The sequence below is a fragment of the Lygodium microphyllum genome, chromosome 10, assembly GCF_053477565.2.
Source record: "Lygodium microphyllum isolate KBCC chromosome 10, Lygodium_microphyllum_v1.1.10, whole genome shotgun sequence".
Classification (NCBI taxonomy): Eukaryota; Viridiplantae; Streptophyta; class Polypodiopsida; order Schizaeales; family Lygodiaceae; genus Lygodium; species Lygodium microphyllum.
Genome location: NC_141144.1, coordinates 24747287 through 24819375, shown reverse-complemented (window position 1 = coordinate 24819375; position 72089 = coordinate 24747287). Strand labels below are relative to the sequence as shown.

The 72089-nt window shown below is 40.7% G+C and overlaps 2 protein-coding genes across 2 annotated transcripts; both read right to left on the bottom strand.

Moving 5' to 3' along the window:
• Nucleotides 1–19974: 19974 nt before the first annotated feature.
• LOC148029802 (selT-like protein) lies at nucleotides 19975–67931 on the bottom strand. Its single transcript, XM_087686112.1, has 4 exons — nucleotides 67582–67931; nucleotides 20866–20948; nucleotides 20454–20772; nucleotides 19975–20364 (listed from the first exon to the last, which is right to left on the bottom strand). Exons 1-4 carry the CDS (start codon nucleotides 67750–67752, stop codon nucleotides 20266–20268), a joined length of 672 nt encoding a protein of 223 aa, XP_087542238.1. The 5' UTR covers nucleotides 67753–67931; the 3' UTR covers nucleotides 19975–20265.
• Nucleotides 67932–69471: 1540 nt separating this feature from the next.
• Nucleotides 69472–70872, bottom strand: LOC148029801 (uncharacterized). The gene is made up of 4 exons (XM_087687311.1): nucleotides 70640–70872; nucleotides 69962–70333; nucleotides 69686–69826; nucleotides 69472–69571 (listed from the first exon to the last, which is right to left on the bottom strand). The coding sequence occupies exons 1-4, from the start codon at nucleotides 70870–70872 to the stop codon at nucleotides 69472–69474; spliced, it is 846 nt and encodes a 281-aa protein (XP_087543437.1).
• Between the last annotated feature and the right edge of the window lie 1217 nt (nucleotides 70873–72089).

Here is a 72089-nt window from a genome sequence, read left to right as displayed (position 1 = left end):
TCATCTCTATTCTATCATGGCCCCAAAGAAAAAGAATTTAAAAGCAGAAATCGCAAATAGCCTTACTAACGTAGAAGCAACAGTTGGAGTTGCAAGCACGAGAGTCACAAACGGAGTCATGGGCGCGAATAACGCCCCTTTATCAACCGCGATACCACATGTTTTTTTTTTCTAAAATAGTTATATTCAAGTTCAATAGAAATAAGATAAGTCTCTTGAGAAATGCTGACTTAAGGTCAAGAAACTTGGTTACAAGAATTGGGAAGTTAGAGACTCAAATTCTAGATACCTCTAGTTAAATTCCAAGGGGAAGAGTTCATTACCTTGAAACTCAAGTGTCGATTTCTACCTGATTAAGCATCACTTGAACTTGAAAGTTGCATGATTGATTGAAGTCATAACTGCTTGAAGACATCAATCTTATTTGTGAATTTTCTAGATTAGATCTTGATTGAATTAAGTATTGGAACAGATAAGAATTGAGGAGCCCTATACCTCCCCCAAGGATAGGTGTTGAATCCCCATACCAAGAGGGGATGTTTTTACCACCGCGGAAGCATGGACCGGCTCCGATGGCGAGAGGTTTCCCGGGAGGGATCGAATTAAGTAGGAGGTGGAAGGGTGCCAGGGGGTCTCTAACTAGTAAATCCTTCTTCACACCTAGGAACTATTTAGTCCCCTGTATGGCCTGAGTTCTACTTGGGACACCTATGAATGCTAGCTATAGGTGGATTTGATCTTGGTGATGTGCAGATGCACCGAATGAGGCAGCACGTAACGTGCAGATACGCCGAATGAGACAGCACGTGAAATTGTAACTTTTCTCTTGTATGGGTGGGAGAACACACATTATGGAATATAATCAATGAATTTTTTTATTCTGATTGTATGTCCGTGAGTAAATTACGTAAACGAACAATTGTGCATATAAGGATATTAATTAATAAAGATGTTTTTATATGTTTCACGTAATGTGGTAAGTAATTAGATAACTAAGAACTTCCATAGAGGGAAGTAGGTGGATAGATTCCAGACGAATCTAGTCCTCTGGCAGGTTGGTCTTGGTTAGTCGAGAGGTTTCTCCAAAAATAAACACTAGGAAGAAACTCTAGGAAGGGCCGATTCGTTGACTTACTTAGGGTTTGGTCTCAGAACCCGAACTGTAAATTAACTTACGGCGGCTATGTGCCAGAGAACTGCAAGGGATTTTATAAATCCTTAGCCTGCTACTAGAAAAAAGTATTGTACTCCATGAACCAAGGGTAATGGCAGTTGCAACTTCTAGACAAGAAGGCTCTCAAGGACACCTCCGGATGTGAGTTAGTTGTTGATAGGTGACTGTTAGGTCAATTAGGAACCTTCAGGTCAGTCCTTTGTGGGTAACGGTAGGACGCTTCCCTTGCGGGGTAGATCTAGGGTTAACTAGCCAAACAAAATCCGATCATTCTGGTGAGAGTACGGATGGCGAGGGCTAGAAGATAAACTCTAGGCGACTACTAAATCATTACTTGTCACGTAATCAAAGGCAGGTACATCACATGTTTGGAGTGATACATGTAGTAAAATATCCTTCAAGGATGTGAAGCAAGAATTGGTTGAAGCACCAATCTTAAAAGCACTTAAAGAGGTGAGACGTTCTATGTGTTTTTGGTAGCCACAATGTATAGTATTAGCATGTTGTTTAGCTTGGATATGGGATGAGAAATTGTACCACACATGATTGTGTTTGCTAGTCACAAATTGGGTATTTCAAAATGAATTATACATATATGGAAAATTTGTGCCTTGGGATGCTCTTTGCTACAAAGAAATTTAGGCACTATATTCTATACGAGAAGGTAGTATTTTATATAAAGATAGAAGGGCTAAAGTTATTATTAAACAAGTTTTGGTCACCAGATTGCCTAGCAAAGTGGTTAATCACTTTACAAGAATTTGATTACAAGATTAGAAGTAAGCTGCCAAGATTGGAAGGCATCATAGAGTGTCTTGTTGACTTCGAGGAGCTGAAAGAAGTATTGACTAAAGTTAGCAACCTTAAAAAAGAGAACCTCCATTCCATCATGGTATGTTGCAATAACGCATTATCTATCCACATGAGATACTAGAGCCTCTTTATCTAAGGTTGAGAAAAGGAAAAGAAAGCTTCTTCATGATGTGAGAGCAAAGAAGTATACCTTTAAAGAAGGACAATGGGTCCTATACTGTGATACACATAGGAAGGTTTTTCTTGGAAAATTAAAGCTTACGTGGGATAGTCCCTACAGAATCGTTAGGATAGGTAAAAATAAGTCCACCGCATTATTACTAGATTTACAAGGGGTAAAATTTAAGAACAAGGTTAATATTAACAAGATTAAACCTTATTATCTATAAGCATACTAAGGAGATGAATGACCTTTGAGCTAAGAAATATAAATTTGCTAAGGGTCAACTGGCCCTATATATGATCCCCATTGTGAGATTTTTCCTAGCAAGTTAAAACCCAAATGGGATGGTCCTTATAAAATTGTTCCTATAGGAAAAAAGAGCTCTACAACCCTTTTAGCATATTTGTAAGTGGTAGAGGTAAAAACTAAAGTAAATTTCAATAAACTAAAGCCCTATGATGTATAGGGGTAGATGTTGGACTTGGTGCCTTTGCAGGTCCTTTAGGATCTAGCTTAAGCTTGCAAAGGATACCAAGACTATTGCATGGGGAGAGTTATTCCTTACCTTGATCATCCATAAAGTGGGCAAAAAAAAAGGATTTAGTGTCATCTTGCGAGAGCTTGGTAGGTTCTTAGGTATCGAGATTGGACCTAAGGCCCCACCCTATTCTCCTTGGGTCATATTACGCTCAACTCACTCCTTTTTACACGTTAGAGTATCAAGTAATGAACCATAAAATATGAGAAAAATGAAAAAGTATATGAATTCAAGTGGACTAGGCTATAGGATTACTCACCTAGTAGAAGCTTTTGATACAATTGTCCTATGTCATGGTGGGTTAGAGCACCATTTAAAATAACCTCTTTGATAGAACTTTTAGCCAGTCTGTAGTATTAGAGTAGTTGGCTAGCGGCTAGCTCTTGAACTCTTTGTCAAATTGTGATGAGCCTATCCCTTGTGGAATTCATACCTTGATCTTTGGTTGTATATTTTATTTGAAGCAATTTGATGCTCTCTATGTTTTATTTGTGTGCAAATCCATTCGTGGGTTCGATAAGCTAAGTTTTCCTATCCCATGGTCACCAATGAAAGGTATATTTAGATGCCAAAACTGAAGCAGAAAGTGGAGCATTTGTAATAAAAATCAAGAGGTGTTAGAGTTCTCTAAGCGAAAATAGATGGCTGAAAACATGTTGGAAGCATATGTTCATCAATCAAAGTTTGCTAGTTTAACTTTCACATTACAAAGCAACTGCCCAATCTGGAAGCCAAAAATAGCATCTAGGAGGCCAAGTCAGTAGAAAAAGATACCAAGAACACAGTTGTGTTTTCAAATCTCAAATCTAAATTTGTTCGGGGCTTTGATTTCAGCCCCAACAGTGCAAACACACAAGGGCTAAATCAATTTTTTAAGTAATTAAGCTTAAAGGATTAAAAACCAAAAAAAACTTCAAGAGAGGGGCACATTTTTCAGTGCACTCCTTCAATCCCCATGAAATGCCATTTTGGAACTGGCAAAGATAGACAAAGATGTAAGGAGTGGCCTTGGCTATGAGATGTTGAATGTTTTTACTCCAAATCGTCACAAAAAATGAGCAAATTCCTGTAAGCTCATTTTCGTTACAAAAAACAAGCTTGCAAATGGATTGAAATACAATATAAGAGTGATATGTGTTGTGTTTAAGGGATGCAAGCTCAAAATTTTAGAATTTGTGGTTGTCATAATACAAATATCAACTATTTAATCCATATAAAATATGTAAATTTAAAAAATATTGATAATTGATAAAATTGATAAAGGTAATGGTACACCTCGGAGAAAATGATACATACTAGTTTCCATGACTTTGTTTCTCTATTTTATGATTAGAAATTGTAGAATTATCAGTAATTATGTTAGTAATGATTAAGAAAATAGAAAAAAAATAGAGAAAATGAATCTTAAGCCTAGAAAAAAAAATTTAAAATAGGGGGACATGGATGAATGTGTAGTGAGTAGTAGGGCATGGGGTTTAACCTCATCCTATACTTGATTTTGTGTTAAACTAGCCAAGTAAGGGTAGTTCTAATGAAAAAATGATATAGAGTATAAAAATCAATATATACAAGGCATAGACATGAAACGAATGTTGAAATTTTATATGTTTTTTGTGAAAAACAAAATATTTATGCATCATAGTAAGGCATTTTGGGTTTCATCAAATATTTAAAGGAGTGGAAGCATGGGTTAGCTTGGTTCCATCTCTTCAACTCCACACTAGGTTAGAGTAAATCATGAAAAGAATGGTTTCACATGTCATGTGGCTATTTTTTTTATTAGTAAGCAAATTTGTTTAAGCACCATGTGGCATGACACATTGCATATGCATAGAAGCATGGTATTGAAATAAATCTCTTGGATGCATAGCAAAGAGTGAAAGAGGATCCCTAGATGTAGGTTAAAGTGGTTATTTCTTGGGAAACAATTATGTGAGCCTTTCAACAATCTCCTAGAACAATAAATATTAAGAGACAAGCATGTTACAATGTCTCATATGTTGCAAATGGCACATCTTAGGGCCAATCCGTGGGGTGTAGGAGAGTCGTAAGGCCATAGCAATCAGTTAGGGGGTGCCATTTATATGTGTGATTTGAGGTAAGAAAGTCATCTACACGTGGGAAGCTCCCTTTGCTTGGAGTCTAGAAGGGTGATTCCTTGGACTACAATTCTAAAATCGTATCTACAAACATAGCAATTAGAAAAATTATTTATAATACCCAGATGCTCCAAGCCGCAAGGCCATGTGGGGTCATTTGGCATGTTTAGGAGCCCGTGGAATTAGAGCTGTCAAAGCTAGTGTTTGGCCCATTTTTGGTCTCAACAAGTAGACAATCTTCTTATTAACTTCTCTTTCTCAAGTGGCGATACAACCAAAACTATTTTGTCTCGTAACCCCCATTCATGGAAAGGTTGCTATCCCAAAATAGGTTGATCATGATTGTAAATATTGGGATTCTGAAATTTGATGATTCTCTTCCTTAAGGCAACTTAGAATTTATTTGACACCTTCCTATAGGCAAAGGATCCTTTGGCACTTGAGAATTCAACCCATGCACTTTTGGAAGACCACCATTGATGCTAGCCAAATAATCTTCATTCCTTTGTGAAATCTCTCCTACTTCATATTGATTATTGGGTATACCCCAACATCCAATAATACCTTGACTTTGGGTGTTAGAGTTATGTGGTTGAACTGGAGTTGAAGATTCACTGTTAGGTTGTGAACTTCTTCTCTTGTCTCCTTGTTTCCCATTTGCATTTGCATCCATTGGGTTAATTGAGCCATAATTCACATACTGAAGTCCACTAACTTGTGAATTGCATCCTTTCTTTGAGTTTTGAATCCACTAATGTTTCAATGGAGACTTTTTTTTATGGCTAGATATGACCATTTGTTCTACTCTTGAAAGTAATTCCACATGTCTATGAGCATGCCTAATTTCATATTCACACATGGTATAGTTAATAGCACTAAGTTCTCCTTGCAATTGAGGCTCTTGGGGGATTTCTTGGGGTGTATTTTCTAGCATGGAATCTTTTATTTGTTGAACATACTCCTCCTAGGCCTTGTTTTTACCCTTATGACCTATCATTGTAGTGCAATCCTATAGGAACCCCTAGCAATAAATCAACTATAACTTGAGTTAGAAAACTCCAATTGCCAAAAATTTTTGTTCATATCAAAGCCTAAGATTCCCTCTTTGAGATGAATATATCTATGTTATTACATATTTAAAATGAAAAATCCCATGAATCAATCTTTGAGTCTGAATTGTTCAGTCCTATATCCTATATTGACCTATAAGTATACTATTTCCACATATTTGACCGCAATCACTCCTCTTTGGGGATTCCAAACCCTATGGGAAACTAAATAGGACCTATAGACATCTTGTACCACCTATACTTCAACTCCAATTATGAAAGTGTCACCTATAATGACCTGTATAAACCCTATAGTGTCCCATAAATGCCCTGTTTTATCTTATTTTGACCTTTTAAGGGACTTGGACCTTCATGGCCATGTGAATCTTTAATACTCTATGTGTAGTGGGTCTATGAGAGGGATAGAATGGTGAAACAGGCTACCTATATAGGCTCCGAATCACTAGGAGGTAGACAAAGTCCCCCTTGGGTCACTTGGTTACACCCCTTCGAGATCTTTGATAGTGAGGGAGGGTCACCTCTATTTTGTCCCGCTATCTTCCCAAAATCTATCTTTTTCCTTAGTTGGTATCTCAACATAATAGTGGTATTGTACTCTAATCAACTAGCTTAATATGAATTACTTAAAGTAATCATTCATCTCATTCTATGTAGTGCAATAGAATGAAAATGGAATCAATAAAATGGATAGGAAGAGGGTTTTACCATCCAATGACTCAATGCTTGACTTATCCTTTACAATGGATTTCTACTTATTTTTTCCATGAACAATAAATCATTAGCAAGTTATTGGATTAGAGTAATGAGTACAATCAATAACTCACTTAGAAAAAAAGAGATTTAATGCAATGCCACAATGCCAAACAAGGCTTCTAACTCTCTAATTTAATCAAGAGAGTGACTCGACAATGAACAGGGCTGAAATGTCTCAACTTTAATACAATTAGAAAAATCACATTCAACATGCATACTTACAATATTCAAATTACCTTGAACCGTTTTTGCTAAATTTTTTCATAACTAGCAACACCTGTACCACCAGGAGATTGCCATTGATCACCTTGGTCAAGTAATTCTATAAGGATTGTTGCAACTAGGGTAGGTGGATATTGTGAATGACTTGCTCCTATAGGTCTTCCATCATTGCGGGTCCTTGCTATTGGCATTCCTCTCTTAGTCCTATGCCTTGCCCAAAGTTCACAATTTGGTCTGACAAAATGTCATTGACCTCCACAATAATAGCATGCTCCCATTTGCGTAGTTTGCTATTGTGGATGAACAATTACCCAAGCATGTGTTGCCTGAATTCTTCTAGATCCCCTAAAGGGCATATGAGGAATTGTGTTAGTAATAACCTGATTGACTATAGGTGGCTGAATAGGTCTTGGCCTAAACTGCATCACTAGCATATGTTGTGACATCCTAACATTAGGATTATATCAATAAGTCCTGGTCTCATGGCCATTTCTTTGGCATATCTCACAGCACTTTTCTTTCCTCTAGGTATTAGAAAGACCTTAATCCTTCAACTTTTGTTTTCTTTTTCCTATAGCCTCCTCTTTAACTAATCTTTTGATCTCTTCTTCTTAGATTTTTCTGAAACTAGTTTCTTTTTCTTCCTCCTATGCTTCCCTCTTCTAGACTCATCATCCAAATCAGTGGAATCATCCTCTGATTCTAAACTATAATCACTATCATGATCATCAATATCACTTTTTGATTCAAAATCTACATCTATATCAGAATTTGACCTTGAAGAATCATCATCCTTATGACTCCTTGATCATGAAGTACCCAACCTTCTCTCAACCCTCATAGTAGCCTTGATCATAGTATCCAATGTACCATTTGAACTTAACTCCACATTAGCAATGGGGTTCCTAATCTTAACCCTCAAGCCCTTAATAAAATGATTTATTTGCATCTCCATTGATGGTGTATCAACAACATTCAACCTATTCAATAGGTTCCTGAACTTCTAGGCATAATCTTCAACTAGTGTACTCTTCTTCTTTATATTCTTGATCTTTCTCAAGATATCTTCAAGGGCTTTATCCTTCCAAAACCTACCCAAAAATGCAATTGTTAAGTCACCATATGTATTAAATGTTTCCATGCCATAGCTAGAAAACAAATCCATTGCTCTTTCCTATAGAGTGGCTACAAACTACTGCAACTTAACCTAATCTCCACACATCTAATTAAATACATCTAGTTTCAAACTAAGCAACATGACAATCAAGATCCTCCTTCTTCCTGCCTGAAAATTTAGATACTCGCACTTTTGGATTAACTAAGTGATTTGGATTCATGATATTTTTCTTTTTTAACTTCTTCTAAGGTGGTAAGGTATCGAATGTCAAATATTTTCTTCCTGGAATCCTTGCGCTATGCAAAACGAATGTTCTCCCTAACACTATATGTTGCAATCTTTCAAATGCTTGACCAAGAGGAGTATCCTAATAGTTAGAGGGTAATACAATTTCATCATCACCTAACAAAGTAGATGTATTTAAAGGAGTTGGGGGATCCTATAGAAGTGGCAGGAGAGTGATACGTTGTTGAAGTACCAACAGAGGTATGCACTCCAAGAGAATTTTGTCCTACATCAATAAACTGCTCTTCATCCAACCTGCCTAATCCCTTTGCTCCACTCCTATCATCCAAACCTACAGCCTACTATTCCTGCCTTGCCAAGGCTTCCCTAAATTCTCAAGATCTACTCATGTTAAGGATAGGATTGGAGAAATAAGGGTAGTTTTCTAACATAAATGTTTCCCATAGAAGGCACCTAATATGCCCTCAATGCCATCAGCGCTCTTGCAACCTTATCTTACAAGAGTTAGTTCTAGGCATGTTGCCTAAATCAGGAGAATTATTTCAATGAAACTAGTAGGATTGCCAAATTGTTTCGAATATTTAGAACCATAACAAAAAATACAAGAACATAAAGATTTGCTAAAACACAGAAACTCATAATCAACAACTTCAATAACCAAGAAAACAAAACACAATAGTAAAGATCAACCATCAGCGACCAGCGAAGCATGGCACTATCATCTTGCATTTTCAATTTCATTTATCTAATATCAAAAGATACAACTACTATGAAATTAAGACAGATGTCTATATTTTAGGTAAAGACATCATATGACATATAAGGTCGTTTTTACATAGGTTGATCTCACATAACTTCATGCTCACAAAGACTAAGGTATGAAATAGCATTAAATATATGGTGGAATTCAAGCCCTAACATCTCTCTCTCTCTCTCTCTCTCTCTCTCTCTCTCTCTCTCTCTCTCTCTCTCTCAAGCCAATGCTCAAAAGTACTCTACATAGCACCAAAGTATTAGAGACTAAGGCTTTTATCGCCTTTCTAATCTTGCATTCTAGCCTTGTTTCCTTGCTATCGATCAAGCTTATCCTCTCCATGTCTAACAAGATCACAAGTGGCTTTTAGTCATGCATAACCAATTATGTTGACATAGATGACAATGATACTGAGGATGAAAGGCAACCAAATGTGCTAATAACATGGATGACATGTGGGTGGTATAAGCTTTTGATTGTAAGGTTTATTATAGTGTGCATGAACTTAGGGTTTTTGTCAACTATTACAAAACTTCTTTAGGTTTTAGAGGAGGTACCTTGCATGTGGTACTGCAACTACATTTTCCTTGCCTAGCATGTTGTTAATCTCCCAATCATACTCTTGTAAGACTTCAACCCACCTTCATTGTCTAATGTTAAGATCTAGTTGTGGGTAAAGATCCAGTTGAGACTTTTATGATATGTTACCAAGGTGAATTCCCTTGCAAGCAAGTAATGTCTTTGCAACTTGAGAGCATGAATCTCTACCAACAATTCTAAGTCATGAGTACCATAGTTCCTTTTATGCATCTTCAATTTCCTTGAGATATAAGTAACTAGATGTCCCTCTTCTTGCATAAATACACAACCTAATGTGAGAGAGTTTGCATCCATCACAATCTCATATCTTTGGTTTAGGTCAAAAAGCTTCAAAATGGGGGAATTTACTAAACTTTGTCTTGAGTTTTTCAAAGCTATATTGTTAAATTGATTCCATACAATATAGGATTGTTTCTTTAGCAAGTCAAGAGAGGTGTAGCAATCAAGGCATAATCATCAATAAAGACTCAATACTATTCTTTCTTCCTAAGAAAGTGGACACTTCTTTAACTATCAATGGGGATTGTTATTCTTGTATATCATTTATATTTGCTGGGATCTACCCCAATTTCTTCTCTACAAACCCAAGGTATTCAATATATCTTTTAAATGATACACACTTCTTCTTTTTAGCATAAAGCTTGTGCATCCTCATTATTTTAAGAACAATGTAGAATTGTGGCTCATGTTCCTCATCTTTCTTGGAATAGATCAAAATGGCATCAAAGAATATGAGAACAAAATCATCCAGATAAGGTTGAAAGATGTTTTGCATTAATCTATTGAAGATTGCAAGAAAATTGGTTAGTCTAAAAGACATAACAATAAACTCATAGTGGTCATACCTTCTTGTATTAAAGGTAGTTTTGGGAATATCTTATTCTTTTGTCCTTGTTTGATAGTATCTAAACCTCAAGTCGATCTTTGAAAATATCTTTACTCCTTGGAGTGTGCCAAGGAACTCATCAATCCTAAGGATTGGATAGTTTTGTTTTAATTGAAATGATCTAGTTTAGCCTTTGGTAGCCAATGCAAAGATGAAGGGCTCCGTTTTTTTTTTTTTCTAAAATAGGATCTTTGCTCCCCATGGTGAGTTACTTAGTCAAATGTATCCCTAATATAGTAATTTCTTAATTTTTTTCTTTCACAATAAGGCCTTTTTGCAATTGGAGAAACTTCCAATGCTAACTTGATTTCATGGTGGTCAAATCTCTTTGACGTGGAAGTTCAATTAACTTTTTTGAGAAAACTTATGAATATTCCTTCATCCATGCTTCTAGTTTCTTGTCTTAACTAATTCTATTGAGTTTAATTTATAAAAGTAATCCTTTTTTTAGCCCTTATACTATTTGCAAAGCTTTGACTAGATTTTTGGCTTGCTAGCTTTATTTGAGTAGTCACTTGATTTCCTTCTATGTTTCAAAATGAGACTTGGCCTCTGTTGAGAAATAACAAATGATGTATTCTCCAGGAAGGGATGTCCTGAATCCCATATGCACAGTGAGGAGAGTGGAGAAGCTAGAAAGCTATAAAGACATGTACTTGGTTCACTTTTCAATGCAATGCTATTATACTTTGTACTTAGAGTCTGTAACTCTATCCACTCAAGTATGAGTCCAAGCTAATCTATCTTGGAACCTAATTCACTTGAGTAAATGTCTATGTCTAGTCAGTATTCATGCCTCTTGCTTACAAGTTCAAGCCTCCATAGCTAAACTATGTTCAAGATCCATGTTTGTCAACATGGTATTAGAGCCATGGTGAGTTCAGTTTAGCTCTTCTCCCTACTCCCCCAACTTCTCACAGCTCAGATTCATCATCTCAAGTCAAGTGTATGAGTTCATCTCCTACTTCATTCTCACAAATCTCTTCTTGGCCACCATAGACAACTTGCACCCACTCACCTTGGAGCCCCTAGATCTCCCAATATAGGCAATATCTCACTAAGATCTCTTCTACAAACTTCTTCCCCTCTACTCCTAAAGCTTCTCTCTGGCACCTCAATTGTTGACATTGGTGCACTATACCTCCAGCATTATGGAAATTTGTCGAATCTATCCAGACTGCGCCCTGCTGAGACAGGCTGTCGTACAACTGCACACGTTGCAATCCAACTCAGGACCATAAGGCTTTTAAATCCTGGTATATAAGCCTTCTCTCCATCAAATCTTTTGTTAGTTGATTGTGTGTACGTGCTGCTACAGATGAAACAATAGTCGAGTACAGAAACCCTAATATAAGGCATCCATAGCTTGTGAAGTTCAAGCTTATCTTACACTTCAGTATCTCACTTTCTTCAACTAATTCAAGTTGCTACCATTCTGATCTAAGTTCTAGCTCAGTCCACATCACTCCAAATCAGTAAAGGGGAGGAGATCATTGAGCAACATCTAGCTCAACGAGGAGATTCAACATCAATAGTATCTCTTGATACTGAATCAGTGTCTCTTGGCACTTGTAATGATTTAAAGCCCTATTGATCAAATCCATTTGTAAGTCTCAATTTCTATGTAAAAGGATAGATACTGCCCGAGTGTTCTCATGGTAAGACCTCTTTCTAAGGTGACTGAACTAGAGCAAATAGCAAAGTTTAATGGTGAAGGCTTTCACACTTGGAAGGAGAAAACCATGTATCATCTCATGAGGAAAGACCTATGGGGTCTCTTTGAAGAAGATGATGCAGAAGATGCTAAAGAGGAAGATGCTGCAGAAGACCAACCTAAAACAAAGGCATGGGAGAAGATGAACAACAAAGATCTAGGTATTATTGCCTAGGGTCTATCAGATGATATATTACACCACATCTCTGGCATCAGGGATGCAAAGAAGGCATGGGAAGAACTTGACAAAATCCAAATTTGGTACACAAGCAAAGAACTCAAAGGTAAAATTACTTATGTATTTTTATAAGTTGGATGTAAAAGACAGCTCATCTATGACTATACACATCAATAAGTTCAAGAGCCTTAAAACTCAGCTAGCAACTTCTAAAAAGACCATTGATGAGGATGAGGCAATAGCAATGCTACTTGCTAGTGTTAATCATGAACCACATGAGAACCTTGTTTCAAAACTAAGCAATGTTCCCAGTCTCTTACGTAAAGATATTGAGCGCTCTCTTCTTGATGAAGAGAACAAACAGAAGAACAAGAATGCAAAAGATGGTATTCAATCATCTAGGGAAAATCTCTTATACACCAAAGGAGCTGTTGGACCCAAAGGAAGAGGTCGAGGATTCAACACCGACAAGAAAAGTCGGATGACATGCCATTATTGTGGTAAGACTGGCCATATAGCCAGTGAATGTTTTCACAAGAAAAGAACACAGGAAATGTAGAATGACCACCACCAAAACCAATTCATGAATGAAGAAGAAAAAGAAGAAGAAGATATTTCCGCTACCATATCAACAACTCTGACAGATTGTTCTAAGGAATTTGTTCCCATAGTGGATCTCTATGTTTCCCTTAGTGGATTTGCTTTGTAAAAACCCTTGCCAAAGATGTAAAGTCTCAAGTTTTGACCTGACTAGGCTGCCTATGAGCTAGTCTCCCGGGCCATGTTATCACGTAGGGGGGGCAAAAGACAACAAGTGTAGGGACTCATCATTTGGGGGGGTGTTGAGAAATAACAAATGATGTATCCAAGAAGAGATGTCTTGAATTCCATATGCATAGTGAGGAGAGTGGAGAAGCTGGAAAGCTATAAAGACATGTACTTGGTTCACTTTTCAATGCAATGCTATTGTACTTTGTACTTAGAGTCTGTAACTCTATCCACTCAAGATTGTGTTTATGAGTCCAAGCTAATCTATCTTGAAGCCTAATTCACTTGAGTGAAAGTCTGTGTCTAGTCATCAGTATTCATGTCTCTTGCTTACGAGTTCAAGCCTCTGTAGCTAAACTGTGTTCAAGATCCATGTTTGTCAATAGCCTCTTCCACAATGGATGTGAGCATCATTGTGGATTAGCTAGTCCATTTCTACAAACACTCATTAGCACCCCAATTCATGACACAAAACCTTACACTAGTGGGCTCATTGCCTAGATGAAACTTCACATTCCTAGTTCATTGTGATGGTATAACTTCCTTTCCATTTGCTAACTCTACCAAAATTTTAGAGATGGTGAGACCTCTATATCTAGTTAGTGTGTATACTTTGGAGAAATAAAGGAATGAGTGCTTTAGCAATTTAGGAAAATTTGAAAGGATTTACGTTGATGGTTTATTAGTGTTTGAATCACCAAGAATTGGTGATTAGGCCCCTTCTTGTCAAGACCGACATGAGTTATTCCTCTTTCCATTTCAACTTCCATTGTGAGCTCTTCTTTATCTTCACCTATGAGGATTACTGCAACACCCCTTCCTCTCCCTCTTGCACCTCTATTTTGGCCATGAAATTGCCATTGTCAAAAGGAGGTTTTTAGCTTGGGACGTTGTCTTTTATAGTGGCCAAGCTCATTGCAATGGAAACACATTCTGAGTGCCATTGCTTTGGTTTGATAGAAAAGATATGTCAATTGTGTTAACCTTGGCCTTCTTTCTTACATCAATTTTTTGTTATCCTTGTGCTTTTTTTATGAAGACATGGAATCCTTTATTGGGTTATCCTTAACCTCAATATATTTCATTTCTTGTTTTTTTCTTGGAGGCTAAGTCTTTTAGCTCTTATCAAAGCACCCCCCTAAATATCTTATTTTATGCCATGATTACTATGCCTATGTTGTGGGAATAGTATATGGAAAACCATAGTGGGAAGCATTGGAATGTAGTAAAGAGTATCATGAGATACTCAAACGGTGCTAGAGTAGTATGCATATGCTTTGTAAGAAAGAATGCATATGTTCTTGGATATGTAGAGGTTGATTTTGCAAAGAGTGTAGACATTTGGAGATCTACTACAAATTTTGTATTTACTTTCACAACAAGTAGTGTAGTGTCTTGGGCCTCTCAATTACAACCATATATAACTTTATCTACTACAGTTGAGTATCTTGTAGCATGTGAGGCTTGCAAGAAAGCTATATGGCTAACTCATTTAGTGGGAGACTTGGGCATTATAGGAGAGGCATCTACATTGAACTATGATAGTCAACCATTCAATTGGCATGGAACCCCTATCTTTCATGCAAAGATAAAGCACATTGAGGTGAAGTATCACTTCATCAAAGAGGCGCTTGGGAACAAGCATATTGAGATTGTCAAGGTCCATGTAGATGGTAACCCTACAAATCTTCTCACAAAGAGTTTATCTTCACTTTGCACACTATAGAGTGCTTATGGATATTGGATAGTATCTTCCCTTTCTTCTTATGCTCGCAAAAATGTAAATTGGCCTTTAAATGAGATTTTTTCAGAGTAAAGGTGTCATGTGGTTACACGTTCAATGAAGGAAAAGACATCTATGTAAGTATTCCAAATTTATGCTTATGGGATACTTATGATCCTGATATGGGTTTTTCTAGGATTAAAAATGGTCCACTGAAATAGTTTAAGTTTCCCTTGTTGAGTTCTAATAATTTAATGAGAATTTCGGGTTGATCAAAACACATGCAATGAGTTATATTGAGTGTTACACTGTGTCCATTGCCTATATTTAAGAAATTGTGCATCTTGAAAATGGTCTCTATATTCATATGAGAGTGAAACCTAACATTGTAAAAATTAAAACATACTACGTAATTCAAAAATTAGTTTAGTCGTATAAAACGGGAAGAGTACAACAAAATTATCAAAATACATTATGATATCATTACTAACAAATAAACAAAATATAGCAAGCTAAGAGCACATTAAGTATGTATGTATGTATGTATCTATATATGTACAATTGATCATTCCACACACATAATTAACATGCATATCTATAGTATACACTAATACATAAAAGTTAACTTTTGTGGTTATAGACCTTTATTGTTAATGAGTATCTCTATTAAACCCTAAACCAATTTGTCAAGGACCAAATCATTTTTTAAAGGATTCTATTTAAATTATCCACCAATATTTTTTGTATGAGAGAGAGAGAGAGAGAGAGAGAGAGGCTTGCAACACACTAAACATATCCTATATATTTGATCCTAGATTGGGATTCGTGATCAAGGCTATCTAACTAAAAGTATTTCTAATGTTTGATCACCATCTTGAATTTTCTCACACTAGGTAACTAGATGTATTGTGTGTGTATGTAAGACAAAAAAGATCCTGACATGTCACACTTAAAAGTGTTTGGTTGTATCGCATATGTTCATGTGCCAGATGATAGCACAATGTGTGTGCACACGGTCACTAAGTGTGAACCCTATGTGGGTGTAGTCCAGCTATAAAGTCACTAGCATATCATCATGTCAATCACCTCACACGCTAGTAAATAATATCCTACCAGATCACCAAGGTGCATAGTGGATGCCAACTCGTGTAGAGCCCAACATTTCAACATAGTGATGGGTGGATACCTCATGCTCATACACACAAAAATAATGGAGACTTGAGCACACACAAAGAGAGAGGGATGAAATCTTCGTTTTCTTCTTTCAAAAAAGAGGCATTTTCCACTATTCTAGGATGATTTTTGTAATTATGTTCGTGTTGGCTTGTAGACTAGGTCTTTTCAATTGATTTGAGTACGTGCATAACCATATTTCAAGTTTAGATGAGAAAGGTAGAGAGAAAACAAGTTACATCCAAATAAGACTATTGTCCTCACAGTTTTGATCATATTCCATTTCTTATAGAGTTTCTTACTTAAGGTATCTATTTATGTATTGTTGGTGGATGCTTTGGGCTATCAAAGGACTTTCTTTTGGGTGAACTTGAGTAGCAAAGGAATGATGTTTTGCCATTGTATATACTCATAAAACAATTCTAAAGTACATCCAACTATTTGTAAAGCATTCTGGGTTATTCTGATTAATGTATGAAGTATAATCTTTCATTGTAATGCTATAGCAAAGAGTGAGTCAAATTACATAGAGTGGTCAAGCAATCATCTTAACAAAGTTTTGTCTAAGGCATTTTCTTAGACGCAAAGTTTTTAATTTGAGAAGAGTGGCTACAATAAATAGATTTTATTAAAGAACACATAATTTGTTTTGGATTCTTTTCCTTCTTCCATCTATCTTTTTGTTTCCTTTGAACCCTAATGGTTAGAGGCTTGATACAAATCCCTCCCAAAATAGCCAATGGCTAACAAAAGGGCTTCTCTATCTCAAAAAAATAATAAGGATACCATTCATTGTACTCACTAATCTCTCTTGTGTGCTTCTCTCTCTCAATGCTTTTGTAGCCATAGCTTCTACCTTGCATCCTATCATTTCTTCCCTCTCATATTTTCATATTTCCTAGCATACCTCTCCACCAATTCAATGGTTCTAAAAGGAGTGGTAGTAGATTGGGCCACGATATCAATTGAAAGGCTTAGTTCCAACCCATAAACATACTTTTGGACATTTGCATCAAATAGGGCCAATCTTATGAGGATCTTGCAAGACTTGGGAGTTCACAGTGAGATGCTTTTTGGGACATCATATCCATCTATGAGGAGATGACATATAGGACTTAAGTTCAAAATTGATATTCACAAGATATTACTAATAGCATTGGAGTGAAATAGAGCTTTTTATTTCACCCATTCTTTGGATTAGATACTAACAAGATAGAGGAATACAATACTTGCAAGGTGGTGCAACCCTAGATGGTACTTTAATCTCTATCCTCCTATGTACTCATGAGTTTATACTCATATTGAGTTCACCTAAGTATCTAGAAAATTATCTTAATGCATGGTAGAAGTTTTATATGGATTAGAACTTCAAGATGAATCTAAGGAAAATTAAGATAATACTCTTCAACACATCCTCAACTTGGATCAATAGACTTGAATTATAGCTATAGTATATGGAGGAGATAATGGAGATTGTGACCTTTTATGTCTACCTAGAGTTTACTTAGTTTTGCATGAGGGTAGAATAGATTAACAATGTATTAGCCTTGGACACCTTGGAGTCTATATATGCTCCCCTCCAATTTCAATATCTTATAATGAAGCTACAAATTTTTGAGACTTTGATGACCACCATGTTTCTATATGGAACACTTACAATGGGGGCCCTAGCTTAACATACAAATGGAGAAGGTGGATGGAGGAGAAAGTGACTTCAATGTACTCAGCTTTAGTAGTAGATAAGGCCATGCATTTCTACACCTTGGACATCCAAGAGATGGCACCTCCAGCATAGATAAAGATATACCTAGAGGTAAACTTCTTATTGTCTGCACATCCCAATGTCACCTACTAGGTGTGGCCATATAATATGATGCAACTCCCACTGCAAATTCTATGTCATGAACAAGTGGCTATCATGGCATACATCAAACTACACAGCATGGATGCATACAAAACCTTGGCCATCTCAACCCTCTCATCATCTAACTACAAGACAATTGGCATAATTAACCTTTATGTGAGAAGGTAAAGAACAGCCAATAGCTTACCGTCCTGCATATGGAATCACTCAAGTACTATGTATACATACTTCTTTTGGGACAAGTAGAGAAGCCCCTTAAAGAAATTGTGCATAATGTGCATACCAAGTATATGTGAGACATGTTCCATGTCCTTCATCTCAAAGCTCCTCTTGAGTTGATTCTTTAGGCATCCAGCTCAACATGAACACTCCTAGCATAAACATATCATCAACATGAAGCACCAAGATAATAAGGCTATCATCACATGCCTTTTTTGTGTATAAACATGGATCTGTATCACTATGGAAATACCCTTGTGAATGCATGAAAGCATCCAACTTATGGTGCCACTCCCTAGGTGCACTTACTTAAGCCCATATAGACTCTTCTTCAATTTGCACACTGTGTTTCATTTGTCTTTCCACAAGTCTCTTAGCTTGGTATATGTAAATGTCCACATTCAAGTCCCCATGTAGAAAAGTCATCTTAACATCCATCTAATAAAGATCTAAATCTAATTGCGCAACCAATGCCAAGACCAAGCATAGGGTAGTCATCTTGACACATGAGAGAAGATATGATAAAGATCCAAATCCAATTGAGCAACCAAGGCCAAGACCAAGCATAGGGTAGTCATCTTGACACATGAGAGAAGATTTCATCAAAATCAACTCCCTTTTCCTGCTAAAAGCCATTAGCAATCAATCTAGCTTTATATGCTTGCTTAGGGTAACCAGGGGTATTGTTCAACTTGTACATCCACTTGCATGGTAATTCACACTTTTCATCAAGCAAGGAAACTAAGTCTCATGTCTAGTTCTTCTATAGCAAATCAAACTTAGACTATATAACCCTAGCCCAAGAATGAGAATCACGTATGTACTAGCCTCCTCATACCAAACAATGTCTATCACCCCATGACATAATCCATAAAGGGCTCATAGCGAGATCAAGAGGACATAAAGGTCTAATAGAGTGCTTCAAAACTAGTTGGGGTAGTTTTGAAGGCATGTCCTCGTCCAACATCACGATCTTGCACAATAGGCAAATCTTGGATCACTACATTATCAACAACTGCAACAGGCTATATCATTGGGATTGACTATATCGTGATAGGAGGCTCCTATAAGAACACCTTGTATATCTTAATCACCTACTCTAGTCTCATATGCATCTTACCCTCATGGAAGATGACATTATGGCTATTGATAACCTTTCAAGCTTGCAGATCCCAAAGATGATAGCCCATCTCACATGCATCCCCATATCCAAGAAAGATGCATTTGACAAACTTCAAATCCAACTTATTGCGCTTAACTTTGGGGTTATGGTAAAAAGCCTCACATCCAAAAACTTGCAATTGTGCATATGAGAGAGGTTTACTAAAGCATACCTCCTCTCCAGCTCAATCACCAAGAGTAGTGCATGGGGATTTATTAATTAGATGCATGGCAATAGTAATTGCCTATGTCCAAAAGTTCTATGGTAAGCCTGCTTCAGACTCTTCCTTGTATAGTCCTAGTCATGCGCTTTAAAATACCACTTTGGGGTGGGGTGTATGGTGCAATCAATTGATGCTTAATACTCCTCTCATGGTGCGCAGATCGAATGCCGTATGCTTGTGTAGTGAATGCCGGAAGGTCCCCAAGAACAAAAGAACTCTTTTCAGTTCTTACCTTCGAATTTAATATTTGATCAAGTAATACACAATTAAATGACCAACAGCTCCAGAAAAGACAGTTAATACTTTTTGTATCAACTAGATAAAGGTCACAAGAAAACAAAAATGCCGACTCACAAAATATCCAATCCCCTTTATATGTTCTGATGATTAAAACTGCAATAGAACTCTCGATATGCAAGCTCAGAATTAGAAACTTCCATATCTACTCATTGTCTTGCCAAGGAACAGCTTCAGATAGACAAAAACAAACTTGGACATAAGAAATCAATCGAAGATTGAGGGAATAATATTTTAATTTCATAATTGTACAATGCAGACTGAATAAGCGCATGGTGTGTCACATAGCGCACTGGGGGTATGAACTAAGTGAGTTTGTGACCAGTCAACCAGTTGAAAATAAGTGATCAGACTATTGAGCTGAAAGCATAAGGCCCATTGGAGAAGGCAACAACAACTATAAAGAGAGGTTTAGGACATCTTTGCAGAAGACCAAATATTAATGGTTTATACAACAGCACCAGCTTCCAGCTCCTATAACTTTGCCTTCTTATTATCTCAGCAAGAATTTACATTAGCTTGCTTGCTTTCAACTCTAATGTTTTCGCCACAAGCTCTCTGAGCTCAAACTCCTCTGGAAATCTCTTCTCACGGAGTTTGGAAAATATCTGTCATTTCATGACATAACAGGACATCATGACATTTCAGATACATGTACGGTAGCAGGCATAAAATCACCAAGGATGTGATCCCTTACCAGATCGCCATCAAAGTAGACTTCAAAAGCCCCAGTGCTTTGAAGTGTATTCTGCAACACGTTCCCTATGAGCCAAAAACTTGCTGCAGCTCCAAACCGATTTCGACGCAGGGAATCATACCAGGATGGGGGTGAGGCATATCCCAACCTAGGAAAGATGTGATCCCCACCAACCACAAGCCCAATGCCAGTAAACTGTACAATAGGCATTAGCTTTATCAGGACTTGCTTCAAAAAGGGAGGTGGATGGTTTGTAAGTATGACATCAGTTCCAGGAAAAGCATTCACTAGCATATTTCTGGCCTCCACAGCCGTTTTCCTGAAAAAACTCAAAAGAAAACCAAGTAAATGTAGCAGCCCTCTCAGCAATGCTAGTAATACACGCAGCTGAAGTATATTTTTAAGGTCTTACTTGTAAGAACAAGAGGAACAAAATGAGATGTGAAATTTCCCTCCAAGGCTTTCCCTATCATGAGTTCCATCCCTCCTGGAGAACTTTCACCAAAAACCAAAGAGAACCATTGAGAGCTTACTACAATTAAGTTTGCAAATTCTACAAGACATGACAACTACCATTCTCAAAGGGACAGCTGACCCTGCAAGCCACATAACTAATCGGCGATATTCTTTTCCATTTCTTCGAAGTTCATAGTACTGTGATTGCACTAGAAGTCCATATTTACAGCATCAATAAAATAACTACTTTCTGAATTGACTTCAGACCCATTGCATTTAACAAACCCACTTGGCATAAAAGTAAAAATGTGAATTTGGGGACAAGCTCACACAGAAACATACTATGACAGTGGGACACCCATGATTTGGAACAATAATGATTTATGCATACTTAAAAGGGTGATGTAATCACAAGGGCCTGCCAAATTAACAATAGAGACTAGGTCATAGTGACAAGTTACAGGTGGGACAGGCCCATGGGATGCTGAACGCCATTCCTGTGATGAATGCTTACCAGGATGCGTCACTGCTGGAGAGCATGTTGTGAGGCTAAAAGAGAAAAGTGAATAGAACATTGCATCAGACCCAAACAACCAAGCAAGAACTCCAACGCACTACAAAACCCCAATCACCTCCAAGCAAGAGAAAGATGGAATTAGGATCAGCACTCATATATCAAAACACATGCATACAACCACAACTTCTTGTGGCTCAAAAACAGAGTATAACATCGCAAACTTTATGGCTAGGATTAGTGGTATACGGTGTATACAGGCATGTCCATGTTACAACTTACTCTTTGATGAGCTTCACAGCCACCACAGGATGAGCATAGCTCCTTGGAATGATGACTCCTCAGATCCTGGGAACAATAAATACAAAGCAGCTCTCCACATCTGACATGATCGCACCTTCATACTCATAGTCTTCATCTAGAAACACCAAGCTCTCTATCAAAGGCTCACAAACCAAGAGCATCAGCATCACAATCCTCTTGTGACTCCAAGCTATGTGGGTAAGTAGAACTCCTCAAATCTCCTAGAAGATCTTCATCCTAGACTCTCCAACCAACAAGGCTTTATGCTTCACCACTAACTTCCGTATCTCTACAAGCTGCTTAAAATCATTGGGCCTTTGCTGCGACCACACAAGGCCTTAGCAACAGCATAACGCCAAATCTTGCACAAAGTTGAATTTGTCTAACTTCAGCAACCTTAGTGCCAACTTCACTCTTCCATCTCCACATCCTCTCTTCCACCAAATATAACAGCAGCACCAAGGCATTGTAAAGAAATATTCTGACACAGAAACAAATAAAAATCGTACGACAAAGCACATAATGATAAAAGAACACAGTTAGGGTTACAGTAACTCAAAGACAATGAACATAGAAAATAATTGAAGTGATATAATTGCTGAATATACAATGCTCATGCAGCAAACACACTATGCAATGAATGAATATTGAACCTCGAACTCCTGTATCTCAAGGATCAAATCAAGGGTAATGAGCTAGAGAGTGTGTCGTACTCCGAACGGATCCCGAATTGCAGCAAGGCAGCCTCCAGATGTCAAATACTAGCAAACGTAGCAGTGAGAAGTTGGATCTGATGCAACACAATGAGGAGAGAGAAAGACTAAAAACGCAGGCTACAAGAGAGAGACTAAAAACACAGGCTGGACAACCTGGTGACAGCCTGCAGAAGTTGGGCGATAGCTGGAGGAGAGAGAAACTACCAAACATAGGCTGCAGATGACATGGCAGGCAGTACGGCAGTAGGTCTGTGCAGGAACAGCAATCACTTGGCTGGGATCAGCTCCAAACTGCAAGAAGAGGGCTGGAAATCAGGCGCCAACTGATGTAGACAGCAATGGACAGCTTCTCGACTGAGATATCCTCCGCGAACGAGGTGTGGACAGCAAGTTGAAACACTTGAAATCTACAAAAATGAGATTGAGGACTGAATGGAGAGCAACATGTGTATTTATAGAAAGTTTGGGCCCTCCTTAGTGGGTTTGTGCTTATAGGACACGGAAACTCTCTAGGATCGCGTTTCTTTTAAATAAACAAGGTTTCTTCATTAATTAGCAAGTTTTGGGACTGCTAATGCATTTTTAGCTCAACACTCCCTCTCAAGCCCAACAACAATGCCACAAGAAAAATCTATTACCCCAAGGCGTCCCACCCCAAAGCAGCCAAAGCATCTGACAAAGGGTGCGCGTCAACTACCCAGTAGTCTACTAAGACTACAGAGGCAATGGATATCTTACCAAGGGAACCCAAGTGATCACCCCAGAGAGGACACGGCATCGGACAAAGGGTGCACTTCGACTGCCTAGTAGCCTACCAAGCCCAAAGGCAAATGGAATCAACTATGGACTTTCTTTCTTTTTTTAATGTGATAGAGTTAGCATTTAGTGGGGGTTCAAATCAGTTTTCATCCTATTGAGTATCCATGCCCCAAACAAGAGAATGATAAAGGATAGTGAAACCAGCCTTCCTCCTCGAATAGGGTGGTAAATCCCTGATTACAACTTAATTACAACAGCAAACAATAAATGCAAATCTGAAAATACAAATTTACCTACTGATCTTGGTCAATGCATACCCAATTGGCCCCAAAATTGACACCCCTTTCGATATTTCTTTAGCTTTATTGAAGAAAAAGTTGACTTACAATGGGATTCTCCCAATCCCTTTCGATATTTCAACTCCCCCTTGCTGTCCAAAGTGACCAGTAAGTTTTCAATCTATCTTGCCCCTTGATTCGGGCACTCAATTAGCCTTTATCCACTTCATAGACGATAGAAATGCCCCAATTCAATGGCCGGCTAGTCATCCACCTGAATTCAGCTCAAATTCACTTCAGCCTTGTTGAATCCAAGTCTTGGAGCTTCCAATTTCTGGCGCGCTTCCCAAGGCTGCTGCTAAACCCTGATTCCTACTGTAAATTAGGATTTACAGTAGAGAAATTTGCAATTTCTCAACCTCCAAGGGTCCAAATATTGAGATCTTCGTAGCAAAGCTGTGAAATGGCCGGGAGATAAGAGGAAAATCTGTAGAGAGAGAAAATTCAGAGTTTTGTCGCGAAGAATGACTGAAAATCAGTCAAGTGCAACTGCTGCCCTACCACAACAGCATGTAGATGCAAAGAACTGAAGAAAATCAGTCATTTACTACTGCTGCCCTGCCTCAACAGCCTGTAGATGTTGTCTCTTGCTACTAATTGGTATTCTTTTGTCCCTAGCTGCCTCAAAAGGTACTCCAATGGCTGCAAATCAGACCAACAACCACCCCTTTGTTACTAAGAATCAGACGTGCTTTAAAGACATCTAGATAAAGCACGTCCGAACAATGGATGGACAGCAACAATATATAATCACCCTTTGCAAACTACAAAGCACGTCTATGGCAATCAACTACCCTCTTTTGCTTTTCTTGCGATCTCTGAAGTGCATATTTTATCTCAGCATAGGCTACATCCAAGTTTTCCACATAACGATCAGCCTCAAAGATCTTATCCTTAGTTTGCAGAATAGATAGTACCTTCTTGTCACCCTCAATCACCTCAAATGGAGCTTTCCCCATAGAACTATGCACTATGTTGTTCTAAGCAAACTCAACCAAGGGCAAATACTGCTCCCACTGTCTTGTAGTCTGAAACATAGCATCTCAAAAGATCTAACATTGTGGAATTTGCTTCCTCAAACTGACTATCTATCTGCGGATGGAAGGATGATGAGAATTTCAGTGTGGTACCCATATTCTCAAACAATGTTGTTCTAAGCAAACTCAACCAAGGGCAAATACTGCTCCCACTGTCTTGTAGTCTGAAACATAGCATCTCAAAAGATCTAACATTGTGGAATTTGCTTCCTCAAACTGACTATCTATCTGCGGATGGAAGGATGATGAGAATTTCAGTGTGGTACCCATATTCTCAAACAAGCCCTTCCAAAATAAACTGATCATTTGGGGATCTCGATCACTAATAATTGACTCTGGCATACCATGATATTTAAAGATGTGCTGCAAAAACAATCATGCCATATGATCAACCTTTATTTTCTTCCTCACTAGAATGACATGTGTTTGTTTGCTAAACCTGCATATGATAGTCCATATTCCATCATTCCCTGTAGGTGTCTTAGGAAGCTCAAAAATAAAGTCCATTGCAATGCTCTGCCAAGGCCGATTTGGAATAGGCAAGGGTTGCAATAAACCCAGCAACTTTTGCCTATTGTGCTTAATCTTCTGACATACGGTGCATATCTTAACAAATTGTTCTACATCATGCCTCAAAGATAGCCAATAAAAGAAATGCTCCACTGCCTTGACCGTGGCATCAATACCTTTGTATCTTGCATATGGAGAAACATAACTTTCAGTGATAACTCTAAGCCTTAACTGCTTTGTGATATATAGTCGTCCATGCATCATCAAAAATCCATCTCTTAGCACAAAGTGTTCATGCCTTTAGCCATTGCAAAGCTAATCATAAACATTAGCAAAGTCCAACTTAGCAACATATTTTTTCATAGCATCCAACTCAGTGTGATAAACCATGCCAACAGCTGAAATTTGTGGCTTACGTGACAGTGCATCAGCCACAATATTCTTTTTACCATCAATATGTACAATCTGAAAATGAAACATAGAAAATTTGCCCATCTCGTATGCTTCCCTGATAACTTTGTCTGTGTCAGAAAGTATCTCAATGTTTGATGGTCTGTCTGCACCGTAAAATCAGCTCCCAACAAATAATGTTTTCATGTAGACAATGCATGAAATACATCCAAGAGCTCTTTCTTATAAACCTGCAAATTTTTTTCTGCACTGTGAAAAATTAGGCTCTCATAAGCCACAACTCGATCGTCCTGCATAAGAACAACCCCAATGTTGCTACTACATGCATCACATTGAACTATGAATGACTTCCTTAGATCGGGCAACACAAGTACAGAATCCGAAGTCATCTTTTCCTTCAACTTTTCAAATATTGAAATTTCCACTGCTATCCATCTAAATAGTACATCCTTCTTCTACAAGGCATGTAATGGAGATGTAATTTCAACAAACTCGCATGCATACTTCGTGTAGTAAGGACATAAACCCAAGAAGCTGCGAATCTCATGCACATTCCTCAAAGCTAGCCATGATCGTATTGCTTCAACCTTTGCAGGGTCCATGCAAATACCATCAGCCGATACAATATGCCCTTAAAAGTGGATTTCATACAAGAAGAATTCACTTTTCTTGTCATTGATAACCAGCCTATGGTCACGCAGTTTATTGAACATCATATCCAAGTGTTTTCTATGCTTTGCCTTGTTCTTTGAATAGACAATCATGTCATCAAAGAAAGTTCCCACAAATCCTCTATGTGGCCTGAAGATACAATCCATCATTTGATTAAAAGCGGCAGGAGCATTCGTAAGTCCAAAAGGCATAACAAGAAACTCATACAATCCAAAAGATGTCCTAAAAGCTATCTTAGGCACATCTTCTGGTCGAATGTGTATCTAATGATATCCACTTTTCAAATCTATACGGCTAAATATGGTTGTCCCTTGCAATCTATCCATAACATCATCAATCCAAGAAATTGAAAAGTGATTCTTTATTGTGATCTTGTTCAAAGCACGATAATCAATGCACATATGCCATGAACTATTCTTTTTCTGCACCAAAAGCACTGGAGAACAAAAAGGAGATAAGCTAGGAAAATCAAACCCTTTTTCTAACAACTCATTAACCTCAGTCGTAATCTCCTCCTGTTGAGCTGCACTAACTCTGTAGGGTGGCTATTAGGTGGGCTACTTCTAGGGATAAGATCTATATCGTGATCTTCTAGCCTTTGTAATGAAGAAGACTTAAGAGAGAGGAGAGAAAGGAGAGACTGCAGGGAGGAGAGAGAAAGAGAAGGAAGATGAGAGAAGAAGAGAGAGAAAGACTAGCAGAAGAGAGAGAAAGATAGGAAAAGAGAGAGAAAGAGAAGGAAAGCCATGAAAGCTAGAAGGAAGGATAAAAGAGACTTGATTATTGATAAAAATTGCTCCCTAATTGGGTCTCCCAACACCTTATATACCCCGTCAGAATAACTGGGTATTCCCATGCTAACCCGTGTCCTACCCGTCTATCCCCACTCTCTTATATTCCATCCTAATCCCGAAGGTTTTTGCCCTCAAAAACAAAAAAAGGACTTATATATGAGGCTCACAGGAAGGGAAGGGGAGTCACAGAGTACTACTCTCTTCAGCATTACAAAGGAGATTATCGGTATAGGGAAGTACAACCTCATGTGGAATTGGGACATACAAATGTGTGTATGATGCATACAGCATGTGTAAGCTGATAGCATATAAGCTTGGCCACCAATTTGTGACAATTAGAGGTTGACAAACAATAGACAGCATGCTGTCCAGAACAAGCTTGCTGGAGAAAATTGATCATAACTTCCTATGGGCAGCCCCAATTGAGGCATGAGACATGTCAAAACGAAGCTCATGAAGCATACTTTCAGCCCATATAGGTGACACTTGATTGCCATTAATGCGGAGTAAAAACTATTCTAGAATAGTGTGTTGTCTGCAAGTTGTCTACAATGCAGACTAGGGCAAAGTTAGCTAATCCTCAGCCAAAATTGCACCCTTGTAGTGGGGGGAGGGCTGCACTTGTGAAATGCTGATCAAGGTAAGGCTTTTCTGAACCCATTCCTTCCCTGGGATCAAATGGATAACCTACATGATAAGCATCAAGAGCATAAGGGTCATCCATACAAGCATGGGTCACCGTACTACTGCCAGGGTCAAAAGGGAACCCATCCGAAGAATCATAAAACTGATCAGGGTCAAGATCCTCTTTAAATTCTGCATTTTCAACATGTGTCGGTGTGTCATGTGGATCCTCATCCACTCTATCACAATCTTCCAACACATACATGCTATTAAACCTAATAATGGCATTCTTAAATGGACATTGGGACACATGATCGGGTGTGTATTTATCCCCACACTTAAAAGCATAAACCCTTAGCCTTTCGGTCCTTGACAACATCCGATACTCATCGCCAACAGCAACAGAACAATCCAATCACTCCATTATCACATCATGAGAGATGGAATATGTAGAATGATTGCCATATTGCATACCTAACCTCTTGGTTTGATATTGGAATTCCCTGTCACTATTAACGGGTGTGCAATTTATGTCAATTTGCTAGTGGCATTTTTCAAATTATGATTCCATCAAAGGAAGAGATGATGTGCTCTGGCCTTCCAAAAGTAACACTTCACTGTCTTTGCAATCTTCCAAATAGTTGCCTCGAATAATGTCAAACTCCACCGCCTGGAGTTTCTTGGCAGTCCAGCTGCTGCAACCCCCCGTGGATCTTCTTGTGATTTATCACGCAAGGCAAATATATCTCTCTGACGCAAAGCTGCATTGTCATCAAAATTCAGCTTTGCATCAGCAGCTACCATCCTCTTATCTGAAGTCTCAGCAAGAGGATTGATTTCCACAAGTGTGCAGTCCTTCTCAACAAATAATTTGTACAATAACCTTTATGATCATGTCAGCATATTTCTCTGCAAGATCCTCAATGCTGGTAGCTTTGATTGGCTGGCTCAACTGCAATCTGGGAGGTCTGCAGATTCAAGGGCAAGTTGCCCTGTACTTTTGCAGATTCATGTAGCGAAGTGCTCAAGTAGACACTATTGTTAGCCAGTCATTTCCTGGACAGTCAGTGCCACATCAGCACAGTACGTCAGAGGAGGTGCCATGTCATCAGTGCCACATCAGCATTGCAGTCGGACTGCACAGTCGGCCAGTTTTCTGCTGTCGGCTGCATCCGACCTGATGCTGTTTTTTTATTATTACTTGGCTATTAATAGCCAGTTCTTGTGCCACACTTGATCATTCATTCTTCAGTGATTTCAGATTCTGATCTTGAAGATCTGTTGGCTGAGACAAACTGTGCTCGGGCTGACAGAGATTGAGGTCATCAAGTCAAAGACATACGCAGATATTTCCTCTGCCCCCTTGTGTATTTCTGCACTCTTATATAGCATACTACACCACAGATTTTCTGTGTTTACACTGTCTCCTTTTCTCTCTCTCTCTCTTCTCTCTGTGTTCACTCTCTCTTAGTCTTTGTCCTACGCTTCCACATCGCTGCACTCTGACATGGTATCAAAGCGGTGAAGATGGACTGACTGAGGGCTGAACCTATCTGAAGAGGAGATTTCAGCGCGACACAAGGCTGCGTTTCCAGGTTTCGAGGGCGAGCGGGAGGGCTGCGCATCAGATCAAGGCTGAAGCAAGCGTGGGCGTGCGGGAAAGGAGTCTAATCGGTGAATTTGCTGCAGGTTATTGCTGTTCGAAGGGGAGGATGGCTGCATTTAAGGAGGATGGCTGCATTTAAGGCCTTCCATTGCAGATTTTACATTTTCATCGCCTCCGGCAGGTGAAGAAGGTTTGGGCAGTGGAGGAATCAGTCCTAGAAGGCTGCGTTTTCACAGTCAGAGGGGGCTGCTTTTTGCGTTTGTGCAGGTATTGCAAGTTAACATGTCTACAGAGACTGATTTGGAGTTCCAGGCGATCATGGACAAGAAGGTGCCTGTCCTACCGGCTCTTCCAACGGATCAAAAGCTTGATAGTGACAATTACCGCATCTGGCAAGTGATGATGTTGGCCATTTTAGAGTCTTATGATTTGGCAGAACTGGTGATGGAGGAGATTAACAAGCCCTCGGTGAGGGATGAGTCCAAACTCTCTTCCAATGCTCGTGCGGAGTTGACCAAGGCCCCGTCTCATTGGGACAAACTGAATGCCAAGATTCAATCTTTTCTGTTTTTGTCTTGCACCATAGTCACGATAGCTCACATCAAGCACTTGACGGTGGCTCGTGAGATATGGTTGGAGCTCGACCAGATGTACAACCGGATGACCCTTATGAAGAGGGTTTCTTTGGAGGTGCAAATGCAGACTTTGTCCGTGAATAAGTCTTCTTCGCTTCAAGAACACATCAACAAGCTTCGGTAGCTTCAAATGCAAGTTCAAAATGCGGGGAAGCCTATTTCCTCCGAAGACATGGCGATCACTTTACTATCCCAGTTGCCGCCCGCCATGATTTCGTACTTTTTATTCTGCTCTTATTGCTTCAGGGCGGAAGTCGACTCTTCGGTGGGAATTGAAGGGACAGAATGCTTCCAAATCAGAGGCATTGGTTGGCCAAGCCTCTCAGAAAAAGAGGAAGGACCAAAAGAAAAAGAAGAACAACAAATCCAAGAAGGATAAAGAGAAGGAATCAACTTGCCATACTTGTGGAAAGACCGGTCACTGGAAGAAGGATTGCCTCGACAAAGACAAGAAGGATACCAAGAAGAAAGACGCGAAGGACTCTAGAGTGGTGGCTGCACCCTCATTAGCTGCTTTTCTACACTTAGCAGTCATTGAGGACTCTACACTAACAACTTCTAATGCTGCGATAATAACTCCCCAGGCTCAAGAGTGGATTGTGGACAGTGGTGCCTCACGGCACATGACTCCTCCCATTGATGTTGCCCATTTGCGATCTTCACATGGGCAGATTCTCATTGGAGACAGTTGTTCTGTGTCTATTGCTGCGCAGGGCGAGATGCAGCTTATTCCAGATGGACGTAGTGGTACCCACACCTCTAAGATGTTGCATGTGCCAGGATTGGGGTATAATTTACTTTCGGTTCATAAGATTTGTGCTCTTGGCCTCTTGGTGGAGTTTGACAGTGATACTGTTTGAGTCCTTGATCGTGGATTGAGGAAGGTTCTCTCTGCAAGGTATGAGGAGAATGGAGTCTACAAATTGAAGTCTTCTTCAGCTCTTACTTCTCTTCTTCTTACTTCTCAAACACAGTCCGAGCTATGGCATACTCGGTTTGGCCACCTGAACTACGAGTATCTTCGGAAGGCGTCATGAGGGTCCTTTGTCCGAGGCTTGCCGGACATAGTAGTGAGCCATCAGCCATGTGTCTCCTACATTCGTGGGAAACTACATAGGGATGAGATTCCCAACAAAGCTTCTAGGCGGTCTACTTCACCCATGGAGCTTGTATCTACGGATCTTTGTGGCCCGATAAGGACCAAGTCCCTAAAGGTAAGCTTGTACTTCATGTTGATCATAGATGATTACTTCAGGATGACTTGGGCCTATTTCTTGACTTTGAAGTCGAAGGCTTTCTCTCATTTCAAGGATTGGCTTCTTTTTTAGGAGAATTGTTCTGGCCGGTGACTGAAGATCTTGCATTCAGACAAGGGAGGTGAATTTATGTCTAATGAGTTTGCTCGTTTTTATGCAGATAGGGGCATTCACCAGGAGTTTGCATTTCCAAAAAAGACTGCCATCTCTAGTACTCCCTGATTCCTGTGGTCTTTCAATATTGTACTTGTCTTGATGTACCTGTGCACCTGAGTAGCTAGGGTTCCTGAACTAAAAAGAAACTAAAACTAGAGGGAGGAGAGAGAGGAGGATCAAAGACTGGAGCTCTGATACCAACTGTAATGAAGGAGATTTAGGAGAGAGGAGAGAAGGGAGAGACTATAGAGAGGAGAGAGAAAGAGAAAAAAGATGAGAGAATAAGAGAGAGAAAGACTAGCAAAAGAGAGAGAAAGAGAAGGAAAGTCTTGAAAGCTGGAAGGAAGGGTAAAAGAGACTTGATTATTGATAAAAACTACTTCCTGATTGGGTCTCTCAACACCTTATATACCCCGCCAGAATAACTAGGTATTCCCATGCTAACCGGTGTCCTACCCGTCTATCCCCACTCTCTTACAGCCTTTCAGGTGGTAGCTGCCCTGGAAGTGACTGAGAGAAGCAATCAGCATACATTTTCAAAAATGGCATGCCATCCTTCTCTAACTTAGACATGTGTCCCAACATTCTCACTATCATCTTTATCCTTAGGAAAAACCAAGTACACTGAAAAAGATGATTTTTCATTACTTTAGAAATGACAGCTGTAGATACAACAGGGACAAATTCACCTTTCAACTTTACATCAAGTATGAGTACCTTTCATTTACGCTGAATAGTTATCTTTTTTGCACGAGAATCAATCAATGCATGCTTACGATGACACCGCAACATACCAAGCAATACATCACAACCCTCAAGTGGAGCAATGAAGAACTCTTCACTATCCACATATCCTTGTATATGCAACCAAAGCTTTCCAATGAGCGGTGTGACAAGCTCTGCATGGCCTTTACATGCCATTCCAACTTTCCCCATGGATCCCATCTCATCCTCTCTGATGCCTAGATGGACGGCCATGTCAACAAAGATGAAGTTAGCTCGTGCACCATTATCAAAGAAAATCAATGCATGTTGATCCCTAATTTTGCCCCATGCTCTGCACAACTCAGTAGTATCATCATTGGGCTGATCACTAACAATATCGAGCACCAATCCCACTGATGTTTTAGGCTTCTTTCCTTTAGAATCTCCCTAATTTTCTGATTTTCCATCTTGCTGCCTATTGGGACTGTCTCTTGCAATGTGACCCTCCTGTTCACAAATAAAAAATTTATTTGCAGCCATCAATTCCCTACGTTGTGCCAATGTTTTCGAGCCCTTTCTTTGGTGTTTTGGCCTCTTTTCAAGCTAACATTCAGATCTGCCCCTTTTCTCAGCCTTAAATAACTTTTTATTCGGCTTCTCCCCACTCGCTAAGAAGCCCGAATCCTTCCCATGCAGCAAAGCATCGGCTGTAGCGACAGTCTCTATAAGCTGAGACATGCTAGACATAGTAGATTTAATACTAAAATCCTTGATTCCTTTGGGCAGCCCACAAACATATTTTTCCACTTGCTCGTGAAGGGATACGGGGCGATAAGAAGTAATAGGCAGCAATGCATCCCAAAACTTCTTATTATATTGCTCCAAATTCTTACATTCCTTAGCATTCAGCTTATTCCAAGTTGTCATGATGTCCACCTCAAAGATACTTGTCAACCAATTCGATGCAAACATTTGCTTAAATTGTACCCACATTGACGGTGCTCCATCTTGCATCAAAAGAGTGGACCACCATTGTATGCATTCCCTTTCAAGAAAGTGGCTGCCTTTCGAATCTTTGAGGACTCCGTGAAGCCCCCCCCCCTAAATAGGTTGCATCAAACTCCTGAATGAAAGTCAAAGCTTTCAGCCTATCTTATACACCACTGAAGGACTCAAACTTCACTCCTTTTCCACCCTCATCATAGTCTTTTGCTGCCCCTTTGGGTGTCAAGTTGTCATACACTAGTTGCTGCAAAAAGGGTGCATTTGCTGAATTCACATCAAAACCAACATGAAATGGAGCATTTGCATGACCAACATTCATTCCTTGAGCCCCATAAGCATTCAGGGGTGCAGATGCAGTACCAAACATGCTACTTTGCGCCCCAGGCATTAAGCCAATGCTACCATACATAGGGTTTTGCATATTTCCAACCATACCCAAATACATTGGGCCTTGCACTCCATGCATTGGTTGCTGCATACCATAGGGATTTGTGCCATACATTCCCGTATGCGGTCCTTGTCCGACCATAGCATGAAAAATTGTACTTCCACCAAAATATCTTGGCTACCTCATCATAGCATGCACGCTTGCCTGTCCAAGATCCATTGGATTGGCACTTTCGTGATGGCCTTGCATTTGCATTCCTTGCCCCGTAGGTACCAACTGTTTTATTTCATTAGCATCTTTGGGAGATTCAAATGAAGGGTTTGCCATTCTCTTCGGTGCATCTTGCTGTCCCGAAGGTATAGAGGATGTGTTCTTCTTCTTGCCTTTGCTGTCCTTCTTTGGAGCTTTCAAAAATCAGGTAAATTGAGGATCCTTTGCCAATTCAACAAAGAGATTTGTTGTTGTCCTCATCTGATTCTTGAACTGGTCATCAAATTCCTCTTCACTTTGCTGGTCATTAGCCTCCTTATTCCCTAAAGGCCGTGCATCTTGCCCAACAGCAACATTTTCAAATTGTTGCCCATGGTCTGAGCCTTGTCCAAGGTCAAGCATTGCATTTCCTTCATTCCCATGTGAACGTTCATACTAAGAGGCATCATCACTGCTTGAGTCATCTCACTGTATAAAGACATATTGCTGTAATTTCTCAACTGAGAGTAAAAATCAGCACTAGCACAAAGCTTTGGCTTGCAATCAAGCGCCTCGGGCCCACCAAATCAAGGGATTGAGTGGTATCCCGGCAATGGAACCATGAAACCAGCCTTCCTCCTCAGATAGGGTGGTAAGTCCCTAATTACAACTTAATTACAGCAGCAAACAATACATGCGAGTCTGAAAATACAAATTTACCTACTGATCTTGGTCAACGCACACCCGATTGGTCCCAAAATTGGCACTCCTTTCAGTATTTCTTTAGCTTTATTGAAGAAAAAGTTGACTTACAATGGGATTCTCCCAATCCCTTTCGATATTTCAATTCCCCCTTGCTGTCCAAAGTGACCAGCAAGTCTATCAATCTATCTTGCCTCTTGATTCGGGCACTCAATTCGCCTTTACCCACTTCATAAGACGATGGAAATGCCCCAAATTCAATGACTGGCTAGTCCTCCACCTGAATTCAGCTCAAATTCACCTTCAGCCTTGTTGAATCCAAGTCTTGGAGCTTCCGATTTCTGGCACGCTTCCCAAGGCTGCTACTAAACCTTGATTCCTACTATAAACTAGGGTTTACAGCAGAGAAATTTGCAATTTCTCAGCCTCCAAGGGTCCAAATGCTGAGATCTTCGTAGCAAGGCTGTGAAATGGCCGGGAGATAAGAGGGAAATCTGTAGAGAGAGAAAATTCAAAGTTTTGTCGCGAAGAATGACTGAAAATCAGTCAAGTGCAACTGCTGCCTCGCCACAACAGCATGTAGATGCAAAGAACTAAAGAAAATCAGTCATTTACTACTGCTGCCCTGCCTCAACAGCCTGTAGATGTTGTCTCCTGCTGTTAATTGGTATTCTTTTGCCCCTGGCTGCCTCAATAGGTCCTCCAATGGCTGCAAATCAGACCAACAACCTCCCCTCCCTCTCTCTTGCAAGCTGAATTTATAGAAATGCCTCTCTCCAACCTCTAAAGAAGTTTTTCAATCTTGCATGGGCATTTTCCACAAAGGTTTTTCTAGCATTTTTCATAATTAAATATTAATTTTCAGTCTTAAAATACTAAAAATTAATCTAATAATTATTTCGGTATCCTAAAAAATAATCTGACCGGACAATAATTAAATTAGCTAGGCAACTTCCATTCCTGAGTGCCTCTGCGTCATCTTTGACCATCAAATTGGTATTAGGTACCATTAAACGTCGCTTCTCTAGTGTCACTAACTAACACTTATGGCCAAGTGGATGACCTAGGCCAACAACTCGCACCAGATATCACCAAGTACTTGTGCTGCATAACTTGTAGCAACTTTTGCCTTTGACATCCCGTAATTTCTTGGAGTCCTGGGCTCGTAAATTTACTTTAACTCTAGTTGCACCTCACATGTGCATCATTTACTTAATCATGTGATTAAAAATTAATCCACATATTAAGTGAGGTTTCAAAAACACATGTCCTCATGACAGATGGTCAGACCCAAGACCTTCACAAAACAAGTATACTATCCCTACCATTACTAGGTGTCGAGGAAAAAGAATAAGGCTAAGGTGTGGATATAGCAAATAGATAAAGCAAGCAAGACAAGCAAAGCAAGCAAGCAAGCTAAGGAAAAACTACCTTGGAGACTGCTATGAATATGATGGATCCAAAGTCGACCACTCCAAAAGATCGAAAATGGATAAATGCGCACAGATGTATGTTTATATGAACAAAATGCCAATGCATGAAGTAATGCAAAGAGCGATGCAAGATGTCATACTCACACAAGATGCAATGCAATGGTGCCACTTGCACAATGCCCTCATAGGGAAATTGTTCACTTGCCCAAACGCCCTTTTACAATCATATTATCCTGACAGTGCAAACAAAGTTATAGATGTCCATAATACAATACAGAAAAATAAATAAATAAATGCCTAAAAGCTGTAAGCATCATCACTATCACTATCAAGAGTAAAAGCCGCCCCCTCTCAAACAAGAAAGGAAAGCAAGAGGAAAGCACCCTCTCCCTGTCAAGCTAAAGAATAAGGGGAGGGTGTACCCAAACCGATCCTCGGTAACATGTACTGAAAAACAGGCCAATTAACCACATTGGTCAAAATACCTGCAAAATTGTCGAATGTAGAAACACACTCTAAGCAGATAGTGCCTAGCTCAACCTGCTCTCTGAAAAAATAAAAGTGGACACTCACATGCCGCGTCCGAGGTATAATGTTTAGATTGCCCTCAAGGACAATGGCACTCTGGTTGTCGCAGTAGACAACGGTGGAAGAGTCACATGGAAAATAAAATGTTGCCAGTAAACTTCTAAGGTAGATGGCCTCAGTGGTGCCATCAAAGAGAGTCCGGTACTCAGCCTCGACCGTGGAAGTCGCTACCGTCTCCTACTTACGGTTTAACCAAGAAATGGGAGCTATGCCCAAGGTAAAGAGGTAGCCGCCATGAGAACGTCAAGTGTCCAGATCTCATGCCTAATCAAAATCAGTACCCCTACAAGCCTAAACCAGAAACATATGTCAAGCAATAAGAATAAGTACACCGTAAATAACGCAACACACGAAGACATACAATCCAATGTGGCATCCTAGATGCTGTGAAATAGTGATTGAGTATGCTGATTAAGTAAGATAAATCCGGCCTAGTGTGAATTAACCGAAGAAGTTTTCCTACAACAGAGCGATAAGTATGTGCATCGAAGGACTATCGTAGGATATCCTTCGACAAGTGGACAGTAGGATCAAGAGGAGGCGTGGCCACTGGCAGTGTTTAATCCGAAGTGTATTGTTCCACTAACTTAAGTGCATACTTTTGCTGTGACATAAAAATACATCTCCCAAAATGAACAACCTCCATCCCCAAAAAATAAGACAACAAAACAGGTCTATCATCTCAAAGGTAACATTAAGCTTTGCCTTGATGTTTGCTATCGCAGCAAAATCTCAGCCTGTGATAAGTGAGTCGTCAAAGTATAGCAGAATATAGCTGACCCTCTCTGCAGTAGATCGAACATATAAGTTTGGGTCATAAGGGGTAGAATGGTATCCATGAGTCCGTAATAACTCATCCATCCTATGGAACCAAGATCGCGGTGCTTGCTTCAATCCATAAAGAGCTTTCTGTAAAAGCAGAAAACCTTATCCCTCAAGTTTCCTGAAGGAAACCGGGAAACCACGGCGATTGCTCCACATAGACTTCCTCCTCTAAATAACCATTCAAAAAGGCAGTTTGGCATCCATCTGATATATTGGTCAAACGTGAGGAGCGGCTAGCGCGAGAAGCAACCGGAAAAATGTCAACCGCACAGTAGAAGCAAAGGTCTCTTCATAATCAATACCATGATTCAGTTGAAACCCTTGCACGACAAGGCGAGTCTTGTACTTATCTAAAGTCCCATCAGCTGTTAGCTTGGCCTAAAAATCCACTTTGTCCCAATGACTTTTTTGTGGCTTGGACGATTTATCAATGTCCAAGTTTCATTTCGGTAAGTACTCTCTAGCTCCTTTTCCATGGCCTCTCGCCATTGAGGGTGCTAAAGAGCCTCCTGTCATATATCCAGCTCAGAATGTGCTATGTAATCGGCTATAAACAGCGACGCAAATGAAACTTAAGGACCAAACAGAGTAATCTTCTAGCTCCCTCCGGAGTGGAATTTAGTGGTAGCATCTTTGAATCCTACATGGTCTACTAGTACCAGCAAGATAACGAGTCTCATGGAGGGGGCCTTAGAGATGAAAAATCTACAAGAATATTAGTAGCGAGAAGTAGACCCAGCTCAGTAGGCATAATCTCCCATGATATGAAAGGAGGAATAGGATCGAAATCCTGTGCAGAGAATTGCACGATATCCCTCTCGTCAAAAACAACATCCCTCCTAATGATCATCTTCTTTGTCTGAGGATGAACAAATGATAGGCTTTCATTTCAAAGAAATATCCAACAAAAATAAGGAGATCAGCTTGAGGAGTGAGGTTTCCTATCTTATCATTAGGCATGTGTGTGTGTGAGGCACCACACCCGAAGACTCTAAAGTGGGAAATGACAGGCCAAGAGTCAAAAAATGCCTCATACGAGGTCTTCTAAAGAAAAGCCACAGTGAACACCGGTTGAGGATGTATACCGAAGTGTTCATAGCCTCGACCCAAAGGCGCTCATGAAGCTCTGCTGTGAACAACATAGAGCGTGTCATTTCCATGACTGTCCGGTTCCTACGCTCTACGACTCCATTCTGAGAGGGGCAGTTAGTAGAGGTGAGCTGGTGAGAAATGTCATGCTTCAATAGAAACTAAAAAAACTCGTGGGAGATAAACTCACCATCGCTATCACTCCTTATGCAACCAGTATGACGTCTAGTCTAGTTATGAACCAACAAGCGGAAAAATATGTGAAAGCATCTGACTTATGCTTGAGGAAATACATCCACATGTATCTAGAATGATCATCCACTATCAAAATGAAGTACAGTGCGCCATTTAAGACGGTAGTGGATGTCGGCCCACAAAGATCAACATGAATCAATCTAAGAGGCATGATATGTGGACTCTTGAGGGAATGGGATATGGTATTGCTTTCCAAGCTGACAAGCTTTACAGATATCACGAGCTAGTTTTAGGCAGGGAAGCCCCTCAATTAGCTCACGGCAGGATAACTCATAAAGAGAGTCATAACCAATATGCCTTAAGAAAAAGTACTCCCACGATGTGGCTAATGCCTAGAAGCTATGGAACACGGAGCCCTCGGCTATTGGGTCAATCAGAAAGTGAGTCATGTGGTAGAGGTCATTTGGTTGTGCCCCACCGCGAGCAATAACTAAACCAATCTGAGAGTCAAGGATCTTGAAAAACTGCTCTCTCCAACTGGCAAAGCTGCTGAACAAATAACAAGTTCACCCCAAGCTAGGGGACATGGTATACATTGTCCAACAAAGCCAAATCCGAACCCTTGTCAATGGCAAAACTGACGCTACCTCGAGCTTGAATCTTGACCAAGGAGTTGTTTCCTACACGAACCCGCCCAACTGCAAGGGCTCGGGGACGGAAAATGTTCGCTATAGGAGTCATATGATGTGTAGCTCCACTGTCCACAATCCAAAGAAGAGCTGAAGTGGTCGACTGTGACGAGTGGGCCTTTGCGGTAATCTCATCAGAAGGCAACTCATAGATGTGGACGAGACTCGCATCCAATATCTCTATTGAGACGATGTGGGTCTCTGTAGACCAATCAGATAATCTCTCGGGAGTTAAGAACGTTGTCAACTAAGATGATTGAGCGGTGGCAGTATGAGTATAGCCTTTAAATGCCCCTTTCCATCACCCTGCCTCTCGTGCCGAGGATTGCCCGATTGAGGAGCGGGGGTCTGAGACTTAGATTTGGGTATTGTGCCTCTAACCTTTGATCGACACTCGTCGTCAAAATGACCAGTCTTTTGACAATGTTAATTATACCTATTTTTTTTAGATACATTCTGTCACCCTTGTTTGAGTTGTGACTGGGAGTTTCCTTTTGTGATTCCTCAAATTGAGTTTATTTTGGATTTTCAGTGGAGTTTTAATTTTGTTTGCCCCTCTCTTATTGCCCCTTCTAAGAATGAGCAATAAGAGCCCTCTCTAAGAAAAAATTCAAATAAAATTGATCGAATAACCGTCCATAACGCAACAACTGACATTTAAATTGATAAAAAGTAGGCATGGTAGGCTTTGAAACTATACCTTCCACAAAATTGAAGTATTTCTTGGAAAGTTTGTTTATAAAAAATGTGAATTAATCATCGAAGGACTTGGGAGTCCCCGTAGTGGAGAATTCAACAAAAAGTCGCTCATACTCAGCTAACTTAACTTTCAAGTCATTCTGGTCAGTGATTTTAAAGAGTTGGAGGTCATGGTCAAGATTTATATGAGGGATCCTATCCCGAGCTGTATAGCAATCAGTCAAGTGTGCCCATCGTTCTGATGCTAAGTCAAAATGTTAAAGCTGAGAATGAAACTCGGACAATAAGCCCTACATCAGTTCAGCCTTCCATGAGCGGACAACCACGTATGGAACAAGTGCAGGATCGGGTTGGGGTTCCAACCCCCGCACAAGATCCCATAGGTTCTGGGAGTCAAGGATATGTCTCATGAAGTTCAACCAAGTGGTAAAGTTTGACCCGTTAAAATGAGTCTTATCATTGCATGTATGGCAGAAGATGAGCCGTAACCATGAGGTGTCGGGAAAGTGGGATAAGATGAAGATGGAGGGTAAGATGGTGGTGGTGGGTGTGTCTAATAGGAAGAATAAGAGAGAAAAGGTGGATAGCCAGAAATAGAATAAGAGTGTCTAATGAGTACCAATTAATGCGGAGACACTGGAACATGAACGTTCCCATAAGGTTCCAATGGAGGTGAAGGCACTAGGATACAAAAGCCCTATCCAAAGCTTAGCTAGGGCATAGCAGAATGACTAGGAGGTCCACTAGGTAATGCTATAGAGACAAGCTATGGTATCAACCGATCCACACTCGAGAGAGATGGGGCGGGGGTACCCAAGCTACAATGATACCGAAAGTGTGTGAGAAAAAGATGGAACACCACCTGACTAAGGAAAGAATGAGGCCATAAAGGTGGTGTCTTGTTGAGAAACCCTTCACTCGCAGTTTGCGTTTATGCGTTTTTGCGTTTTGCATTTAGGGTTTGCAACCCCAAAAAGGAGCATCATCCTAGACTGAATGTGCCTATTTATAGGTCACTCTCTCATTCATTCCTTACAGCTGATTCATTCAGTCCATCACCTCTTCTCTCCAGCCTCTCCACTACCCTCACATCCCTTCAAGAGAACATTGCGGTTCGTGGTTCGTGGCTATCTTCATCATCTTCCTTGTACTACGGCACCCTTGTTCCCTTGTATCACATTCACTCCATGATTCACGTCTTCATTATTCCATTCATCAGAGTTTCTTCTCTCTTCTTTTCTCTTCTCTGCTTCATGTTTGCCGAATTCACTCTGTGTTTCTCTCCGCTAACCCTATTGTCTTGCTAGTACGTCATCTTTTGACATGGTATCAGAGTTGGATCTGCTCACCTAGCAGCAAAGATCCTCCACTCCAATGAAGGCAAAGACCGATGGCGTGTTCAACATCCACTTCCCTTCTTCTTCCGCTGCATCAAAATCTCATGTTTGCAGATTTCAAATGTTTCAGCTTGCTACCTACACCCCGTTTGCGAAGGACATCTCAACCGAAGCTGTCCATTGCTGTCTCCATCAGTTGGCGCCTGATTTCCAGCCCTCTTCACGCAATTTGGAGCTGATTTTAGTCGGGCAACTACTGTTCATATGCAAACCTGCTATTGTACAGCCTGTCATGTCATCACAGTCCTACTACCTACGTTTTCAATATTTCTCTCTCTTGGAAGCTGTCTTGCTTGCGTTTTTAGTCTTTCTCTCTCTTGCAAGCTGTCCTGCCTACGTTTTTAGTCTTTCTCTCTCCTCACCTGCGTTTTTCTACTGGTTGCAACCTCTTACTGCTAGCCACATCCTCCCATTGGCAGCTTATTTTCAGCCCTTCCACTACCCTCCCACCCCTTGAGCCGGACATTGCGGTTCGTGCTTCACACTGCCCTCACATCCCTTGAGGCAGGCATTGCGGTTCGTGGTTCATGGTGGCTGACCTCTTTCTTCTTTAGCAAGGCACACTGGTATCCATGGCTTCTTTGTCAAAAGATGTCCAGACTACAGGGTGCTCCTACTGTGGCATCACCAGACATACCACCCATGCTTGTCGACTTCGACCTTTGCTCCCTACCCCCCTGGAGTATATGCGTCTTCCACCAGGCACTCCTTGTGCCACCTCTCCTTTCTGGGCCACAGAGATCGTTCTACATCGGCTATCAGAGTACTATGCTCAAGGCAATAAGATGCATCTAATGCGCACTAAGGCCTTTCGAGCACATTGAGAATCGATTGGTGCTACGACCTCCTGAAGATCATCGCAATGCCAACGGCAGTCTTCTCCCACTTATTTTCAAGTACAGTGGCTTCCACGACCTACGGATCTGCAATCCGCTCATCAAGAGACAGTAATTGGTTGATAGGGTCTCTTCGTCAATCCGCTCCTTTGAGAGACAATGGCTGCTTGACTCCTTCCTCTTCTTCGGCTACCCAGTCCGCTCCACTAAGAGACAACGATTGTTGCCCACCTCCTGCTCATTTTGAGCCCCACCCTTTCCCATCCTCGAACTACTCAAGTTCAAGAGGATACCTCTAGGAGCTATTCGGCACCCCAAATACCTTCTTCGGCACGACCGGCGGCACTTTCTTCGTCATTAGACATTTCAAAGTCTATGATCCATGAGTTTTTGGATTCCCTATCTACTTCAGAAGGGGATTCAGAGGGGGATGTTATTTCTTTACCCTCACAGGAGGCATCTACTTTTTCTTCAACTTCAGCAAGGGCCCCTCCACCTCCCACCTCAAAGGGAGAACCTACTCCACATGAAGTTCTTCACCCATCCTCTACTTTGTTGGGGTGGTTGTCTTCGACCAGTCATCTCTTCTACTGATATCCAGGATCTTTAGGTACCACCTAGATCGGGACCTCGGAGGTTCAGCCGCGCCTTAGTGATAAGGCCTTCGTATTCCTTCCAACATGGATGCACAGAGCTAGTGGCTTCTCTCCCAAGGTTGAGTTACGAGTTCTCCAGTTCACTCTCTATTGTTCTTTACTGCAAGTTCCCTTTCCGGTGAAAATCTTGGATCTTAGGGATCCTCTACATCTTCTTCCTTCTCTTCTCTTCTTGCCTTGGTTACTTTGTTAGCATGGAGCCACCTTCCGAGATGGAGTACAGGCATATCCTTATGGTTCTCGACACCACACAAAGTCCGACATTCCTCCTATGCATTGCATGTTTTCATCATCTTTGTACTAGGGCGCTTGGGCAAGTGAACAATTTTCCCACGAGGAACACTATCCAAGTGGCACCTGCTGCATGAGCATTCTTCAGCATGTAGCATTACATCTCCACCTCACTCTTCTCTTGTTCCGCTTTTTGGGCCTAAGAAGGGGTGTTGAGAAACCCTTCACCCACAGTTTGCGTTTTTACGTTTCTGCGTTTTGCATTTAGGATTTGCAGCTCCAAAAAGGGGCGCCATTCTAGACTAATTGTGCCTATTTATAGGCCACTCTCTCATTCATTCCTTACGGCTGATTCATTCAGTCTGTCATCTCTTCTCTCCAACCTCTCCACTACCCTCACACCCCTTCAGGAGGACATTGCAGTTCGTGGTTCACGGCTGTCTTCATCATCTTCCTTGTGCTACAGCACCCTTGTTCCCTTGTATCACATTCACTCCATGATTCAGGTCTTCATCATTCCATTCATCAGAGTTTTTTCTCTCTTCTCTTCTCTTCTCCATGTTTGCCGAGTTCACTCTATATTCCTCCTTGCAAACCCTAGTACCTTGCTCGTACGTCATCTTTTGACATATCTATGTTTGCATAACCCCCCCGTGCAGTGTGATGTGCAACATGTGGTATTTGATGGGGGAATGTAAATGATGTGAAGGGAAGTGAAAAAGCAGCGGAAGAATGTGACGAGATCGGTGGATTTTGAATTTGTGGTGTGAAGGATGCAAATGCATTTTGTTCATTTACCATTTAATGATTGAAAATGAAATGATGACGATGATGATACACCATGCAATGTAGAAATAGAAACACCAAATTTATTCTGATTTTGAGAAGTAAACTGAAAAGAAGGAAGGGTGGAGGAAGAGGTACCTAACTTTTTCTTATAATCCCCACGACGTGTGTTTACATACAAGATTTGGTCCTCAAGAGAACCTTTTCTATAGTCAATTGATTGTACTCTTTCTCATGATTTCTACCAGAATATTGCAAAGCAAAAAAGGTAAAAGACGAAAGAACAAAGGACGAATCTAAAGTACCTTGCACTGGAGTGAATGGAAAATGATAAAAAAATGGAACATACTCCGGATCTCTTTCTCCAACAAGGGGGCCCATCCCTGAGGAGGCCTCGACAGTCCTGCAATATTATCAAATTTATGCACAACATCTAAAGAGAAATTCAAGCATACCTTCATTGAGTAGCTTCTCTTAAAGGGCCTTCGATCGAGCTCCTCGATCTTCTTTCATCTAAAGTCCATGATCACATGATATTCTTCAATGGAAAGCTTGTAAAGCCTTTTTTCCGTGTTGTTAGAAGTGTCTTCCACCATGTCGGAACTTTCTGGAGCAAGTTGTTCTACCTACTCTTACTCGATTCTCAACATAGGTTGTTTTGGAGACTAAATTGATATTGATGTGTTCAAAGTCATTTAAACCTATTGTTGTTCTTACTTCTTGTAGAGAGCTTTCAAATCAAAGGCCTAGGTTTCTCAAAGAGTGCCAAGCTTTGATACCATGTAAAGAAATACTCTGCCACAAAAACGCAAATAACAATCGTACGACAAAGCATAAACTGATAAAAAAATATACTTAGGGTTAGGTTAACTCAGAGACAATGAACACAAAAAATAACTAAAGTGATATAACTGCTGAATATACAATGCTCATACAACAAACACACTATACAGTGAATAAATACTGAATCTCAAACTTATGTATCTCAAGGATGAGGGCAAGGGTAATGAGCTGGAGAGTCTGCCGTACTCTGAACGGATCCTGAATCATAGCAAGGCAACCTCCAGATGTTGAACACCAGCAAACGCAACAGTGAGAAGCTGGATCTGATGCAGACAACATTGAGTAGAGAGAAAGACTAAAAACGCAAGCAAGACAGCCTGCAAGAGAGAGATAAAGACGCATGCAAGACGTCTAGAGGAGAAAGAAAGACTAAAAACGTAGGCAAGATAGCCTGCAGGAGAGAGAAAACTGTCAAACGCAAGTTGCAGATAACGTGGCAAGTAATACGACAGCAAGTCTGTGCAAGAACAGCAATCGCTTGGCTAGGATCAGCTCCAAACTATGAGAAGAGGGCTGGAAATCAAGTGCAAATTCATGTAGACAGCAATAGACAGATTCGGCTGAGATATCCTTCAGAAACAGGGTGTGGGCAACAAGCTGAAACACCTAAAATCTACAAAAACGAGATTGAGGATTGAATGGAGGGCAACATATGTACTTATAAAAAGTCACCATAACGTACAAAATGGACCCTCCCAAGTAGATTTGTGCTTATGGGACACAAAAACTCTCTAGGATTGCATTTCTTTTAAATAAATAAGGTTTCTTCATTAATTAAAGAAGTTTTGGGACTGTTTAAGTAAAGCTAATGCATTTTTAGCTCAATAGGCATCAATTTTTTAACCACAAACAATCCAAAACGCATTTTTTCCTCTCGTCGCCTCTATTTCAAAATGATGACCATCATGGTTATCAACACCAACTTTTCTCATTGCCATCCAAGGTTGCGATGTCATCCTTTTCCTTGCCATCAATGATCTCACTGCCTCCATCATCCCCACAATCCATGTCATCCCACTACACACAAACTACTGTGTCATCAGATAGGCCCTCAATGGCTATGTTTCATACCCAATAAGCATTCTTCAATGCGCACGCTACCAAGCCTATATCCTCTCATAAATCCTAGCATCCATTGACCAAGAAGAGCTTCTATGGAATCATCCGTCACCATCTCTTCCATTGACCTCACAAGCATGTCATTTACCCCTTCATACTATCCAATCTATCTTTATGGTGATACACTTGCTCCCAATCCCAAGATATTAATACTCTTAAGTCATGCACCAACTATGGTCTTGCATCAATCCCAAAACTGAAGATAGATATTTGCAGTTCTGAGCAAAACTTTGCTAGCCATGAGGTAAAAACCCAAAACAATTTCCTAACATTGCATAAATCATCTAACTGCTAGAACCATCCAAACCATTCTTGTCAATAGGCATAAAACCATCTTCACATTCGATTAATGTAGCCAAAACCATGTCACACCGATCCATCCTTAGTTCCATTTAGGGCTTCAAGAAAAAGTTACACAACAACACATGCCACATTGCATACAATGTACCAACCCTCCCTGCATCACACGATAGAACGGGCTGTTTGTAATGGACTGGAATGGGAAAAGACTGGACAAATTACTCCCACATAGCCCAAATTTCAAATTGTTGTTTGTCTTTGTGTCACTTTAAGACCAACCTTCCTTCAAAAGGGTGGTAATGACCTGATTAACACTTAATTACAGCAAGAAACAAATTCACATAAAATGAAATACACACTTTACCACTTAACATTGGACAATTGACACCCAATTGGCCCCAAAAATTGGCGCCCCTCACAGTATTTCAATTTGTATTGCAAATGGATGGAGTACAACTCAGATTCTTCAACCTCCTCCACTAATCCAAGTGCCTCTTGATGTCATAAATGACAAGAAAGCTTGACAACAACACAATAAATGCAAACCCTTAATGCAAAACACAAAACACAGACACAAACAGAGAAGAAAGAGAACTAGAAATGTTGTAAATGAATGAGAGAATGTACAGAATGCTTAAAGAGCAGAGCTGTCCAACAATCAATGGCTCTTGTAAGAGTAGGCTGAGGGAGGTGTCAATGTGTGATCCACCAAAGATGGATACCCAATGTAGTAACCACTTGTTGAAGCAAAGGTTGATGAAGAAAAGTGTTGAAAACACAAACCACCTACTATAGATGCAAATGTAAATCAAGACAATGTTGGAAATGGAAGGGCAGCAGGCTGGAAACTAGAACACACCATTATGTGAGGCTGGAACAAGTAGATGCAGCAATGTAACCACCTCGAAATGATGGCACTTGATCACCAACAGCAATGGGAGGCTGGGCGACACCTGTAGACCACATAGCAATAGTCATTGGGGGCTAGACAGCTACTAGTGCAGAAGGGCTGATGGCCAAAACTTGCGAGGCAAGGATGGACTAAATGGTGGGCAACTTGTCTATTTATAAATGTAGAAGAATCTTCCCAAATTAGGGTTTTGCTTATGGGACACAAAAACTCTCTAGGACCACGCACTGTTTAATGAAGCTTTTGGCAATTTACACACTTTGGGGCTGTTTTAAAGAGCAAATCTATTTGTAATGCATTTTTAACTCAACATCTACGCTTGTGTACAAGCTACATTTCTACTCTAGCCACTTGTTTCACACATTCCCCTACAATAAAGGACAACATCCACATGTCGGAGGAGATTCAAGATGGGCTTGCATCCCTCAACAATAGCACTCTCCCTCAGCCAGTGGCATTCCTCCTCCATCGGGTGTTTTCTCCATCATTAGCCTAATCCAATGTGGTCACTAACTCTTTGGGCTACGTGCACAAACTGATTAGTCCAATTTGTATTCAGCATTCTTTCGAGTTCGATGAAGATTTCTTCCATTATTTTCATTTCTCTTGGAATTTGCCAATTCTATGGACAATGCCCAATGTTTTAGTCTTTGGTTCTTTTTCAGTTCTTAGTGTAAACACAACTAAAGTTATAAGTTGTGTCACCACTCTTAGAGTTAAGAGTTAGAGTCAATTAACTCTAGTTGAGTTAGAGCTAGGACTATCTTAGACCTATCTTGTACCTTTCATTCTCATTCTTTTAGTTCAACAAGTACACTCAACTCTTTTGCTTCAGCACACTCTCATCGTCTCTCTTTTCTCTCCTCCATAGCTAGCTATCATTTTTCAACATTTGGCATCAGAGGTTCTATACGCAGATTTAGTTCAACCACCGTCAGCCAGTGCTGCCCCGCCTAAGGTCCTTTTGCTGCCAACCAGCTCTCTGCCCGAGGAAGAGAAGAACAAGCTGCTGTTGTTTTCAGCCTGCGTGCAACCCTATGCACAATCCTATGCATAGTCCCATATGCACCCTGCGCACAGTCCGAGGAGCTATTGTTTTGGAAGAATTGCTACTGTTTTCAGCTATGCCGCTTCTTTTCCCACCTTTGCCCACCATATTCTCAGCCCTGCCTGCAATTTTCTGCAAACCCTAAAAAGTGCAAAAATCCTAATTTTCAGATTTGGGGTTTTTCCGAAATTTCTGTAATCTCCCATCTATTTTGGCCATCTCTTTCCGAATCTCAGCTCGTGCCACCCCAAATTTGGAGCTTTTATCAATTTTTGATCCTAGAGTTCAAATTGACAACCAAATTGAAGAAATTTCACAATTTCTTTCGCATTCCCACCAAAAATTTTAAGACTTTTGCCCAATTTGCAGTCCCACGTGCGAATCTTCAATGGAAATGCTGACATCACACAATTTCATCAATGTTTGTGCAAGAAATTTAGGGCTTTTTATCCTAGAGGCTTCAGAACGAATCAAAGGCAAATTCCAGTTGTTGTTCGTTGTTGGCACATACCCTGAGGTGACATTACTACAGAAATTCAAGCTATAAGGTATAAATTTCTTCAATTTCTTCAAAATTTTAGGAATAAATTTTGGGCTTTTGCCCTACATCCATTCCAAGGAAGCAAACAAATGGTATAACAGCATTTAACTGCTGTTACAATTTGATCGAGCAGAAAAATTTGAAAATTTTTAGTAAATTTTCGTAAGAATCGGTATTAAATTGCTGTAATTTATACTTTTGAGTGCACGCATTACGAGGCAGGCGTGATACTTGGCTGAGTGCTGATTTGGGTCAAAGGCACACTTTGGCTTGTGTGATAGTTTGATACTTGTTGCATAATCTTGAGGGGAATTTTAGTAATTTGAAAAGTACAAACTATACTTCAGCAAAGAAGTATTTGGCTGCACGTTTTTGTCCACTATTGACAACATGGCACATCAAGGGACTACTCATCAGAGCAACATTCTTAGTGTCCTTACTCAGAAGGACAAACTTGATGGATCAAACTGTCAGAAGTGGTGCAGCAATGGAAGCGTAAAGAATATACTGAAATAAATGCTGAAACACAAGACAGAAGAAAGAAAGAATGAATGAACACAGTAGACAGATGAGAACTCAGATGTATGCTCGGGAAATGGAATCCATATCGAACACGAGATAGCAGCATACAACGGTGAGTCACTGGCTGCGTGGGCTCCTCAGCACCGGCTCCTCTCTCCCAGAAGGATCTCCACTGATGGTTGAAGTACCAAAGACTGTGGAGGAGGAGCCCTATAAATAGCCACAAAAGTGGGGAGCATAAAATGCAAGTCGGCCAGCATTTAATGCTGGTCGGCCAGCAATAAATGCTAAAAGTACATCATAAATGGCCACAAAAATGTGCCATAAAATACTACATAAAATGCTACATAAAATGCCTAGCCTCTGCACACAGACTCACACCATGAGCTGACTAATATCTGCTAACACCCTCTCTCAGATCATGTGTGATCTGATACAATAAAATAGTACAATGATGGAGAATCATAAACTACACAACAAAGAAACACCAGAAGGACCATGGATGTCCAAGCGGTGAGTGGCCAGCCCACCACCAAGATGCCTCGGAGAGTATCTGATGTCGATGTCGATCGTACCAACGACACCTGAAAATAGAGAAGACTCATAGCAGCTCTCTGTGTAATGTCACCTATGTCACTCAGGACATACAAAGCCAATCTGCCAAACATGTCGCTGAACATGTGACCATGGATTCCCCGCCTTTGGCCAAACCACCAAAGTGTCCCCTCATGTGAGCTCCAGACGAAAGCCTCTCGCTCTCTGTCAAGAAGAACAGCTCATCATGAACCCAGAAATCAACTCCAGTCTCTAGGATTTCACTGCCAGATACCGTCGATGCGTCAGGGACATCCCTCTCTGGATCCTGTACATCTATATCAAAATATAGATGAGACACTGCAGCCCCACCAACACACCCTCTCACATTCCCTCTCTGGCACCGAGTCGTGAGGGATGACATCATGCCATCATTAGAAAGCAGCTGTGGAAGGAGCCATCAGTCCCTTCCCACGATCTGTTGAAGACGATCCCTTCCGCGTCTTGGCCGTGGCCGAGGCTGGAGGATCGGAGTCAGAATCAGAGGCAGATGATGACTCATCGGAGGAGTCTGCATCCCGCTTCGACTTCTTCTCCTTCTTCTTGGACGCCGCTAACTTTATACAATCCTTCCGTAGATGACCTTTCTTCCCACAATGGTAACACTGTGGCTGCGACTTCTTCTTCTTCGAACCCCTCTCTGAAGCTCCAAGAGCCTCACCTGACCCTCCATACTGTGACGAAAGCCGACCCTGTAGCTTATCTTCACTTGATGTGCACGGAGGGGCCATCTGGAGGAGGTAGAAAAGAGAAGTAGAAGAAAAGAAGGTCGTTTGGAGAGTGAGCACAGCCAAAACGCAACCAAAAACACCAAAAATAGTGAGTTCACATGCAATATAACCCAAAGGCTGACCAAAATAAGCCAAAAGCTGCTACACAAAGTGAAAAAATATCAATCAAAAACTATCAAAAACAGCAAAAACGGCCTGAATAATCAGAAAAACAGGCAAAAATAATGCTGTAAACAGCAAAACACAGGCTGCAAACTGAAGAAACAGGGGCTAAAGACTGTTGCCAGCAGTTTGTTGAAGGAAACACGGGCAGCAAAGAGTGGAACAGCAGTAAACGCAAATCTGTCCAGAAAAACGCAAAACGCAAATGCTGAAACACTGTCGCCAGCAGCAAATCAGCAGTCGCCAGCAGGAAGGACAGCCGCCTGATCAGCAAGAAGGGTGTAAATCCTGAAAACAGCAAGAAAACACAGCACAAATAGGTTGCAGCCTGAAATCTGATACCATGTCAGAAGTGGTGCAGCAATGGAAGCGTAAAGAATATGCTGAAATAAATGCTGAAACACAAGACAGAAGAAAGAATGAATGAATGAACACAGTAGACAGATGAGAACTCAGATGTATGCTCGGGAAATGGAATCCATATCGAACACGAGACAACAGCATACAACGGTGAGTCACTGGCTGCGTGGGCTCCTCAGCACCGGCTCCTCTCTCCCAGAAGGATCTCCACTGATGGTTGAAGTACCAAAGACTGTGGAGGAGGAGCCCTATAAATAGCCACAAAAGTGGGGAGCATAAAATGCAAGTCGGCCAGCAATAAATGCTAAAAGTACATCATAAATGGCCACAAAAATGTGCCATAAAATACTGCATAAAATGCTACATAAAATGCCCAGCCTCTGCACACAAACTCACACCATGAGCTGACTAATATCTGCTAACACAAACTACGTGTTGTGGAGTTTTATAGTATACAACCTTCTTGTAGCGAAGGACTTGTGGGACTATATTACACGTGATTTGCAATAACCAGGAGATCTTGCACCTCAAACACCTCCACGTGACGCTAGAGAACATGCTGCTGGTGCTATTGCTGCTCCTTCCTCTCCTACCGAGGATCTGAAGAGATGGGACCCAAAAGATCCACAAGCACTTTCTTTAATTGCCTTGTCAATGAAAAGATCAATCACTCTATATATCCGGTCTTATTAGACCTCAAAATTAGCATGGATATACTTTAGCGTATGTTTACAGCACGTAACAAGGCCAAAATATTTTACTCCATAGAGAGTTTACCAATGTAAAAATGGATGAGGGTGATAGTATGACAGATCACCTTACTCACATACAGAATTTGCACGAGCAGTTGCTCAATGTGGATGAAATCATTCAGGATGGTAAACATTACATTGAACTCTCTTCCAAAGTCATATCTTGGTTTCCATACCCCTTTGATGTTGACTTTTGATGGGACAGTGTGAAGAAAACTGTTAGGGTTTGCACTGAGGAAACACAGAGTGTACAACCACGACAGAAACACAAAGAGACAGACACAGACACAGAAAGTAAAACTCAATCAAAACTCAAAACTCAAACCCTAAACGCAAAACTCAAAACTCAAACACAAACAAATGAAGGAAAAGAATAACACATCTTTGAAGTGAATGAATACTGTAAATGAATGTAAGAGTATACAAATACTCAAGGGCAGGGTAGTGTGTCAGAGAGTGGCGTCCACCAAAGACGGATCCCAAGTCTGCGATCACCAGTGAAAGTGTGTAGTTTGCAAAACGACGATGCCAAAAGAGCCTGGAGCACGAAATGCAAGTAGAAGAAGCTATAGGGATGGAAGCGGCCCCCAGATGAGTGTAAACGCAAATTGTGGATGTCGCCTGGATAAGGAGGAGCACCAGCACCTGTTGCCTAGAGGAAGAGACACCAAACGCAAGCAGCTGGAGTGTGTAGGAAGATGTTGGCAATGGCTCGAAGATGCCAAATGCAACCTGGAGGAAGGCGCCGAATAGTGGGTGACAGCCTGGAGGAAGGTGCTAGGGCACTACAAGGGCTGATGAAAAGGTGGCAGCAATCTCGAAGGCTAGACAGCCACGTAGAGGTAGACTAATAGTTGAAATCTGCACTCAAGGATGTGAAATCTGCACAGACAAAAATAAGGCTCAATGGGGGCAACCTATCTATTTATAGATGTTGAAGGGTACCCCGAAGAATTAGGATTTTTAGGGGACCACTGAAACTCTCTCGAACCGCTCCCCTTTTGAGGGTTTTTCATTAATTAAGTGTGTTTTGGGGTTGTTTTAAGAATGTTAATCAATTGAAAAGTGTATTTTAGCTTAACAACCCCTCTCAAGCCCAAAACAGAACTGAAAGGTTAGGCCAAAAGTGAGTTAAATTTTATGAGATGCGGAAAATTGAGTAACAATGACCCAAAAGACAGGAGTAGGGAGGATACACCCAACACATTACAAAATAGTACATGCTTACTCATCCACTCAAGGGTGTCAATGACGAGGGAAAATATGATGAGGAAGTATGGCGGTATGGTGTCAACAACCACCAGTGAAAACAGCCGAGGATCCACTCAACTGGTGCTTTGCACAATGAGATGCAAAGTATGCTACATGTTGAAGAATGCCCATGTAGCAAGTGCCACTTGGACAGTGTCCCTCGTGGAAAAATTGTTCACTTGCCCAAGCACCCTAGTACAAAGATGATTAAATCATGCAATACAAAGGGGAAGATACAACAGGGGGGGAGAAGCCAATGTCGAAGACAAAGTGCTAAAGCTTGTAGAATACCAAGAAGGGAAGAAACCCCCTCTCAACCTGGATGTAGATGCCGAAGAAGAAAGAGGAGCCTAATGTCGGTCTTTGTGTGGTGCCGAGAACCATAAGGAATGGAAGAAGATGAAGTGGATGAAGCACCCCATTGGAAGAGCAAGTAGAAGTCATCGCCATGATAACATCAAGAGAGATGCTGCACAATCCACCTCGGGAGGGGAAACCTCCATGCTAGAAAAAGAGCCGGCACACCTAGGATGATGAAACCATGAAAGAAATGGTGTGCATCCCCACGTCTCTAGCCCAAGTAGAACCAAAGCAATCTACAAGTTAGCCCTATATTGAAAAACAAAACCCTAGAAAAGAGATGAGAATCTGCAAACACAGAGGTCAATGGTGAGATGCTCCAAAGCAAAACATAACTGAGAGAAAATCTAACAGAAAAGACAATGCAAAAAATGTGTATGTGTGTGAATAAATGCAACGAAAAACTTAAGAATGAAAAAGCTAAGGACAATGAATCCTATGGATTTAACTCTAAGAGTGTGAAAAATGGACGCTAGACTGACCTAGGGTATCCTAAAGAACCTAGAGATATGCTAGTCTAAGAATGTGTCTACCATCGCATACATCCAGTAGCAGGGCTCTGCCAAGGGAACGCCTAACGAGGTGGAGAAAAAGGTGAGAGGCATCGAGACCCACAAACCAATCAACCAGTCCCTCAAGGATAATGAAAGAGACTGCTGCTGAGGCTGTGCTCAGGCCACATATCCAATAGCAACAACACGTGCTAAAAGAGCAGATGAAGCAAGAGCACAAGGCGTAGCTCCACTAGACTATGCAGTCGCAACAGTCTACCGAGGCTTTTAAGGTGGAAGACCTTGAGCCTTGGAGCAACACTCCTCATCCACATGGCCTGCTCTCTAGCAATGTGTGCAAAATCGATTTTTTTTAGGGAGTTGTTGCCAAATAGGTCTAGATTCTTTGGTTCCATCTAAGAAAGAGAAGTCACCCTTTGATTGGCTTGCCTTCGCATCTTGCGAGTTCTTGCCACTGTTGGTTTTCCCTTCCGAAGAAGAGACAACCAACCCCCTCTACTTAAAATAAGGCTGTGATGAGGATTTCTTGTGGACTTAATCATGCAGTCTTGTGCAACGCACGAACTGGCACTTAAACTCGTAGAAGGTTGGCAATCGAGGTTGCAAAATGATCTGCTGAATGAAATTGAAGTATTTTTCGTGCAACTTATTCTAGAAGAGTATAACGTAATCGTCATCTGACTTTGGAGAGCCAATAATGGCGAACTCGGCAAGTAACTGCCTATATTCAACCAGCTTGACTTTCAAATCATCCCCTTCCCTAATAGAGAACTCTTGAAGCTCAAAAGTCGAGATTTATGCACCGAGTACAATCTCGGGCTACATAACGGTTCAAAAGGTGACTCCAATGCTCTGACGCGAATGGGAAGTACTATAGTTGAGAGTGAAACTCAAGAAACAATCCCTGCATCAACTCAATATTGAATGTGGCATTGCGAGCTCTCCATTGACGGATGTAGTCAAGGTGAGCTAGTTGAGGGTCCAACATAGGCTCTAGACCAATGACAAGATCCCAAAGACCCAGAGACTCAAGCACTTGTTACATGAAATTCGACCAAGTGGTGAAATTCGTCTCATTAAAACGAGTCTTATCCATGAAGGCATTCTTGGCCATTGCAACATGAGTGGTAGGGCTCAGAGATGGGTAGTGTGAAAAAGTGTAATGGGGGTAAGATGGGGAAGTGGAGTACACTTGGGAATGGGCCCTAGAGTTCCCACCAAGCATACGAGTAATGTACAAGGTGGATCCATAGGTAGGGATGGGCTGACTAGGCATGGGCATGGTAGCCGTATAGATAGCCCATGGTGGAGATGGGATGGAAACACGTAGAGCTGATGGAAATCCCTGCATAGATGTAACCCAAGATAAGTGGGATGGCGCACCATAAGCCAAGAATGGAATCCCTTGCGTCTGAGTGGTCATGTGAGAGGTGAATCTGGAAGTAGTGAGGGGGATGCCCATCACAACTATCCCAGGTGCTATGGGTGTGCTCATATGCAGAAAGGTGAGAGGCACAATGTTAAAGGGTGGCATTCCCTCTAACAAAGTACCATGGTGCAAAGAGATAAAGCATAAGGTAGAGAAGGAGAAGGTACTAGGAGCGAAGATGGAAGATCCAACCCCTAGTATGTGTGAAGCAAATGTGGAGTGTAATGCGAGATTTTGAAAGGATAAAGAGAGATGATCATCAAGGGTGGAGATAGAAGAGGGTGGAATGGGAGAGAAGTGAGAAGTGCGTGTTACATGCTCAAATGAATTAGAAGCTGTGGATCTACCTCAATTCCGTCTGCTTCGTGAGCCCCCTCTATTAAAGTTCACATAAGCAAAGCCATCCAGATCCTGCACCTCAAAAGTTTTGATTCATTCAACTCAAAAGAATTGTATGAATCTGACACTAGACCTCGCTAAAATGATGAAGATGGATCGTCAGACGCTCAAAATGCCATATGTCCTCCATGATCGGAGAGGTGGCCAGCCTCACCAACCAGTCTGAATGTGATAGCAAAGCTTGTAGGAGATGTGTAAACATTACCGTACTTGTTGTGATAATACTCCTCAAAGTTCTCCTCTATCATATTAGGGATATCTCGAATACAAGTAGAAAAAGAAGGTGAGGGTAAAAGTGGAGTATCGTTCTCCTCACTGAGTCCATAATGCCATCTCAAGGCCTCCAATGATGGAGAAGCCTGATAGGATATTATAGGAACTGGAGAAGAAGGTGTCTGGAACATTGTGATTCACTTACGAATGGTATTGTGTGCCTCGCACAAAGACTAGCTCTTCACAATATCCGCAGGATACTCTTTACAAAAGCACAGGCTTTGATACCATATGAAGAAAACTGCTAGGGTTTACACTGAGAAAACACAAGAGTATATGACCGCGACAGAAACACAAGGAGACAGACATAGACACAGAAAGCAAAACTCAAACCCTAAACACAAACTCAAAACTCAAATACAAATAGAAGAAGGGAGAGAAGAACACAACTCTAAACTAGGCAGTAATCATTCACTTCACAGATTCAATTCGGAGTTGTGTTTTTCTCTCCCTTCTTCTATTTGTGTTTGAGTTTTGAGTTTTGCTTTTCGTGTCTGTCTCTTTGTGTTTCTGTCGTAGTCATACACTACGTTTCCTCGTGCAAACCCTAGCAGTTTTCTTCACAAGCAGCCCCTTATATTTGTGGAGTTAGAAAGCCTCTCGTTGCAAGAGGAACAAACTTGAAAGGATGTTGCATTGTATTCAGGAGATGTGGCTACGCTTTCCAAGTTCATAGGCAAAGGAAAAGTCAAGCAAAATGTAAAAATGCAACAAAAGAGTGATGCTAGACAGCCATCAAATAAGGCTGTCACATAGAAAAGTCTAAAAAGAAGGGGAAATGTCATTATTGCAAGAAGCCACGTCACTATATTGATGAATGCCGTAAGAGATTAGCCAAAGAGAAGAACAAGGACTCCAATTTGGCTGTCCAAGAGACATCAACCAACAAATCTACTGATAGTGATACTTCAGCCAACTTTGTGAAGAAGGACTATACCTCTCTGACTTGCAGTTACGATTCTTCAATGGCTGATTCAGTATTTAACGCTGTTAAAACGCAGCAAACACAGTATTTTGACGGTGGAGCTTCAAAGCACATCACCTCTAGGAAGTATTTGTTTTCCTCTTTGCTTTCAGCCCCTGCTGGAAAGCAACAGTTATGATGTTTGTGGCATTGGGATAATCACTATTACTGCTGCATATGATTGTGACTTCATGCTTCTAGATGTCTTGTTTGTGCTTGCCATTACAAAGAAATTGTTGCCTATCTCTGCTTTTAACAATCATGGCTTTCAAGTCATCTTCGAGGATGACAAATGCATTGGCAAAGACAGAGAGATGGATTATGCACTCAAGCTGTCTAGGACCCTATATAAGGATTTGTTTTTGTTGGATACTTATGATGCACAGTCTCATAATGTTCTAGCAGTCACTACTCTATCGCCCACTATGAAGAATGCAAAGCTATGGTATGCCAGCTATGGACATATGAGTTTTGGGAGTTTGATGACCCTTCAGAGGTATCATATGTTAGATGCATTGCCTCCAGTGGAGACTCCACCTCCTCATGCATGAGAGGGATGTATTTTGGGCAAGATGCATTGATTTGCCTTCAAAAATGATGGTACAATGTGTGCTGTCTAGAAATCGCAGCTTATTCACTTTGATGTTTGTGGTTCCATGAGGACACGAGCACTTAGAGATCATCTTTACTTTGTCACATTTATTGATGACTACTCTCGATATACATGGGTGTGTGGACTGAAAGTAAAATCTAGCGTGTTTATGCATTTTAAACATCTTGTTGCAAAGCTCAAAAGCCTAAAACTGGCTTGAGAGTGCACGCACTTCGCATGGACAAAGGGGGGGGAATACATGTCTCATGCTTTTGAGACATATTCGTTTAATCATAGCATTACGCATCAAGCCACTGTTAGAATGACTCCTCAACAAAATGGTGTTGCTAAAAGGAAGAATCACATTCTTATGGAGATGACTCGTTGTATACTCAGAAGCGAGAAGCTACCTCATAAATTTTGGTTAGAAGGCCTTCAGTTTACAAATCATGTGTTGAATCGTGCACCCACTAAGGGACTAAAGATGATCACCCCATTTGAAGCTTGGCATGGTAAGAAACCCAAGATTGACTACTTTCAGGTGTTTGGTTGCATCACCTATGCACATGTTCCAAAAGAGCTTCGTGGAAAGCTTGATGACAAGGCTGTAAAATGCATATTTACTAGCTACAATTTGGAAAGTAAGGGCTTTTGCTTGTATGACCCACACACAAAGAAAGTTTTTTCAGTAGGAATATTATATTTACTGAAAATGCTGCATTTTCACATGATCAATTTCAAATGCCAACCACCCATGACATTGGTGATGTCTTTGAGGGTCTCCTACCACGTTCTTTGGAGTCTGGGCCTGTTATAAATGGCCAGACAAACATAAGACAGCAAGCTATTACTGCACCATATACACCTGAACAACAAGGTATTGGTAATGGTTTGCCACATGTAGTGGAAGATGCAGTACAGCATGAAAGGGTTGCTGTAAATGCAACAGTCCCGAGATGGCTGTTACAAACTCTCCAGGAGAGTAAAATGGATGCTCTTTTAGCTCAATGCACTAAAAGGGCTACTAGACATGCAACACATGAAGCAAGGGGAGCCCATTCGATCGATTTTACAAAAGTAGCATGTATTTATGAGCTCACTATTGGATGATGATGAGCCTACTTCCTTGGACGAAGCTCAACAAAATGTACATTGGATGCATGCCATGTAGGATGAGTTAGACTCTATTGCCACTAACTCTACATGGGATCTTGTGGATTTACCACTTGGCAAGAAGGCCATTGGCACAAAATGGGTTTCTAAACTCAAATGCAAGGCTAATGCTACCACTGGCAAAAAGCTATGTACAAAAGAAGGGCATAGATTATGAAGAGACTTTTGCTCTTACATCCCATATGAGTACGATGAGATGTGTAATTGCTATGGCTGCAAATTATAGTTGAAAGGTACATCAGTTGGACATTAAGACAGCATTTTTAAATGAGGACTTGCATGTGGATGTTTATGTGTCACAACGTCTAGGGTTTGTCGTTAAGGGGAAAGGGCACATGGTATGTAAGCTAAACAAAGCTCTTTATGGTCTCAAACAAGCTCCTTGTGCATGGTACTCTAAAATTGATGCATATTTGGCCAGCAAAGGGTTAAAAAACAATCCAATTACTCCCACTCTATACATTAAGAATGAAGGGGGGGACTTACTAATGATCATTCTTTGTCAATGACATATTGCTCACTAGACCTTCAAAAGCAAAAATCGCAGATTTCAAGACTGAATTAAAACATGCATTTGCTATATTAGATATGGGCTGTCTACACTATTATTTGGGGATTCAATTCACCCAAAATTAGTGTGGTATCATCATGTCACAATAACAATATGTGGATAAGCTATTACATAGGTTTAATATGCAAGATCGCAAACCTATGTGCACTCCTATGGAGACAGGATCATCCCTATACTTTACCACATTGGCATTGCAAGGGGATCTTAGAATTTGCCAATTCTATGGGCAATGCCCAATGTTTTAGTCCTTAGTTCTTTTTCAATTCTTAGTGTGAATACAACTAAAGTTATAAGTTGTGTCACCACTCTTAGAGTTAGAGTTAAAGTCAATTAACTCTAGTTGAGTTAGAGCTAGGTCTATCTTAGACCTATCTTGTACCTTTCATTCTCATTCTTTCAGTTCAGCAAGAACACTCTATTCTTTTGCTTCAGTACACTCTCATTGTCTCTCTTTTCTCTCCTCCATAGCTGGCTATCATTTTCCAACAGTTTCAATCTCTCCTCTCTTTTCTCTCTCCTTGTTCATATTCTTTCACTGGATACTCTCACATGGTGTCAAAGCCAAAAGAGAGAACTCAGAGGTTCTATGAAGAGAAGACCACATTCTACTAGCTGTTCGGTGCAGATTTGTCATGAAGAACACTGATCTTTTGCATTGATCAAGCCTTCTTCATCATGAGTTGTAGGATTCAATCATGTTTGCACACTTTAGACCATATCAAAGATTTGGACAAAGCTCTCCTCTCTCTATGAGCTAAAGGCCATTGCCCATCATTTTGAATGCTCTGGGGCAATCAAAGCTCCAATATCTCCGTCAAACTATAACGAAGCTCACAATCAAGAGATGGCTGATCAACAAAATGGCAAGCTAAGGTACCCTCTCAAATCCTAGAAATGTCTAAAGATCCAAGAACCTTATGTAACGAAGCATAGAAGCCTATGGTAAAGGCTTCGTAAAGAGATATATTGCATTGTCCTCCTTTGGAGGATAGGCCACCACTAACTCACAATGCACAATCTGCTCCCAAACAAAATGATATTGAAACTTGTGGAAAGCCAATCTCCGCCAACAAGTGACAGAGCCAAACTACCTCCTAAGTGATAGAACAAAGTTCTTGGTACTCAACCTCCATAAAAGATAAGGCCACAGTAGAGTACTTCTTATTGCTCCATGACATAGCTCTCAATCCAAAGGAGAGCAAAACTTGTAGTGGAGCATCTAGACTCCACATCACCTACCCAATCTAAGTCACTCCATCCAACAAGAGTGGCCCCCTCTTCATACAAGATCCCGTGGGATTGAATCCCCTATAAATAGCACAAAATGCACAAAACCACTCAACAGTGAGCCCAAGTAGGAGATGTCTGGCCAAGTATGAATGAGCCAGATTAAAGATCCAATAAGACACCTGTACCAAGGAGCATCTAGAACGGGACCAATAGTGGTCACCATCTTAGAGCATGAAATGGGGTTACAATCAACCATACCAAACTTTGAAAGAAGCTCGAAGATATACTTGTGCTAAGAAATAAAAATGCCATATGTCAACTAGGATCCCAAGGTCCGTCATGTCAAACTCCTATCGTAAAAATCTCTCACATCCAATCCACCATCTTTGAGTCACTCCTTATAATAATCAAGTCATTGACACATAAATATAAGATGACCAAAATACACATAACCTCAATCTTGTAAATAAAGGTTGGGTGAAACCAGCCTTCCTTTTTGGAATGGGTGGTGATAACCTAATTTAAGAGTTAATTACAGCAATAAATAAATGCACATAAAATGAAATACACACTTTACCATAACATTCTTGGACAATAGACACCCTATTGGCCCCAAAATTAGCGCCCTTGCGGTATTTCTTTAGCTTTCATTCAATTGGAAGGAGTACAACTCAAGATTCTTCAATCTCCTCCTGCTAACCAATTGCTCTTGCTATCATAAATGACCAGCAAGCCTTGTGGGTCATTTGCCCCTTGATTCACCCACGACTTCTTTTCCAATTTGACCCTTGGCTGGCCAAATGCTGCCCCAAATCAATTCGGGATGGGCTGGCTCCTCAAATCCCTTGATAATCTTCAATTATCAGCTGTTGATTTCAATCCCTTGAGCCTTCAATCTCTGGCACGGATCCCAAGGTGGCTGCTAAACCCTAATTTCTGCTGTAAATTAGGGTTTACTGCAAAAATTACAGATCAACCCACCAAAAATAGCTAAGATCTCCTACGAATAGCTAAGAATTGCTGAGAATGGCTGAGCATAGGCTGAAGGAGATGAGAGAATGTTGTACGGAGAGAAATTTCCGAGATTTGTCACGAAGAACTGATCAAAAATCAGCTCTGCCCCGATATACCAGCCCCAAATGGATGCACCAATAACAATAGGAGCATCAGAGACTGTGATCTTCAGGAGAAAGTGCATCAGCAACAATTGCTAGCTTCCCAAGGTCAAGAATATACAATCTCCATCACCAAAATGGTCCTCAATGGCTCCGACATGGCCCCAAAAGCTAGCAGCAACAGTCCAACACCTCTTTCCAACAGCTCCAAAATGAAAAAACGAGATTTCCCTCTCCCTTCAGCCCTATTTAGCCTTTCCCCCACTTGCATGGGAAAGTTTTGCCAAGTGGCAACTTTCTTAATCCATTTTTAGCAATTTCCAACCATTTAATTAATTTTCAAAATTAATTAATTCTGAAAATTAATTCAGCCCTTAATCCATGCCCAGAAAATTGATCTTGCCCATCCAAAAATTACTTGGCTAGGCCATTTGCAACCCAAAGTGGTCCCATGCATTAATTGACCCTTGGACAAGCATTAATCCATTAATTAATCCTAGTCCCTAGTGTCACCACCACTGACATTTAATGGCTAATTAATGGTCCTAGGGGTAAACTGACACCAAAATTCACCTAGAATCTAACAAGTGTAACTTGTTACAACTTTTGCCTTTGATACCCATCTTTTTCACAAAGTCCTTCGGCCTTTAACTGTGAAAAAGTGGTTTGCACCCCACATGTGCAACACATGTGCATCTTTTAATTACACATTTGATTAATCCTTTAATCAAATGTCAATTAAACATAAGCAAAGCATCAAATTTTCACGTCCTCGTGACATTGGGATCACGATAGAAATTATGGAAGCCGCTATGTAAAAAGAGCCAATCAATCCATTGAAACTAGAGCTTGTAGCCCTTCACGATCGTACTATAGCCAAAAAAGATAAACTTTTGGCTTTGGATCAGGCTTGCCTCATTTCTTCTTGTCCACATGGACATAGGCATTGCACCCAAGGTTGCAAAAATGAGACACCAAAGGCTTCTTCCCAAAAAAAGCCTCATATGGAGTCATATCCTGTAAGGCCGAAGTCGGAGACTTATTATTGTAGATATGTACCACTGTGATAACTTACTAGTAACTACCTCACCCCAAAGGGAATGAGGAAGACCTTGATGCTCCAACCTTAAACGGCCCATCTTAAGCATGGTCATTGGTCGTACTATCATGTTCCACCACACCATTCTCAAAGATGTGTTCAGATAAAAATACTCCATCCGAATCCCGTACTATTTGCAAAACCTATCAAAAACCTTGCAGCAAAACTCTACTCCATGATCTACTCTTACACCACGAACTTTGAAAGAAGTTGCATTTCTGCAAACACCTTTCGATCACAAAAATTAAAGTATGCCTCACTCTTGTAATCCAGAAAATATGGCCACACATACCTGCTAAAGTCATCAACAATAAGCATTATATATTTGGCTTTCCCAATGGAGACCATGCCCACATGTCTGCACAAGTCAGTATGCACCAACTCAAGTGGAATAGTATGTATGAGGCTGCCTATGCTACTTGACCCGTAGAAACTAGGGCATAAAGTGTGAATGGGAGGAAAATCTAAAAGTCCCTACACTAACTTCTTTCAAGATATCTATTTGATTGGGGTTAAATTTCAGGTACCCTTAACACCCATGCAAGAGCAACCGAAGCTCATGGAAGGTCCATGCAACAAGGGCAATAAGCTTGTAAATCCCACTGTCCTATGTACATGTCCAAAGAATAGAACCTATAGCAAAATTCTCAACGGTCGCAACATCCTAAGTGAAGACCACATGCATACCTAATTGTGTCAAACCATGGGCAAAAAGAATATTAAAACCTAAATCTAGTACATAAAGAACTTTGGCGTATGAAGCCTGTCTATCTAGCAAAAGGAGAATAGTCCTCACTCCACAAACAAGTATGCAAGAGTTCTCACCAATGGTGACAAGATCCCCTTTGAACGAAGATCTTGAAGCCAACCCTATCAATAGGTCATATGTGAAGAGGTCAACGAGCCATGGCTTCTCCTCAATGGAAGACACTTGCTATATCATCAACCTCAAACAAATGAACAAAGACTAACTATATAGTAGCCAAGATAGCCTTCGAATCCTTCAAATCCTCCTTTGGCTTCAAATGGGGGTACTTCTACCAATACTTCTCCTCCAGAAGAGTGCCCTTCCCACAATGTGGGCCGCTTAGACTTGGACTTCCTCTCATCCTTCTTGTCATCCTACTTCCTCTTGTTGTTTGCCTTCTTGTTCCCTCCTCCTGCACTTACACAAAATGCCTTGGTACAACCGAATCCAATCACTCCTATCTCTTCGAGTCACTTGTCATGCTCTAAAACAATCCAAGCTAACTACTCCCAAAGAAGAGTCTCACATACTCTCAATGTAAGAAGTCTCATATAGAACACATCATACTTAGGAGATATCAACTACAAGTTCATCTCTCATATCCTTCATTTTGTTGATGCGATCCTTCATAGAAGGAGAGCCTTCAATAGAGGGCATCCTAAGCTTATTCTCCAAGGTGATATGGTGGGCAAAGGTCTTCTGATGACAGGGTGAAGAGAGCTTCATCCACACTTTTGTTATCATCCATAACCTATATACATAAACAAGAACATCCTAGACTTGTAAAAAGAAAGGACCTAGCTCAAGAGAGAAGTCAATCCCTTGGAGTTGCTTGGTCCATGGTAGAACCAATAGCAGGACTCTCTATGGAGTGAGAAATTAGAGTAGTGACAAAATTCCATACATCAAAGGATTATGGATGTGCTTCACTTTGCATGACCAAAGAGAGTAGTTCTACCCTTGAAGTCGATCTTCTTTGGGTAACGAAGGAAATATCGGCACTTGTACGAAGGGTGCCATCATGGCAATAGAAGGGTAAAAAGGGCAAGCCCTATGTGAAACATGTAAAGAAGTGGAGGGAGGAGAGAGCCAATCAAATTTTCAAAACTTGTCAAAATGGTGCCCCCTTTCAAAACGAGGCTCTGCCCTCCATTCTTCGCATCACTCTTCGCGATGTTCTAACAAGTGAGTACACCTATCTTCTAAGGAAAAGATGATTTCTCATCGGAGTCATCACATACATTGATCCAATGGTACTCCATCTCTATAATAGACTTGCAAACACTAGAAATTTTATATTTTGGTATTAGGATGCCTAAACACAAGGAAAAGCAACTACACCTTACAAAGGAGGATTGTAAGATGTCCCACATGCTTTTCTTTGCAAAGAAAGCAAATTTGTGGGACACCTAGAAACAACAAACTTGCTTTCTTTGCAACAAATCTACTCCAAACAGCAACCTAGATGTGGTCTCCTCTTGTGGAAGCCTCCACATCCTCACTTGGCAATGATATCATGTGAGTGTGCAACGGAAGAGACACAAATAGGAGAGGAAAGATAAGAGGGACAGCAAGAAGAGAAGGGAATGAAGAGATAATATGCAGTGAATCTGAAATGCATGTTGAAAACAATGGTGGAATGATCAGACCCTGCATGCAACCCAAAGCATCAGTGCAGTGAGCACACCAGATCAGGCTGATGACAATGGCAACACCGGAGACAGAGACGGAGTCTGATGTCAAAGTGTACAACCTGCAGAAAACTGAGATGATCTGTTTCCCAACCAGGAGGCAACTATAAATAGCCAAAAATGGCCAAAACTAGACGACCAGCTGCTGGGGGGGATAAAATAATGCAGTCTTCCAGTCATAAACTGGCCAACCAGCCTGCTTGGGCAAGGAAAATACTGACGCAATCTGGAAAACAGGCTGCCCTACTCAAATCGCAAATATCCAAGCTGGCTGCCCACTGAAAAAACTGGAAACTGCCCACTGCTCAGTGTGAACACACCTGACACTTACTGAAAAAGAAATGCAGACTAACTGAATGCTCTAGAACAGTTAGAGCCCCAATGTCTCCATCAGACTCTAACAGAGCTCACGACAAGGAGATGACTGACTGACAAAATGGCAGGCTAACATGATTAGCCCCTACACGAAGCTGGTATGGGTCAGTGATGACACCAGAGCAGGCAGACCGTACAGCAAACTGGAAGAGAGTGCCCTGGCATAAGCTGTCAAAATGTGTGGGCTGGAGGCGACCATCTAGAAATAGCTAGAAACAGCTGAAACTGGCCAACCAGCTGCCGAATAGGGCAGAAAAGCTGGTTGACAAGCAATAAATGCTGCTGCCCTGCAGTAAAAACCAAAATGCACTCAGCTTGTACAGTTTGAACATAGCTGAAAACTAACTAACTATGCTGGAAGATAAAATGCAAATGCACAAATGATTGTTAGAGCTCCTCTATCTCTGTCAGATGCTGACAACGCTCACAACCAATAGAGGAACAGCATGAAATACATGAAATGCTAACAAGACACAGGCTCACAAGCAGGTGACATGCACAAAAGAAGACAATACAAGGCGTTTGCTTACAAGAACACCCCACCCAAGTACTAGGTGCTTGAGGCTAGCCAATAATTAGGGTAGCAAGCATGTAAGTGGTGATGAACACTTAAGAGACCAATAAACTTCTTGAAGATTGGACTCAATTCAAAAACATATTTTTATTTCTTTTAGTAAATGAAATAGAAAGGAATTGGGAGGATTTGGGATAAGATCATGCAAAGGGGTAGAAACTTACTGACATATATTGCAGAGTACTAAGAAATAATACCCAAAGTTCAAACTGGAGAAAACTGATGCCTTTCAAATGAGTTGGAAGGGGCAATTAAACTTGCACTGATTTATGAAGATAATACATGCTCTCAAGTGTACTCACCAACCCATGAGTCTAAATCCAAGGCTAAGGAATCAAGCAGCAAGCCCATGGGGAAATTTAACAAAAACTATCCTTTTCTATCTATAGAAATCCACTGACTTCTTTTAAGAAACCAAACACAAGGGTTAGACCAAACCAAGATTATTATCAAAAGGCAAGAAAAGAAAACTATGCTTTAATTGTTCATCACCAAGTCACTCTGCTTGGAACTACCTTAAAAAGAAAAAGGGAAAACATAAAAGTTTCCTTAAAAGGATAAAGATAAACAGATCCATATAGTGCAGATCTTGGAAATCCAGGGATGTGAATAGTCTGAATCTTCAAAGGTTCTAGATAGGGAGAGCACGCGTAGGTGAACTCCAGCTAGCATCAACTTGGTATTGCTAGAAGTTCCTGTGCTCACCTACTCTCATGTGCTTGTATTTGTTAGTATCTTGTTGCTTGAAGTTCTTATTTTGCCCTATTCTCTCCTTGCACTTGTGTCTGTTCTTATCTTGTTGTTTTTGTGTTGTCTTTTGGTAGTGTGGTGCTCCAAACAGCACATGTGATTGAAGAAAATTGGATGCTCTTCTTGAAGCTTTGAGTAGCCCTTCCTTGGACTATCTTGGACATCAGTGAGCTACTACCTATGGCGAATTGTTTCCTCATCTCATGCTTTATCCACAAGGAATTTTCTTAGTACCATTTCCAAACAATATCCAATTTTTGCCAACCTCTCTCTTTCTCTCCCAACCTCTCTTGAGCCCGTAAGGACATGAACAGGACCAGAATCAGAACCATAAACAAGATTTGTTTCATGTGAGTGCAACTCTAATCCAAAATCGATGGTTTGATTGAATCACATAGGTCAGCATGCTCCTTGGAATGGAAAAACGATGGAAAATTCTGACAAGATTACAATCTGCATACAGCTATGGACTTCTAACAAAAAGTGTGAACCTTGTTGATTTCTGAGTTCCCAGTTGCTCTGATATAGAGAAAGCTGTTGGAGGCTTATACGTCATGTGATCACAGAAGCCTCGCTGATTTCTAAAAATGCACTGTTATATGCGAAGCATGGCACCGTGTAATCCATAACATTAGAAATGGATGCTACAAATTCAGGACGCCTATTTAGAAGTCAGTACTGATGTCGCATAAGGAGCGGCCCTTCAATGAAGGAGACTACAGCAACTAGTCTGACAAATTATACATGAAATGTGCATTCAGCTAGTTTCCCGCCTAATCATCGAACGTCAGAACAGGCCTGCAATTTCAGGCTTGATTACCACTGCAGTACTTGTACAAAATGCCAGAAATGCACTAAACGATACAACAGTTTTAAGTCAAGATCAACAGCGAATCCGACATTACATGCAGTGAAGAGACTCTTTAGTTTAGGGAAATACCGTGGGAGGGGGCTGAGTAAGCGGTACTTTAGTGGCCTGCTGCCGAGGATGATGGTGGGAATGGTGATCGTGCCTCGCAGGAGAGGGAGGAGGCGGGCTCAGGACTATGCAGTAGAAATCCGAAGCCAGCGCCAAGAGGGGGAGAAGCCACAGCGCATGCTTAGATTCCATCGCCGTTCGTGGTTGAAAAGAATGGAGCTATTAACCTGTGATGATACTCCTTGACTCGATTAGGAGTTTAGAATAAAACTAGCGTTCCTGGCGTGCTTCGCGCACAAGAACGCTATCCCACTTCGCGGGGGTGCGAGGGCGTTACTCTCCTCTACTCACAACCCTTCTATCTCTCATCCCATTTACACCTCTTCCTTTTGTATACACACACACTTACTCACTCACTCTCGCTCTCTCTCTAAGCACTCTCTCTCTGTCTCACATATACACACACCAAACTTAAAACTAAAAATAGTTTAAAACCAATGTAATACAAAATGTCAGATATAGAAACAATCTCTTCCATGCACCATACTTACAAACATTTCTCTCGATATCAATGTAAGCAATCATATGCTTGCACACGCGATAATTAGAAACAACAACATAATACTGAAAATGAAGCTACAAAAGCCAAGTATAAGATACGCAAGTGTTTTTAAGCACCATAGGCAAATGGCCGATACCAACAAAAAAAGACAATGTCTCGAATATGCCTAATAGAAACAAAGCTTTTTGAGTAATCATTAACAAAATCTTCCTCGTTGAGAAAAATATGAGAAGATGAAGCCGAAAATGATCCCATAGTTTTCATTGGTAATCGCATGGGCAATGTAACGGTCCTACCACCTGCATTGGAATAAAAATCACAATATAAGTACGTGGAACAACGACGTTACACTAAAGCGGGTCATAATTGAGACAAAGACCAAGCACCACAAAAAGAATTTCTATAAGAGAGCTAGTCAAAATGAAGCCACAAATGCCAAGTATAAGACACTGACGTGTTTCCAAGTACCATAGGCAAATGGCCGATGCCAACAAAAAAATGCAATGTCTCGAAAACGCCTAATGAAAAGAAATCTTCCTTTTCTTCAAGGAATCATTAACAAAATCCTCCTCCTTGAGCAAAATATGTGAAGGTGAAGCAGGGAACAATCCCACAATTTCCATTGGTAATCGCATGGGCGATGCAACGGTCCTACCTCTCTCTTTACCACCTGCATTAGAATAAAAATTACAATATAAGTACATGGAACAACTAACAAAGATCATTCCATCCCAACAATAATAATACCTGGTCGAACATTTGTGAACCACTCCGTAGGTACTGACAAACGTTGATGCAGCGTCACAAAATAACCCAAATCTTTGAATCCATACTTGAACCAATGCCTCAGTATCTTATCAGTATGAGAGCGTTGAAATCTCTCCTTATGGTCAACCTCGTACATATGCACCCAAAAACATTGCATGTATCCACAATGTACAACCTCAATAAAAACTGGGAGCTTGATGTCAATATTAACATCATTATATAAACGCTCGATGACCCTTGCAAGTGTCATTCTTATGCTATCATCAGGAGCTATAGTGAGTAATGTGCACTGTAACTCCTTTTGATAGTCAGAAGCTGGGTAATAGTGTCACTCTAGGGTAGACATCTGCAAAAGTTAAATAAATAGTGAAATATGAAAAAATTATACTTCCAAGAGAGTATATACCAACCAAACAGGGCATAGAGAGCAATTCACATATATGCAAAACCAATGTTCCAACATGGTCATCAATAATTGTATCTTCACAAAGAAAGCAACATAGAGTAATTCATATATATGCAAAACCAATGTCCCTACATGGTCGTCAATAACTATATCTTCGCAAAGAAAGTAATGCACATTACTGCACCTTTCGGAGAACATCTTTGTATACAATGTTTGTGGTCATATCCCCGTCCTCTTCACCCAATAGCACTTTCACACCATGCGAAAGTTTTACCCTTGAAAATGCAATATACAGCTGACCATGTGTAAATACTGGTGCCTTTAGATAAAGCCCAACAATGAACAAAGTCTGCCCCTATGACTTGTTAATTGTCATAGCAAATGCTAACCGGATGGCAAACTGTCTCCGTTTCATAGTAAATGACAATTGTGTAGCATTCGAAACAAAAGTAATCCAGGGAATAAAAACTCGTTCGCCCACATTTGCCCCTATTATTATCTGAGCATCTATCACTTTCCTATTGAAAGCTCTACATATCAATCGCGTATCATTACATATACCCCTTCCTGGATTTAGGTTTCTAAGAAGAATAATAGGTACATTTATCTTCAGCAGCAATAAATGAGGAGGAAATCCACCTCCAAGGTCCAATGTATTTAAATACTCAACAGAGTACAAAAATGAGTCGTCGATCTCTGCAATTGAATCTGCACTATAATACTGCCTGACCTCCCTTGGCATTAGTTGCAATGTACGATCATTCAAAGTAGCCACCTTTGTATTCCGCGAGGCAAGTATAGCCCGCTCACTAAAATACAACGTGTAGTCACCCACATTGGACACGTCACTATAGACACTATCAATCAGTATTTCGATAGAATGCCCTTTTAATATTATGCCAGGTGGGACACACAACTTATCACAACTTTTGGTAACACCCACTTCATCCCCTATTCCTTGAATCCAATAGATGAACCCATTGTCCACCACACTACCAGCTGTTGACATTCGCATATTGCCAGATAGCCTTAGCACCCTTATGTAACGCCACAAATCAAAGTAACACAATGCAGCATTAACAATATCATCATGTGTTCCCTTTACCACAACCGGCAAGACCTATCTAAAATCCCCCCCAAACAAAGCAACTTTTCCACCAAATGGCTTATCACAGCTCATAACATCTCTTAGAGTTCTATCAACCGCTTTGAAGGCATATCGATGGGTCATAGGAGCCTCATCCCACAAAATAAGGCTTATTTATCTCAATAACCAAGCAAGGTCACTTTGAATAGGAATATTGCAAGTGGATCGATTATTTAATTCTACTGGGATTTTAAACAGCGAGTGAGCTGTACGACCACCTGGCAAAAGCAAGGCAGCAATGCCACATGATGATGTTGCCAACGCTATACGACCACCACTGCGCACCTTTGCAAGTAAACATTTGTATAGGAAAGTCTTCCCAGACCCACCAGGACCATCCAAAAAGAATACATTCCCAGTATCTATATCAACAGCATTCATGATTGCACCAAAGGTAATTCTTTGTCCTTCATTCAACATTCCCTCCATGGATTCGGAAACCCTATGTTATTCTGATATGTTGTATGTATATTTATCTTGCAAAAGAGGGTTAGCATGCAGTTGTGATTTTGGCTGATGAGGTTCAAGCAACCCATCAAAATCACAGAGTCTTCGTCTTACATGACGTAAAAGGTCTTGCAAATGCAACAAAGCCATGTTAGATACCTCATGCTACAGAACACCAAGAGAGGCGTGCACATGCTATAGCTGTAATCTATACATGATATCCTCTACCATTGGCACCAAAAATCATTCCCATAGATGGCTAGGCCGAGTTGGCTCACAAAAGACCAAAATTGCAACAAATAAAGTTTAGAGTTGAGCACCAATTTACACAGAGGCAACTTTTTCTAAGCACACAACATATTCATCATCGCACTCCAACATGGCCCTTACAATGCAAGCATCCCTAAAAGTATCACAGATCACACTATCAACAGTATGCAAATCTTCAAAAGAAGTACATCTCCGACACTCTGTTAAAAGCATCTGTAAATAGTAGAGCTCACCACAGGTAGGCGCCACAAAATACATCCGACCACGTGTATTCCCATGCTTCCTTCTAGTCCACATCTTATGTCGTGCATTGCACACCCAATACACTGGAAAGTCTTGATAGCGAATAGTCCTAGCCTCTGAATGAATGCGGTTGCACACAAACTGTTCAGTAAGAGTAGTTTTCTGGAGGTCTTCATTTCGCACAACATCTGGTATACTATCTGTATCCCGAAACACCACATAGTTCTCACCAGGTAAGTGTACCTGCAAACATTGTATATCAGGCTTTTCATCGTGCAATGCATAATCATAGATCCGCCAACACGCCTCAGAGGCAGAAACATATCGTGCATCCAAATAACTTTGTATCTCATCCACCTCGTGAGCATCGCCACCATTCTGGACTGAATTAACCCCAACAGAAAATTTGACGGTTGCACGATCATGCCCCTTGTACACATACTTATACAAATACTTCACAGCTACAATTGTCGAGCACACCTCCACATTTATGTGTGCGTTGTATTTTTTACTCAAGAATGGATTATATGGAACAATCCATCGATTTATCAATAACATTACCATTTATGATCACAGAGTTTCCATCATCTCGTCTTCGATAAATGGGATAGCCAGAACTATCAACCATTATCATGCCCACTAATTTTCGCAGGTAAGCTTTAGTGCATCTACCCTTGTCCATGCAT

Excerpts from the sequence above, each read along its gene's own strand:
- LOC148029802 (XM_087686112.1), bottom strand. The coding sequence starts at position 67,752 with ATGGAATCTAAGCATGCGCTGTGGCTTCTCCCCCTCTTGGCGCTGGCT. Across the intron at positions 20,949-67,581 it reads TTACTCAGCCCCCTCCCACG|TTCTCCAGGAGGGATGGAAC; the intron begins GTATTTCCCTAA and ends TTTTGGTGAAAG. Across the intron at positions 20,773-20,865 it reads TGTTCCTCTTGTTCTTACAA|GAAAACGGCTGTGGAGGCCA; the intron begins GTAAGACCTTAA and ends GAGTTTTTTCAG.
- LOC148029801 (XM_087687311.1), bottom strand. The coding sequence starts at position 70,872 with ATGGAGGGAATGTTGAATGAAGGACAAAGAATTACCTTTGGTGCAATC. Across the intron at positions 70,334-70,639 it reads GGTCGTACAGCTCACTCGCT|GGTGCTAAGGCTATCTGGCA; the intron begins GTTTAAAATCCC and ends GCGTTACATAAG. Across the intron at positions 69,572-69,685 it reads CGGAGACAGTTTGCCATCCG|GGTAAAACTTTCGCATGGTG; the intron begins GTTAGCATTTGC and ends TGCATTTTCAAG.